The 63,004-nt window shown below is 39.0% G+C and overlaps 1 protein-coding gene across 5 annotated transcripts; it reads right to left on the bottom strand.

The window, feature by feature from the left end:
• Positions 1–3,488: 3,488 nt before the first annotated feature.
• SAMD3 (sterile alpha motif domain containing 3) lies at positions 3,489–45,853 on the bottom strand. 5 transcript variants are annotated; one of them, XM_025294550.3, is made up of 11 exons: positions 45,810–45,844; positions 45,390–45,489; positions 44,570–44,738; positions 41,668–41,775; positions 28,059–28,244; positions 27,499–27,583; positions 24,503–24,670; positions 8,276–8,476; positions 4,814–4,985; positions 4,151–4,233; positions 3,490–3,946 (listed from the first exon to the last, which is right to left on the bottom strand). In XM_025294550.3, the coding sequence occupies exons 1-11, from the start codon at positions 45,810–45,812 to the stop codon at positions 3,662–3,664; spliced, it is 1,560 nt and encodes a 519-aa protein (XP_025150335.3). In that variant the 5' UTR covers positions 45,813–45,844; the 3' UTR covers positions 3,490–3,661. The 5 variants fall into 5 exon arrangements, with proteins under 5 accessions (XP_025150339.3, XP_025150335.3, XP_025150333.3 ...); XM_025294548.3 differs by lacking the exon at positions 45,810–45,844 and adding an exon at positions 45,669–45,797; XM_006069496.4 differs by having other exon boundaries at positions 3,491–3,946; positions 45,731–45,853.
• Between the last annotated feature and the right edge of the window lie 17,151 nt (positions 45,854–63,004).

The following is a 63,004-nucleotide window of genomic DNA, read 5'->3' as shown; positions in this document are numbered from 1 at the left end:
ATATTTTAAAGTAATTAGCCTCCAATTAAATAATTTACAAAAAAAAAAGGTAATACAAATGAAACATATTTACAAAACAAAGACTCAGACTTAGAAAGCAAATTTATGGTTACCAAAGGAGAAAGGTGAAGGGAGAGATAAATTGGGAGTCTGGGACTGATGTGTACACAGTGCTATATTTAAAATAGTTAACCAACAAGGTCCTACTGTGTAGCGCAGGGAACTCTGCTCAATATTCTGTAATAACCTAAGTGGGAAAATAATTTGAAAACAAATAGATACATGTGTATTTATAACTGAATCACTTGGCTGTACACCTGAAACTAATACATTATTAATCAACTATACTCCAATCCAAAGTAAAAGAAGAAAAAATTAAAAAGGCCAGCCATAGAGATTGTGGGCCTCCAAGGGAAAGGACTCTTTTAGAACTTTGTAAATTCATTCTGGAGAAGAGGAATAAGAGTGAAACTTAAAAAATGGGAGTGGGACATTTCTCCAAAGAAGACATACAGATGGCTAACAAACACATGAAAAGATGCTCAACATCACTCAGAGAAATGCAAATCAAAACCACTATGAGGTACCATTTCACGCCAGTCAGAATGGCTGCGATCCAAAAGTCTACAAGCAATAAATGCGGGAGAGGGTGTGGAGAAAAGGGAACCCTCTTACACTGTTGGTGGGAATGCAAACTAGTACAGCCACTATGGAGAACAGTGTGGAGATTCCTTAAAAAACTGGAAATAGAACCGCCTTATGATCCAGCAATCCCACTGCTGGGCATACACACTGAGGAAACCAGAAGGGAAAGAGACATGTGTACCCCAGTGTTCATCGCAGCACTGTTTACAATAGCCAGGACATGGAAGCAACCTAGATGCCCATCAGCAGATGAATGGATAAGAAAGCAGTGGTACATATACACAATGGAGTATTACTCAGCCATTAAAAAGAATACATTTGAATCAGTTCTAATGAGGTGGATGAAACTGGAGCCTATTATACAGAGTGAAGTAAGCCAGAAAGAAAAACACCAATACAGTATACTAACGCATATATATGGAATTTAGAAAGATGGTAACAATAACCCTGTGTACGAGACAGCAAAAGAGACACTGATGTATAGATCAATCTTATGGACTCTGCGGGAGAGGGAGAGGGTGGGGAGATTTGGGAGAATGGCATTGAAACATGTATAATATCATGTAGGAAACGACTCACCAGTCCAGGTTCGATGCACGATACTGGATGCTTGGGGCTGGTGCACTGGGACGACCCGGGGGAGGGTGTGGGGAGGGAGGAGGGAGGGGGGTTCAGGATGGGGGGCACAGGTGTACCTGTGGCAGATTCATTTCAATGTTTGGCAGAGCTAATACAACATTGTAAAGTTTAAAAATAAAATTTAAAAAAAAATGGGAGTGGGGAGGGAATAACTGGGAGAAATAAACTTTATAAGGAACTAAAAGCACATTGTAGTGAAAGGCAAGAAATGGAAACTGTAAAATAGGGACTAGTTATGCAGAAATGTACCAAATTGTTCTTGCCTGTCCATTCTCATATAAGCAGTGAATAATCATTGCAGAGGTGGGCAGCTCATCTCAAATTTTCTTTTTTCCCACTGACTTAAGCATTTTAACAAACAGAGATAAAGATACTAGTATTTTGCAGTATTTCTAGAGATGTGTTATAAAAATTTCTTCAATAATACGAAAACTTCTTAAACTTAAAAAAATAATTGGATGCAATAACCCAGAAAATGTCCATTGCACTGTGATGCTGTATTACTACACTTAAATTCTTCAGTCTTTTAAACCAGTCAATTCTTTCAAAACTGAGTAACGTCAAGATTGTGATGATAACAGCAAGGGGCACCTTAAAATCATAATGTTCGATAAATTACAATGTAGGACTCGGGGCTGGATGAGGCACAGGACTACGGCTCCTGAGAGAGACTGGAGAGCTGATCTGTGCTGCTGCTAAGTCGCTTCAGTCGTGTCCAACTCTGTGTGACCCCAGAGATGGCAGCCCACCAGGCTCCCCCATCCCTGGGATTCTCCAGGCAAAAACACTGGAGTGGGTTGCCATTTCCTTCTCCAATGCATGAAAGTGAAAAGTGAAAGTGAAGTCGCTCAGTCGTGTCCGACTCCTAGCGACCCCATGGACTGCAGCCTATCAGGCTCCTCCGTCCATGGGATTTTCCAGGCAAGAGTACTGGAGTGGGTTGCCATTGATCTAGGAAGGGCCTAACTTGGAAACTGTAAGCTGGGGCCCTGGGAGTGAAAAACCAGGTTCTTATTACAGATCCAAACTAGCCCATGGGACAACCAAGGCATATGAAAACACTGGAGGTCAAAACAAGGGAAAACCAGAAACCTTGTGGTGAGACAAGAACCAGCCATATCGCTGTATCTCAAGGGAGGGAAGCAGAGGAAGAGGAATATGGGTCACCGATGATCAAAACCTGTGCCAGCGAGACCATCCAGCAGTGAGGAGGCCTCAGGAACAGCCACAGTTCTCCGCAGATAGGATGGAAGGAAACCTAAACATCCTGCAGGGCAGCTGAGCAGGCAAAAAGAAGAACTGGGGAGCTGTGTGCCGTGCTAAGTTGGTTCAGTAGTGTCTGACTGCGACCCTGTGGACCGTAGCCCACCAGGCTCCTCTGTCCACGGGGATTCTCCAGGCAAGAATACTGGAGTGGGTTGCCACTCCCGTCTCCAGGGGATCTTCCTGACCCAGGGATTGAACCTTTGTCTCAGCTATGTCTCTTGCATCGGCAGGGTGGGGCAGGCTTTACTACTAGCACCAGCTGTACATCTTAAAATGCTCAAGTTCAAAATGTTTCCAAACAGTGCTCAAACCAAACATACAGAACCACAGGCCACAAATATGCAGCTCCTGGTTATTCAGTTCAGTTCAGTCGCTCAGTTGTGTCTGACTCTTTGTGACCCCATGGACGGCAGCACGCCAGGCCTCCCTGTCCATCACCAACTCCCAGCGCTTACTCAAACTCATGTCCATCAAGTCGGTGATGCGATCCAACCATCTCATCCTCTGTCGTCCCCTTCTCCTCCTGCCCCCAATCCCTCCCAGTATCAGGGTCTTTTCCAAAGAGTTGGCTCTTCGCATCAGGTGGCTTAAGTATTGGAGCTTCAGCTTCAGCATCAGCATTTCCAATGAATATTCATTCAGGACTGATCTCCTTTAGGATTGACTGCTTGGATCTCCTTGCAGTCCAAGGGACTCTCAAGAGTTTTCTCCAGCTCCACAGTTCAAAAGCATCAATTCTTTGACACTCCTAGGCATTAAGTCTTTCAAAAGTGGACATATTGCCTTAAGTTCAAGTCATACCCTACTTTGAAGGATTTTAAGAAAATGTGAAGAACAGTGTCTTTTAAAAACTAATGCCCCTTTGAAAGTGTTAACTTGGATTGGAATTTCTTAAAACTCAAAATAAACAGCTCTTTAAGTCATATTTTATTATAGAATTTCAATAAAGAATTTGTGTCAAAGTGTAAAGGTAGAAGGCATTAATATTCATTTGAATCTCAGTGACAAGATGATTTTTCTAATATTAATACCTACCTCTACTAAATCAAAACAATGGTTAATAGTATCAGCCACCCTGGAGATCCATTCTGCTTAAATATTTGGCATGCTGTTAAGTGACTGGATGTTGAAATCCTACTTCCTTTTCCTTTTCTTTCATAGAAGGAGAATATGGACTGTGCACATCAAAAATCAGTGTCTCTAGGAAGTTGAGGGTTTGAGACAGTCTTCTTGGACACTCAATCCCAAACACATGGAAGGAAGCTATGAGGGCAGCCAAAGCTGTAATACAGTCATCCACCTTTGTGAGTCTCTCTTTTTCTAAATACAAAGAAAATTCACAGACATCCATGTTGAAAGGGTTCTTAACTTCTAACACAGGCGTGGTCACTTGTACCTGAATAAAAAAGATTACAGTCACTACCCTCTGGTATGTAATAGTACAATGTGCCTCAATTTAACCATGATATTACAATAAACGCACTTGTTACAATTTAGCATATTTGTAAATATGACAAAACATAACTTTAAAATAGGCCACCATCCTGCTTCAATATATCGTATTAAACATCAAACCAGTGATCACTGACATACTGCATACCTTGTCATTCACAATGACAAAAAGGCTGGAATCCTCCCCAAAAACATCTGGTAGGAGTAAACAAGTGGCTGTCATCTTCATATCTGTCAAAGCAAACAAACTTACAGTCCAAGTAAATGTTGTAAGTAAAGCCAGTATTAAAATGTGTGCTTCATTTTGATATTTGGCAAAACTAATACAATTTTGTAAAGTTTAAAAATAAAATAAAATTTTAAAAAAATGTGTGGTTTTTTGGTTGCTGTTACTTACCTTCTAGAGAACAAATTAGCTTTCTTAGATCTTAGTTCCCCTAATATTTTTTTTTAAAACAACATCCCCATGTAGTAAACATTCAAGATCTCCTGTTCTGCCCTCCATGTTACAGCCAAGAGGAGGTAAGATTTCTGTACTCTCTGTCCATCTGCCAGAATGATTTCATTGTACTTAACCTGTGGTCTGTAAATTACCTTCTATATGAAATTAACAGGTTACTAGTTTCCTAAATATAATATTATAATATCACGCATACTTTTAAAGTCTATTCTTAAGCTCCTTCTACTTGAGAAATTATTTTTTCTTCCTCACATATTTTTTCACTAAATTCTACAAAATATAGCTTTCCTAATTACCCTAAATTATACAGGTAACTGAAACCAGATCACCCTATCCCCCAGGTTTACTAACGTTTCAACATGTCTTCATCTGTATGCTGTTTCATCTTTTCTTGAAATGCAATATAGATTGGGTTGTCCACCAAAGAAAGAGAAGCCAGTATATTTTCCGAATAGGATTCCAAAATGTGCCTTGTTTTCTTACAAATATCTGTTCTTGTAAGAAGTTGGAATTCTCTGAAGAGCTGAAAAAAGAAAAAGATCACAAGAGAAGCTAACCTATGGACTACAAGGAATTAAATTACTCTGTAGAATTACATTAAGCTTTGAATGCTAATTTATATAGTAGATATTGGATTAGTTTTAGTGGAGAAGTAGACTTAAGACAGAGGAGGAGAAAAGAGTGGAAGCCTGAAGTGAACAGAAAAAGATAAATAGTGGACATGACAAACATCTAAGCATGCAGAACTAAATCTGGATACAGACTCAAGCAAATGAGGGAAACAAAGTAATTGGGGGAAAGAGCAAACAAAAAAGAAATCCCTCCTCAATGAATGCAATGAATATTTTAGCTGTCTGTGTTACCCAGCAGAGATTCTAGGATCTTACACTTCCTTACTACATTGTTATTTTGGCACTCCAGGAAGAAGCACAAGAAGAAATCTATCTGATTTTAGAAAGCAAACCTTGAAAAAAATCCCTAACCCTATTATCCTAAAGGGAAAAGAGCTTTAGAGACACTGTAACATCAGACAGAAATAAAGGATGAATAACAATCTACGAGATTCGATTACGAGATGAAAGCAAAACCAGTTAACCTGTATGGAAACCTCTTTACTCAGAATCACTTTTTCCTGTGACCACCTAAATTCTTCTCTTGGGAGAATTCCACCACCACTCCCTCCCATTTTTTTTTTTTTTTTTTTTTTGACAGAGTGACATTGTAAAACTCTTCATCACCCACACTAAAAGGAATTACATAGTCATCACTTTCCCTAAAACTCTATAAAAAACAGTTATATACTACCCACTGGGTCTCACTGCTTCTTGAATGTTTTGGTGGATCATAAATTGCCCAAAGATTAGGTCTGAAAGTTATCAGAAAACTGGAATGCACATCCTCATAAAGGCATAGCAACTCTGCTATCAGGCAACCCTCAGTGGGCACTAATCTGTATTAATACCCTAAAAAGAAACTCTCTCAGAGAGCAGGGAGATGTGAAGTGAAACACAAGGAGGGTAGAGAGTCCACTTTCTTGGGTGCAGAATCTAGGAATTTCTTTAACTTTTTTAAAAAAAGAGAATTTCAGGTTGACATTAAAGTTGCAGAAAGAGTAAATAGAGGTCACAAATAGCCTTCATGCAACTTTGCCCAAGGCTAACATTTCTGACTGATTTGAAAATAAGCTGTAGACAGGATGCCCTCTTAACCCTTAATTCTTCACTGCATATTATTATTCCTTGTACTTAAGAATTACAAGGACACTATCCTACAGAACCACAGCATAACCATCAAAATCAGGAAAATCTAATCCACAGACCCTGTTTAAACTTTCCAGTTGTTGCAATCATGCTCTTACCAAATCTTAGATTTAATCTAGGAACACATGAGATTTAGATATGTTTCTTTGGTCTCTTTCAGTCTGAAAGAGCATCTCAGTTTTCCTTAAATTCCTTAACATACTTGAAAAGTAGAAGCCAATTACTTGGGAGAACACCCCCTCATTCCAGGTTCATATGATGTTTCTTCATGATTTACATATTTTTTAGCAAGAATGCTGGTACTTCTCCATCAGGAGGATGGTTGTTGGTCCCATTATTGAAGATAGTAACTGATCGCGTGGTTAAAATGGAATCTTCCAGGTTAATTCATATATATGTAATAATTATTAATTCAAATACAGTTGAATGTATTTTATGGGGCGATCCCTTGAGCTGGTGTAAATATCTTGTTCCTACTGTAATTTTCATCTGAAAGATTTAGCATTCACCAATGATTCTTGCCTCAGTCAACCATCTACTGACTCATTTAGCATTTAAAAAGATCAGTATTTCACTTGTATTTCACACACAGTACTCTGCTAGGTACTTTGGGAACTACCACAATGTTTAGAACATGCTTAGCTCAGTTGGTAAAGAATCCGCCTGCAGTGTAGGAGATGCCGGTTCAATCCCTGGGTCTGGAAGATCCACCAGAGAAGGGATAGGCTACCCATTCTTGGGCTTCCCCTGTGGCTCAGCTGGTAAAGAATCCATCTGCAATGCAGGAGACCTGGGTTCCATGCCTGGGTTGGGAAGATTCCCTGGAGAAGGGAAAGGCTACCCACTCCAGTATCCTGGCCTGGAGAATTCCATGGTCTGTATAGTCCATGAGGTCACAAAGAATCAGACACGACTGAGTGGCTTTCACTTTCATTTTTTCACTTTCTAACATTTTAGACTATTGGTTTAAGAATTTTTGCTTTAAAAGTATATTTCATACATGTGTCAATCTGTCATACTCTTCTAACAGTTAGAGGCTACCAGATATTGCTGTTCCTAGCAACTGAAAGAGAATCAAGCGATAAAAAAGGTAGGGTTGCTGAAAATGAATTAACTAAAATAATCTATGTAAAGCACTAAGAACATGCCTGCTATGTAATAAACATTCAGATGTTCTCTATAGACATTATTATTAAAATAAAACTGCAGACAAATTCTTATTTCAGTTTTTTTTTGTTTTTTTTTTTTTGGAGGGGGGGTGAAGAGAAGAAAAACCTGTAAAACTTTTCATTTCATTTGGTTTCTTGCACCCATAGCATTCCTTCATGAAATGCATTCTCAGATAAAACTCTGATGAATCTTTCATTATATACTACAGCCAAAATTACAGTAAAATTATAATAGGACCTTTAATGGCCACCTTAAATAAACTAAATGGAAGGACGTTTGATTTACCCACAAAAACTTCATATATTTTAAGACCACTTAAAGAATCTATCTGCAATGTGGGAGAATTGGGTTCAATCCCTGGATTGGGAAGATCCCCTGGAGAAGGGAATTGGCTACCCACTCAAGTATTCTTGCCTGGAGAAGTCCATGGACAGAGGAGCCTGGCAGGCTACAGTCCATGGGATCGCAGAGTCAGACATGACTGAATGACTTTCATTTTCACTTTATGGAATAATTTGGGATGATAAAGGAAATAGATTGTGAGTAATGCTGCAGGCTAACAGCACCCTAATAAACTATCTTGATTGTCTAAATGCGTGCAAAGGGAAAATGTTTCCCACTGTCAAAGTCCCCCAAAGCAGGGGGGTGGTGCCTTGGGGCACCACTGGCAACTCTTCACATCTGATGACAGCCAGTGCATGTTATCAGAATGATTCCAGAAATTCTTACCAAATGCTCCTCATTGTAGCCCCTTGGACCCCACACATTCTACTGAGATTCACACCCATCATCTTGCTACACAGTCCTGTTACTGCTCCAAGAAGAAAGAGCGATAAGTCCATTTGAACACACTAATCAGAGTATTATAGGTAAATACAGATACCTGATAAGGGCACTGCAGGAAAGGAAACATTTTAAGAATGTCCTTCAGAGGTGTTCTGCCGCCAATCAACTTTCTTCTTATTTCCAAAGTCTGGCTCATCCTCTTATCAATTTCTCTCCAGTCCTTTTCTGTTTTCACATATTCTTGCTGGAACCAGTTAATATGTTCATCTACCTCAGAATCTAAACAAACAGCTTCCTCCTGCAAAATATTTTCAAAATATCATATGTTCCACATTTCAGGTGGCAGTTTAACACTCCATGAAGACTTGAATTATGAGCTGTTGTTACGTACTCAGTAATGCCCTCATATGTAGCATTATGTTTGACCTTGACTAACAAATGCTGTGAACAAATCTTTGATGCTGTGAACAAATCAAATAGTTAATTACCAACTATGGAGTTATAATCTGTTCTTTTGACTGATTTAAGAGCTATTCATTTCCTACACACCCTTTTATATGGATATCTAGATTATCCAGAAGTGTAACATGTAATGTCATTTATTCCTATGCATTTAAATTTTAGAACGCAAAATATTAAAAAGAGATAAAAAGGTTTTTAATGAAGGTTTTGTTATTGTTTGTATTCTTCCTTTTTAAATGCCTATTTGGAGTTATAGTACCATGCCATATAATCCAAATTCAAAACAAATACAGGGGGTATATTGTGATACTAAATCATGAAGTTGTCAATTATATTCCCTATACATTTGGGTACCTTGGATCAGGTGGGGTGGCTAAAAGGTACCCCACATATTCTCATTAAAAATCTAAAGCAAAAAAAAAAAAAAAAAATCTAAGGCAGGCAGAACAAGACGGCAGAGGAATAGGTGAACGTGTAGTGCATCTCTCTCCACGGATACATCAGGAATACAACTTCAGACACAGAAATGGATGCAGAACACCAGCTGAGAGCTGACAGGAGTACCTGACCAGTGGAAAAGAATATGCAGAACCACGTGAAACTTGGTAGGACAAAGGAACTAGGGGGAAAAACAGGAATGTTTCTAGGATGGACCTGCCCTTGGTGGGTGGAGGAACTGAAGCAGGGGTCCAATCCCCACATCCGGGCAATTGTCTGAGTCAGAGGAAAAACATTTAAGGCTGAGAGTGAAACAGCTGATCTGTGGCAGCCTAAATGGATTGAGAATCAGACAGTCCTTGCTGCAGCCATACATACCCCGGTCAGGGAGGCAGGTTCCCTAGAAGGTGCAGCAGCTGGGAGCTGGAGTTTTAGGATTGTGGAGCAAGCGATCACAGGGTGAGGACTCCCAGCGAGGGAAAGCACTCTGACTGCAGTGACTCAAGAAAACATTTATTATTCTTAGGTTTTGACCTGTTGTGTAGGCTCTTTTGGATTTTTTTTTTACTTTTTTCTTTTTTTCCCCTTTGCCCCCTGCTCTGTTGTAGTTGTTGATTTTATTGGCACTATGAAATCTAATTAAGCTCTTGAGTTCTTTGGTTTTTTTTCTTTTCTCAGTCACAGTTTTTATTGTTGTTATAATCCTCTGCCTCTACATTGGGCTTTTGCAGTTCTATGGAGTTTTCCTTTTTTTCTCTTTCTCTTTTTTTAATTTTAATTTTTTAAGCTTATTATTATTTTTTCTACATTTATTCCTTTGTTTGCTTTTCCTACTGTTCTTTTCCCCTTTGCAATTAATCTTTAATGTATATAAATCTTCTTCATCTAAGTTTATTTAACTTTGCATATCTATTCTTTCTTTCCTTTCCTCTCAACATATTTGTTAGTTTTGTTTTCATTGCTTTATTCCCCACTTGGCACCTTGCTTTAGTTTTATTTTCCAGTTTGTGCTTTAGTTAGTGTTGTTCTTAACTGGTAGATATAATTTTTGATTTCCTTTGTTTGCTGGATCAATCTACTGTACTTTATTGGACTGTTTTGATTTTGCTTATTTTACAGTCATCAAGACAGTATGGTACTGGCACAAAGACAGAAATATAGACCAATGGAACAAGATAGAAAGCCCAGAAATAAACCCTTGCACCTATGGGTACCTTATTTTTGACAAAGGAGGCAAGAATATACAATGGGGCAAAAACTGCCTCTTCAATAAATGCTGCTAGGAAAACTGGACAGCTACATGTAAAATAATGAAATTAGAACACTTCCTAACACCATACATAAAGATAAACTCAAAATGGATAAAACCCTAAATGTAAGACCAGAAACTAACTATAAAACTCTTATTAGAGGAAAACATAGGCAGAACACTGGATGACATAAATCAAAAAGATCCTCTATGAGCCACCTCCTGGACTAATGGAAACAGAAACAAAGTAAACAAGTGGGACCTGATTAAACCTAAAAGTTTTTGCACAGCAAAGGAAGCTATAAGCAAAGTAAAAAGACAACCCTCAGAATGGGAGAAAATAATACCAAATGAAACAACTGGCAAAGAATTAATCTCCAAAATATACAAGCAGCTCATAACACTCCATACCAGAAAAACAAACAACCCAATCAAAAAGTAGGAAAAGTACCTAAACAGACATTTCTCCAAAGAAGACATACAGATGGGTAACAAACACATGAAAAGATGCTCAACATTGCTCATTATTAGAAAAATGCAAACCAAAACTACAATGAGATATCACCTCATACCAGTCAGAATGGCCATCATAAAAAGTCTACAAACAATAAATGCTGGACAGGATGTGGAGAAAAGGGAACATTCTTGCACTGTTGGTGGGAATGTAAATTGATACAGTCACTATGGAAGATGGTATGGAGATTCCTTAAAAAGCTAGGACTAAAACCACCATATGATCCAGCAATCCCACTCCTAGGCATATACCCTGAGGAAACCAAAATTGAAAAAGACACATGTATCCCATTGTTCATTGCAGCACTATTTACAATAGCTAGAACATGGAAGTAATCTAGATGTCCATCGACAGATGAATGGATCAAGAAGCTGTGGTACATATACACAATGGACTATTATACAGGCATAAAAAGCAATGCATTTGAGTCAGTTCAAATGAGGTGGATGAAACTAGAACCTATTATACAGAGTGAAGTAAGTCAGAAAGATAAATGTTGTATTCTAATGCATATATACAGAATCAAGAAAAATGGTACTGAAGAATTTATTTATAGGGCAATAATGGAGAAACAGATATAGAGAATAGACTTATGGACATGGGGAGAGGTGAGGAGAGGGTGAGACGTATGGAAAGAGTAACATGCAAGCTTACATTACCATATGTAAAATAGATAGCCAATGGGAATTTGCTGAATGGCTCAGGAAACTCAAACAGGGGCTCTGTATCAACCTAGAGGGGTGGGATGGGGCGGGAGATGGGAGGGAGGTTCAAAAGGGAGTGGATATATGTATACCTATGACTGATTCATGTTGAGATTTGACAGAAAACAACAAAATTCTGTAAAGTAATTATCCTTCAATTAAAAAATAAATAACAACAACAACAAAAATCTAAGGCAATCAGGGAATTCCCTGGTAGTCCAGTGGTGAGGACTCTTTCACTGTTGAGGCCCTAAGTTTAATCTCTGATTGGGGAAATATGATCCTGCAAGCCTCACAGCTCAGCCAGAAAAACAAACAAACAAACAAAAAACCCTAAGGCAATCAACAGGTTTTGAGGAGACAACAAAAAAACTCTTTCTTGAAAAATTAGTTGAGAGGACACTTGGCTGAACTACACTTGAATCAACAAGTTGACATCCTGTCATCTGACTAGAATGTGAACAGATGTTACCTATAAAAGATGGGAAAAATTAGGACTTTTACAAGTATATTAGGAAAGTGTCAGGTAGATCCACTATCTGTGAACATAAGATGATTAGCAAGACATAGTACAAGTGAACAAATTTCTAGAAAAAAATGTAACATACCAGCAGATCGAAAAGAAATTCCTACAACCTTATATAAATTTAGTTAGAAAGTAAAAGTCTTTCCACAAAGAAAATACCAAGACCTGAAGGTTTCACAGTTAAATTTTGCTAAACTTTCCAAACAGAGCGTGTACCAAATTTACATAAATTCTTTCAAGGAGTCAAAGAAAAAAAAAAGAATTCTATGACGTATTCCAGTCCATTCTACGAAGGCCTCTATGAAGCCTCTGTGATTCCTAAACCTGAAAGAACTGTATGAGAGAAGATAATTACAGATCAACCTCATTTCTGAACAAAGTTGCACATATTAGGAACAAGGAAAAACTAACTTGGATTTACCCTAGAAATGCAACAAGGGTTTGACATTAGTAACTGGTCATGCTTCCTGCTAACTGTGGTATATACTGGAGAGTGTCATTTAACCCTCTAATTCCTCTAAGATAGTCGTCCACTCTAGAGTCACTGGCCACATTGGCTATAGACCGCTTGAATTGTGGCTAGACCAAATTAATACATGTGCTGGAAACACTGGATTTCAGAGACTTAGTATGCAAAACAAGAATGTAAAACGTCTCATTAACAAATTTTCATAATGATTACATGCTGAAATGATAATATTGGGTTAAGTAAAATATAGTTTTAATATTATAATTCCACCTGCTCTGTTTCACTTTTCTTGAATGTGACTACTAGAAAATGTTACATTATATCTTTGGTGCATATTACATTTCTATTGGAGAGTGCTATGTTAGATGGTAGGGTTTTCTTCATACCAAATTCCAATCATCCCTGTTTTTACTTCTTTTGTCATCAAGGTGACTTTGAAAACGATGCTTCCTTGTGTAACTTGAGCAGTTTTCCTTAACATACAGTCATGTGTCTTAGTCAGCAGGGAAAGGGCTTTGACTTTGCCCCATGTTTCCAAGTGCACAGCTGACTTGTAAACCTTCACAGTATTAGCAAACGTGCCACCTGCCGATGGCAGTAATTGCATTATATCCAGAATGCAATTAACTGTCAACGTTTTTCTTCAACTTTTGCTATCTTGTTCAGTTTTGCACCATGAGAGAAACTGTGGAAAAGGCTATAAAAATGATTAGAATATTATATAATAAATTATCATCTGTCAGGTACAGTAAGAAGCAAACAGTAAATGCCCTAAAAGAAATTCAAAGGAACCTAGTAGATGTCCTTAGCATTTGACTATCCAAGCAGTTTTTTCATGGCTTTCAAATCCATTTGATTTCTAAGCCAAGGAAAGCTAACACAGAGAACTACTAATGACTTTCAAAGTCATGGGGTACTTATATGCCCAAATAAATAGAAAAATAAAATGTTTTAAGAGAAATGAATTACAGTAGTCCCTTCCTTATCTGCAGGGCATATGTTCAAAGAACCCCACAGGAAGCCTGAAACTGCAGATGGTACAGACTGTTTTTCCCTTAACATAGACCTATGATAAAATTTAATTTATAAATTAGGCACAGTTAGTAACTAACAACAATAACTAAAAATAAAATTTTAAAAATTATGATATACTGTAATAAAATTTATGTGAATGTGGTCTTTCACTCAATTTAAAACTTATGAATTCTTTATTTCTAGAATTTTCCATTTAATATTTTCAGAACACAGTCCACCATGGGTAAGTGAAATCTCAGACAACTCAGACAATGAAACTGTATAAGTATCCATTCAGTTCAGTTCAGTTCAGTCACTCAGTCGTGTCCGACTCTTTGTGACTCCATGAATTGCAGCCCGCCAGGCCTCCCTGTCCATCACCAGCTCCCGGAGTTCACTCAGACTCACGTCCATCAAGTCAGTGATGCCATCCAGCCATCTCATCTTCTATCATCCCCTTCTCCTACTGCCCCCAATCCCTCCCAGCATCAGTCTTTTCCAATGAGTCAACTCTTCGCATGAGATGGCCAAAGTACTGGAGTTTCAGCTTTAGCATCATTCCTTCCAAAGAACACCCAGGACTGATCTCCTTCAGAATGGACTGGTTGGATCTCCTTGCAGTCCAAGGGACTCTCAAGAGTCTTCTCCAACACCACAGTTCAAAAGCATCAATTCTTCAGTGCTCAGCCTTCTTCACAGTCCAACTCTCACATCCATACATGACCACTGGAAAAACCATAGCCTTAACTAGACGGACCTTTGTTGGCAAAGTAATGTCTCTGCTTTTCAATATGCTATCTAGGTTGATCATAACTTTTCTTCCAAGGAGTAAGTGTTTAACACCTAGCAGTTAGTTAGTTAGCTAGCTAGCTTCTTTATCTATTTAACTAATGTTTGGAGGACTTTGTATGCAAGGGCACCCCACAATCATTTATTAAATCCTTGGGTTGCTGTCCTAGATACAGCATGTTTTTTTAAAAAGCACTAATTAACCTCTCTGTGGAAACTTCTATGACATTCCCAGTATATTTTGATATTGCAAGTCAGAATTGGGCTAAGTATTAGTTTTATATTTTTCATACTCTGAGAAAAGTCCTTAGAACTCCATCACTTGATGAAGCTTGCCAGGAGCAGAAGAATCACTGAGATGTGGATCCAAAGCCTGACATGCTGAGCTTGGAGCTGCTGGTATTATTCAGGATAGGCAAGATGCTGCTGCTCTACCTAATAACCCCCAGATGTTAGAGCAACAGAAGTTTATCTCTCATGGGACAGACCCATCTCTTCATCCTCCTTATCTGAAAAATCTGGCTTTACCATCTAGAAAGTCAGTCACCACTGCCAAAGAAAGGGAGAAGATGGAGCACCGCATATTGGATCTTCAACGCCCTTGACTCTCCTTCTCACGTTTCATTGGTCAGAGTCAGTCTCATGGGCACAACTCACTTCAAGGCAGTGGAGAAGTACAGTCCTGCTGGTGGTCTGGAGGAGCTGAGCTGAGTAACTTGGTGAGCAGAAATCATATCCACACTCATCTTCCTCTGGGTTTCTTATTATGTGACACCATAGCTCTCCTTATCATTTTAGCCAATTTCAGGCAGTGTTGACTGTTATCTATGGCCAAAACCATGATAACTGAATGCTGCTGCTGCTGCTAAGTCACTCAGTCATGTCCGACTCTGTGTTACCCCATGGACTGCAGCCCACCAGGCTCCCCCATCCATGGGATTTTCCAGGCAAGAACACTGGAGTGGGGGTGCCATTGCCTTCTCCGAACTGAATGCTAGAACACCCAAATCTCAAACCAGAAAAAAATCCCCTGTACAAATTCTATATCCAGCAAAACATCCTTCAGATATGAAGGAGAGATTTAAGACATTATCAGATAAATAAAAAGTGAGAGAATTGGTCACTAGCAGATCTGCCCTACCAGAAATTCTAAAGGTGGTCTTTCAAGCTAAAATGAAATAACATGGACTATAACTGAAATCAACATGAAAAAATAGAGCACTGGTAAAGGTCACGACATAGGTAAATGTAAAAGACAGTTTAAATCAATTCTCTGGTTGTAACTCTCCCATCTTGTTAGTTGTAACAACTGCATGAAACAATAGTTATAAATTCTGTGTTGAGGGACACACAATGTATAAAATTTAACTAACAGCACAAAAGGGAAGAAGAGTATTGTTATACAGGCGCAACATTTTTATATGCTATTACAATTAAAAGGGTATGAATCCAAACTGCTGCTGCTGCTGCTAAGTCACTTCAGTCGTATCCGACTCCGTGCGACCCCATAGACGGCAGCCCACCAGGCTCCCCCATCCCTGGGATTCTCCAGGCAAGAACACTGGAGTGGGTTGCCATTTCCTTCTCCAATGCATGAAAGTGAAAAGTGAAAGTGAAGTCGTTCAGTCATATCTGACTCCTAGGGACCCCATGGACTGCAGCCTACCAGGCTCCTCCGTCCATGGGATTTTCCAGGCAAGAGTACTGGAGTGGGTTGCCATTGCCTTCTCCATGAATCCAAACTAGATTATTATAAATCAAGGTATTAGTTGTAATTTCCAGGGCAACCACTAAAGAAAGAACTAAAAATGTTTATTTACTAAAAGAAACAAAAAGGGGAATTACATTAATATACTAGAAAATATCTACTTTAACACAATGGAAGGCAGTAATTGAGGGATAAGGGATAAAGTAAGAAGAGATGACATATATTAATAGAAAGCAAATAGTAGACATAATTCCTACCGTATCAGTAATCATATTAGGTAATTGACAGAATGGATCTAAAAAAATGTATCCAACTATATACTGTCTACTAGAGACATACTTTAGATTCAAAGTCATAAGTAGGTTGAATGTAAAAAGATGGGAAAAGATTTATTATGCTAGCAGTAACCAAAAGAGAGATAGAATAGCTATACCAATATGAGACAAAATAAACAACACAAAAATTGTTCCTAGAGACAAAGAAGGATATTTTATAATGGGAAGAGAGCCAATCCATTAAGAAGATACAACAATTATCAATTTACACACACTTAACAACGGCCCAAATGTCATGTGGCAAAAACTGACAGAAGGAAGCAAGAGACAATGATAGTAGTTAGAGATTTTAATGTCACTTTCAATAATGAATAGAACCACTAAACATGTGATAAACTAGCAGTTGGAAGACTAGAATGACTGTTATTCCTGGAGAAGACAACAGGGATTATAGAAATTTGGAGCTGGATAAGGGCTTCTTGGGTGGCAATAGTGGTAAAGAATCTGCCTGACGATGCAGGAGACATAAGAGATGCAGGTTCAGTCTCTGGGTCAGAAGATCCCCTGGAGGAGGGAATGGCAACCCACTCCAGTACTCTTGCCTGGAAAATCCAATGGACAGAGGATCCTGGCAGGCTACCGTCCATAGGGTCATACAGAGTTGAACATGACTGAAGTGACTTAGCATGAACAGAAATCATGCATAAAACGAAAACCTCCAAGAAAATATCATCAAAAGGACTTTTGAAGAAACAGGATTAAGTTACTTAAAATTCTAAAAAAATTAAAGTATAGATTAAATTAGCTGATAGATAAAATAATCTGTGCATTTAAAGATCACATTAATAGCCTCCAAACTGAGAGAAGGTCATTGCAACTAGGAAAAAAAATAGAGAGAAAAGCCAAAGCCTTTGTGGGAAATTCAAAGTCCTTCCTGTACTGCTTCAAGAAAAAAAATTAAATTTTCACCAGATAAATTCAGAGTTCATTTACTCCATAAAGACAGAAGAGAATCTTTTCAAAGTGGATGAAAATATCAGGTACAGATATGAAGAACGGGACACATGAAAGATTCAAGCCAAGTTTTTTCAGAAAAACTTGGAGGAAGCAATGACTATTATCAAAGTCAGCTTATATCCCATGAGTAACAAGTTTATGGTAATAAGTTGAAGGTTTTACTGGCTGTAAGAAATCTCAATAATTTAAGAAAAGAAAATGTATACTTTAGCCAAAAAAAAAAGCATTTTGAAAGTATATTTAGATCCTGATGTTTCAAATGAGGCATTTGGCAGAAACCCAAGAGGACCACCAGCAAATCCTCTGCATGAAGAGATTCCCAGGAAAGGATGTGCATCAGGCTGTGTCAGTGTGAAATGAAGGATTCCTCCATACACCACCTTCATCTTGTCACAGCAGGCTCTTCATGAGAGCAAGACAGAACTTACCCTAGTGCTCCTTGCTCTGGCAGATGCTCAAAACCTTCCTTTGGTCCTATATCCACTTACCCTCCCACCTCAGTACCCCTAGTCCAGGCTCTAGTTCTCTGTAAGAAGTCAAGTGCTACAAAGGAGTCCCAGGGGCAAATTCTTGAGAAAAGGACCCACTATCCTTCTCCATATTCCAGAAAATGGGGGTGACCTGCCCCAGAAATGTCTATACACTAAGTGCTAAGTGATACTGAGTAATAAACATTAAGCATGGTTTTTCCTGTGGTCATGTATGGATGTGAGAGTTGGACTTTGAAGAAGGCTAAGCGCTGAAGAATTGATGCTTTTGAACTGTGGTGTTGGAGAAGACTCTTGAGAGTCCCATGGACTGCCAGGAGATCCAACCAGTCCATTCTGAAGGAGATCAGCCCTGGGATTTCTTTGGAAGGAATGATGCTAAAGCTGAAACTCCAGGACTTTGGCCACCTCATGCGAAGAGTTGACTCATTGGAAAAGACTCTGATGCTGGGAGGGATTGGGGGCAGGAGGAGAAGGGGATGATAGAAGATGAGATGGCTGGATGGCATCACTGATTCGATGGACTTGAGTCTGAGTGAACTCCGGGAGTTGGTGATGGACAGGGAGGTCTGGCGTGCTGCGATTCATGGGGTCGCAAAGAGTCGGACATGACTGAGCGACTGAACTGAACTGAACTGAACTGAATCAAATGAATTATGGCAATGGCATTAAGAATAGACTGATAGACCAATGGAATAAGAGTGAGTGCCCAGAACACACTCAAGTCTTTTAGGGGGAAGTTAACATACAATTAAATTGCCACCATAAGCCAGTGAAAACAATAATTGGTTGTAAGAGCAATAATTCTATGGAGATCCTTACCTAATGGCATATACAAAAATAGACTCCAGATGACTTAAAGATTTAATCATAAAAGTGCAAACTATGAACTTAATAAAAGAAAGCATAGGAGAATATCTTTGTGACTTAGGGTATGGGAAGTACTGCTTCCTACAAATTAAGAAGAAAAAGATGCCAACCCATTAAAAACGGGTACATGGAACTAAAGAGGTAATTTTCTAAAAGAAGGAATTCAAAACACTAACAAACACATGGAGAGATGCTCAGACTCATTAGTTATCCAGGGAAATGCAAATCACAAGACTGAGATTACAGTTTATACCTATTAGTCTTGGCAAAACTCACAAGGCTGGCTAACGCCAAGCACTGGCAGGAAGATCAAGATATGCAGTACTATGGGACTGAGACTGACAAAATCATTCTAGAAAGCAATTAGTCAAATTAAGTACCCATGCTGGTCCCATCAGTTTCACTTCTGGGTGGACAAGCTAAAGAAATAACACACAGCTTCATCCAAAACCATCCAGGTATAATAGTGTTCTCTGTAGTACCATTCATTGTGGGAAGGAAGGGGCTTGAAGCAAGGACTTGTAAAAATTGCTACAAACACGGAGTAGAAATACACATGGTAACATAAATGAGACTTCAAAAGTGTCAGTGAAAAAGTGAAATACAAATGAGGTACAGAATAGCATTTGTGTGTGTGCTCAGTCATGTCTGATTCTCTGCGACCCCCATGGACTATAGCCCATCAGGCTCCACTGTCCATGGAATTTTTCAGGCAAGAATACTGGAGTGGATTGCCATTTCCTGCTCATGGGGATCTTCCCCATCCAGGGATTTAGTCCCCATCTCTTCTATCTCCTGCATTGGCAGGCAGGTTCTTTACCGCTGCACCACTTGGGAAGCCCAGAATATCATCTACATTGAGTCAAATATATATAAACCCAAAATTATGGTACACATTTTAGAACACCTCACAAATAAAAAGTACTCTTGCCTGGAGAATGCCAGGGATGAGGGAGCCTGGTGGGCTGCCGTTATTGGGGTCACACAGAGTCGGACGTGACTGAAGCAACTTAGCACAAACAAAAAGATACAGATGAAACACATTAGAAGGGCTGCCCAAGAGCAGAGGTGGGGAAAAGGGCATAGAAGAATGAGCACATGGGAATTCCTTGGTGGTCCAGTGGTTAGGACTCCGTGTGCTCACTGCTGAGGGCCCAGGTTCAACCACTGGTTGGGGAACTAAGATCCCACAGCCACGTAGCATGACAAAAAATAAAATAAAAATTAAAAATAAAAGGACTCTCATACTTATAAAAAATGAATGAGCACAAAAAGAAATGAGTAGAACAACAGAGAGGCCTGGCACAGAACAATGATGATAATGTGCCATGAGGTGAGAGTTTGAGTCACTCAACTTTAACACCTCAGGTTTTTCACAAGAAAATAATACAGTACAAAGTTAATTCCACTACACTGCATACATACAGTTCCTATAAGCTTTTAATACTAATGTGTCTTCATCATTTAAACAGGATAATATTGTCAGCAACTTAAGAAATTACTCAGTTAAAACACAGACAGAAATAGACTCACAAACATAGAAAACAAACTCAAGGTTATCAAAGGGGCAAAGGGGTGAAGGAGGGATAAATGAGCAGTTTAAGATTAACAAATACATACTACTATATATAAAATGCACAACAACTCAGGACCTACTATATACACAGGGAACTATATTCAATAGCTTGTAACAACCTATAATGGAAAAGAATCTGAAAAAGAATATATATATATATGCGTGTGTGTATGTATAACTGAATCACTGCTAAAACCTGAACCATTATAAATCAACTATGAAAGTGAAAGTGGCTTAGTTGTGTCCGACTCTTTGTAACTCCATGGATTGTAATTCTCCAGGCCAGAATACTAGAGTGAGTAACCTTTCCCTTTTCCAGGGAAGATCCCAACCCAGGGATTGAACCCAGGTCTCCCGCATTGCGGGCAGATTCTTTACCAGATGAGCCACAAGGGAAGCGCAAGAATACTGGAGTGGATAGCCTATCCCTTCTTCAGTGGATCTTCCTGACCCAGGAATTGAACCAAGGTCTCCTGCATTGCAGGTGGATTCTCTACCAACTGAGCTATCAAGGAAGCCCTAAATCAACTATACTTAAATAACAAAATATATTGCTCAGTTAATTCTACTGTTTTGAGAATCTACTTGTGTCCCTGTTTATAAGTACTCTAAAAAGTATAATAAAAGGCAATTAAGCAAGTGAAACAGATTTATCAATTCACAGGGCTACAAGTTGCTTGGACCTAAAGCTAAAACTCAGATGCCTAAGAAGCAGTGTTGCTTATGCTGCATTTGATTGAATGTACAACCAGCAGTGACATGGGGTCATGAGGTTGGCAAAGGATTTTTAAACATCACATTTAAATCCAGTATTTTTGGAGGATTGATCTAGAAACATAGCCTGGGATTCTGACAAGTATAGCTCTGCGTACCATGGTTATAATTCCTTTTAGTAGCAGAATGTCAGAAACCCAGGCATTTTTAAGACTCACAGGTAGATGCTTGATGCTGCTGAAGCTTTGGGTTTTATAGGGGCTTCCCCAGTGGCTCATCTGGTAAAGAATCTGCCTGCCAATGCAGGAGATGCAAGAGATGTGTTGGCTCTGTGGGTTGGGAGATCCCCTAGAGGAAGACCTGGAAGCCCACTCCAATATTCTTGTCTGTAGAATCCCGTGGACAGAGGAGCCTGGCAAGCTACAGTTTGTGGAGTTGGACATGACTGAGTATGTGTGCATGTGACACACACACACAGAGCATAGTTTAAGCAGTGCCATGCTGACCTCAGAGATTAAGGGAGGAGGAGGGTTGCGGACAAAAGATCTGTGACCTCAGACTCACACAAATTCTGCAGCTGCTTAGTCATCTTCAGAAGCCCACATGAGAGGAGTAAGAAATGCACTGTCCTTCACTGAGGCATCTACCATCAATATTTTGGTAAATTCCTTCTAACAACAGAAACAAAACAAGTGAAAAACTCTTCTCCTTCCTTATTTATTCCCAAAACTTTTCTCCAGTTTAGCAAAACCCACTTCCCTGCCTTTGAGGGGATGGCCTGCCTCCTGGCTTGTTGCCTACATCAGCATTTCCCATCTCTCTAGCACAAGGGGGTAACTTTTTTTCTAGATTATGGAAATGCTGTGCCCAGTCAAGAAATTTTAAAACATAGGAAAGTTGCCCAAGTATATCTTAATCCAACTATCTTTAATCTTCAGAAATCATAAAGACATTTAAAAAGAGCTATAAGAATTGAAAATGCAGACTGGAAATAATTTAGGCAACTCATCTGAAGTCTAAAATCCCATGAGATAAGTGGTATATTCACTGAACGTATCCCTCCACTCTTCTTAGTGTTTTTCCATTTGCTTAGTCACTATGGAGGGTACAAAATACAGAAGTACATTGTTTCTGTAATATTCTAGTGTAAAATTTTTTCCATCCTTTGAAGCATTTGGCTTTACAGAATATTAGGTCATAAACAGAGACATTACAATGTTTAAAGAACCAGCAATGTGTAGCTCCATTTGTAAGAGTGAGAAAAGTAAATTCTTACCAATTAGATTTGCTTAGCAAGAAAAATGTTGCCTCTTTTTGCCCCAGCTGGCAGGAAGGTCAAAACTAAATTCTGTTGCAACTTAACTCATCTTGGGCCCTGATACATTCAATCCCTCTTCTTGTAGCAAAGACCCCGGCATGGGCCTTGCTGCTGCTACTGCTAAGTCGCTTCAGTTGTTTCCGACTCTGTGAGACCCCATAGACAGCAGCCCACCAGGCTCCCCTGTCCCTGGGATTCTCCAGGCAAGAACACTGGAGTGGGTTGCCGTTTCCTTCTCCAATGCATGAAAGTGAAAAGTGAAAGTGAAGTCGCTCCGTCGTGTCCGACTCTTAGCGACCCCATGGACTGCAGCCCACCAGGCTCCTCCGCCCATGGGATGGGCCTTAGTAGGATTCAATTTAAGACGCAGGCATGTCTAGGAGACTCCAAGATAGGATCCACAAAGGGCACAGTTACAAGATGAACTGAGGTGGTTCTGAGAAAGAATAGAAAGATGACTGTACAGGCTGGGTCAATGATGGCTCAACACAAGAAAGGAGCTGCCATTCAGCCTGTGTCTGTCAGGGTGACCTCTGACCCTGTGGGCTTACCCTTGCTGGGGACAATGACTGCTTTTCCAATTTTACCGTTCATCCCACTCCAGTGAATTTTGGTGGAACACACATCAAAGGGAGAGAAATAAAACTGAATTTGTAAAACATTAATTCATTCATAAAGGAACTCCATTTGTAGTATGAGGAAAATCACATATTTTGAGAATACTTATGCATAATATAATTATGTTCCTTTACAAAGTGGCTCTTTATTTTAAGAATATAAAATATATTTTTAAACAAATCTAATTCTATCTTACGATTTTAGTTTAAAATTGGAATATTGCAGTTGAAGTTTCTATAAAATCACATCTCTTAATTTATGTACCTTTCATCTGTCTTGTCTTTTCATCAAAGAGCAGATATAAAATTGTATTACCTTAACTGGACTGTCATTTTGAAAACACTTTGAAAGTTACAAAATAAGATATTTAAAAATACATGTTGATCTAAAATTTTTCTTATGTATAATGCTAGAATGAATAGTTTACAAACTATGTTTAAAAAAATACTCCCGTCCCCTGGGACTTATAAGTAATGACAATAAAATTGAGATAATCTGATAGGCTGCTCTATTAATATTAAATAATTATACTAGCTGAAAAGGAAAACAGAATATTTACACCGAGTACATTCACTAGCATAAATGTGCTTATAGTGAAAAGTTAGATTTACATATTCATGTTGTGCTGTGTGAGTGCTAGGTTGCTTCAGTCATGTCTGACTCTTTGCAACCCTGTAGACTGTAGCCTGCCAGGCTTCTCTGTCCATGGGATTCTCCAGGCAAGACTACTGGAGTGGGTTGCCATGCTGTCCTCCAAGAGATCTGCCCGACCCAGGGATCAAACCTGCGGCTCTTGTAGCTCCTGCACTGTAGGTGGATTCTTTACCACTGAGCCACCAAGGAAGCCCACTCATTCCTATTGGATTGAGGGAAAAACAGTATTTCAGGGGAGATGAGATTTAGCTTCTTGAACTTGATAGTTAGGACATCCTTCCTAAGAAGCTCAGTCTATTTTATTAGCAGGGGACATTTTTGTTTCTGAGAGCATCTGGAGGCCATGAAGTAGATAATATCTATAGAACCTCAGGTAATTAGGACCCACATCAACATTATGGTACAGCAAACCCACTGTAGAGCAGGGAATCTCCAGACTTCAGCCCTTGGCCTGAAGTTCCTCATGGCCGCCTCTGTACAAAGCAAGAGCACTGTGGAGTTTTGTACCCATATCTGTGGATTATCTTCCTCTCCAAACCTTGAAACCAGAGGCTACTTGACCCCTACAATATGAGTATTAAAAACTTTCTGTAGTAATAAGAACAGTAAGAGCATAGGACACATTTTAGGATGAGACGTAAAGAAATTATTCAAAGATCCAGAACTTAAGAGTTTCTCCAGGTCTTTTGAAGATTGTGAAAGAATAAACTTGAGATGTTCAATAAACCCTCTGCTCAGGTTTTGGGAAACCCTCTTCTGGAAATATTCTCATTCACAAAAGCAAAACAGATTTTCTTGGTTTCTGACCCACATGTTAAATTTTCAAAAAGATATTTTGTTTTGCTTTAATTATTTTAGTATTTGTTATTCCTTAAGCAGTCAACCAATTAGTTGTCAGAACAATTAAAGATTCAATCTTACTTTTATCTGGACAGTTTTAATTTCATCAAATCTTATATCAGCAAGAGATTTCCTTGTCTGGCCTCTTCGGTGTCCAAATTTACACTTGTTTCTCATCACTTGTTCATCATCTTCTATGGGTCTTCGAACATATTTAAAGCGATCTTTGAGAGCTCGTTTCCATAAAAACTGTGTAAAATTATAAAACAGGGCAGTTAATATTCAAAGAGGTTTGAATAAGCCTATATAAACAATAAAATTGTTGTCTATCATCTTTGGGCTTGAAAATATCTTCCCATCACAAATACTGGCCAGACTGAGAAACCTTGATCCAGTTAAAAGGTGTGTGGGTGTTCACTGTAACAGTCTTTCAACTTTTGCTGTAGATTTGAAATTTTTTGAAATAAAAAGTTGTGACTATCAAAATCTTGTAACAATCTATAATAGAAAATAATCTGAAAAAATTATATATTTATATATATACATATATGTAATTGAATCATTTTGCTGATTCAAAACTAATACTGTATTATAAATCAATTATATTTAAATTTTTAAAAGTTAAGAATAAAACTAGTCCTAAAAACAACCAAATGCTTCCTCGCTTGGGTGCTCTCTCTCTCACATTAAAATTCTAAGAAATTTTCTACATCTTCCACTGTTACATTAGAAACACAACCTCACATAACGCTTGTGGGGAGAATTTGAGTAAACATCTGCCATGCCCCAACGTTTCCCCTTCCACTGTATGTGTACAAACCTGGGGCATAATGTGCTAAGCAGTTTTGCAGGTCTCTTAACAGTCAACCATCTTTAGTTAACATCGCTGGGAAAAGATGTGGGTAAAAAGCACACAAGTTCAAAGTAAGCATTATTCATAACTTTCTGTTTTTCTCATTTGATAACCACAAAACTAAAGGTCAAAATGTAATTAGATAGATATGTATTTGCTTATATATATGCAAAGATTCTCTGGGAGGAATCTTTAGTAATAGTGGTTACTTCTGGGAAGGAAACTTGGATGATTGGAGGATAGAGGTGGGAGGGAGATGTGTCCATTATCCTTTTATAGCTTTTGAACCCCATGAAAGTATAACTTATTGAAACAGCAAATTTAGATTCTTTCTTTAAAACACAACTAACTCTATAAACAGTACCACTAATTTTTAGCAAATATTATATCTTAAGTATAGAAGGAATTCATGTCATGTCTGGTAATTACCAATACTAGGACCCGAGGTTTGTTTGTATTTTTTTTTTTTTTTGAGAAAATTTAGTTTACTTTATAGCGTGCTTTTGTACACAACAGAATATTTTAGAAAGGATATCATACTAGAAGCAAGGGAAGCTGAAGACCAGTCTGACTTCAAAGTTACTGGCTCTAGATATGTCTTTTCTGAGTCTGGGTGGTGAAAAATAATCTTTAAGGCCCTCTCACACTCAGAAAATTCTATGATTCTATCCATATATAATGAACTTTTTCCAAGAAAGAAAGAGAGAAAGAAAGAAAAAAGCAAAGCAAGGGCGGGAAGAAAGAAAACAGAGGCCTTAAATGTTATGTTCACAGATAGTGACATTTATTTTTTGTTATTCAGATTGGAACTAATTGCTTAAATTCCACATCTTCAAGAAAGTACAGCAAAAAATTTTTCTCACAGATATCTGTGAAAATAAAGTACAAAGGACATGCATCTTATTTAGATACAACTACCAACGTATGCATGTCACCTAGAGATATAAGAACTAACAGACATTACAGCTTTAGTTATAAAAGCTATAATTCTCCACAATTGTCCCTTAAGTCATACAGTTCCAGTGTCACAATGCACTCAAATTTTTTTAACCACCTTGACTTTTTTAAGTGTACAGTTCAGTAAAGTATGTTTACATTGTTGGGCAATGGAGATCCCTGGCTTTTAAAGCCAAGGGACTTGCAGATCCAGAGAGCAAAGCTTATACCGAAACCTCTAGAACAGTGTTTCTCAACACTGGTTGCACATTAGAATCATCTGGGGTACTTTTAAAGATGCAAAGCTTTCTTCTTCAGATCAACTAAACCAGCATCTCCGGGGATCCTGATGTGCAGCCAGAGTTGAGAACTGCTGCCCCAGAACACCACCAGGATCTTTTTTTGTCAGAACAGCAGAGCCATGAGAGAATCAGGTGAGGCTGTGGGTCAAGACCTCAAGACTATACAACTTCTGCATGGGTCTAAACAAAGGCAAGAGCCACTCTAGTGATGTGAAAGCAGAGACGTAGGTAGAGTCACAGCCTCTCTTTCTAGTATGGCATCTCTTGAAGATCCTTCCTAGAGACTCACGGTTAAACACGAGCTTCCAGATAGCTTTGAGAGAGAGATTCTGATCATCTTTCTAGAGGATAACATAGAGAGAGAAAGAAGACCAAGGAGGAAGATGGGGAGGGATGAACAGGTGGAGCACAGAGGATTTTTAACACAGTGAAAATACTATATATGATACAATAATCATGGCTACATCTGTCTAAACACACATAGACTGTACAATGCCAAGAGTGAACCTTAATGCGACCTATAGACTTTGGGTGATTATGATGCGTCAGTGTAGGTTCATCAGTTGTAATGAATTACCTCTCTGTGGGGGATGTTGATAACGAGGGATGTTAGGGATGTGTAGGGGCAAGGGCTATTTGGGAAATCTCTGTATCTTCCTCTCAGTTTTGCTGTGAACTTAAAACTGCTCTAAAGAAAATAAATATATTTTTTAAAGAAGACACAGGAACACATAGGAATCATCAAAAAGAACAGAACACAGAGAAAAAGACCAAAACTAAGAACAAAATGGGGACTGAGAGCAAGAGACAGAAGAGATGTTCAAGGGAATGGAATTAGAGAGAGACCAGACAGAAAATGACAGAGAAAGAGAAACAGATAGACCTAGATAAACAGGGAGAGAGAGAGACTGAGGAAAAGGGAATGAGGCCTGAAATTAGTGGGCAGCACAAGGCTCTTATTTTAAGGAGTGTTGAGAGTAACTTACAAAGCCACAGCCGTCCTCATCCAGGAAAGGGTGGGCCTGCAGTAGGGCATTGACCACGTCGTTATACTGCTGGGTGGTGGGGTACCTGTTCAGCATGACAGGGAGGACATTTTTCAGTTCAAGAAGCCCGTGTTCCTCCCTATGAGTCCAAATTACATTCACTTTTCTTCAAATCTTTCTATGTGATAATGTAAACACTCAAATAAGGGCTTTCCTGATGGCTCAGTGGTAAAGAATCCGTCTGTAATGCAGGAGATACAGGAGACCTGGGTTCGGTCCCTGGGTTGGGAAGATCCCCTGGAGGAGGAAATGGCAACCCACTCCAGTATTCTCGCCTGGAGAATCCCACAGACAGAGGAGCCTGGTGGGCTACAGTCCATGGGGTAACAGAAGAGTCAGACACGACTGAACAGAGCACACACATTCAAATATTGGGCAATGCTGGACTTATTATCAATCTGTCATGCAAAATCTGAAGAGAATGGGTTCCAAATGATTTCAAGTCTATTCTGAAAACATGCCCTCTCGCAAGGCAGCAAGTCTGCCCTGTTATTACTCACAGTGAGCCTTCCAGATACTTGGTCAGGTCTGCCTGGAGGAACTCAATGATCCTTATCCTCATGCTGTGATCAGGACACTTCTGTTCTGCTAGCATGCACTTGACATCATAAGGAAACTCTGGTAAGACGTAGGACTTATTCCATTGTAAGGCTTTATTCCTTGCTAGAATGTGTCTCACATTCCTTCTGTGAAATAAAAAACACAAAGAGTGAAATTCTATTTCAAATATATGTAACTTATTAATTCTCTATACCCTGAGAGAATGACTGGATGGCATCACTGACTCAATGGACCTGAGTTTGAGTAAAATCCAGGAGTTGGTGATGGACAGGGAGGCCTGGTGTGCTGCAGTCCATGGGGTTGCATAGTCAGACACCATTGAATGACTGAACTGAACTGAAGTGATACGCTGAGAACTGATGATAGAAACCACATTCTTGAGATCTATATATATGAACGTCGTCAACCCATCTTCCATCCAGTCATCTATGTGCAAATGTTTAAAGGTTCATCAAGTATCTCTTGTTTTCTTTCCCTTTGCACACACACAAATACTTGTCATTCTGGAAAAAATATCATAACAACATAGGCTATAGAAGACAGTCTGAAGTTGGGAAGAATGTTGATCCATGTATCTTGAGGAGGCAATAGGTAATGCATAGCTTAAAACTGAATAAGGTATCTAACTAAAAGAGAGTAAACTGCAATTCAGCAAAGCAAATAAGGCATGTGATAAAGTCTTACTTAGCATCTGATTCAGAAAATTCTTCTAATTAATTGGCTGCAAATAAAATGAATTTATTAATTCTAATTAATGTGTTCTTATTTATTTCACTACAATAAATAATATGGTAGTGAAGTGCAAGAGTCACTTAATGAGTCACTTCAGTTGTTCTTGGCTATTCTAATAAGGTAAATGTGGTCTCTAAAATAAGTATTAGATATTCTGATCCTCTCAAATGAAGTTTCTACAAAAGGCTACGGAAAATGATAGCTACGGAAAATGAAAGCAGATCAGTAGTTGCCTGGGGCTTGGGGTGGGAGAGGAGACTGACTGAAAAAAGGACACGAGGGAATTTTTTCGGGTGATGAAAGCGTTCCAAAATGGGCTGTGAAAATGGCTGCACACAGGCATCAATTTGCTAAAATTAACTGAGCTGTATACTTTAAATAGGTGAATTTCAGATTATGAAAGTTAAATCTCAGTAAGTTTGTTTATAAAATTAAATATCAGAACCACTTTAAAACCTTAAAATCATGATTGATCCAGTGTGTAAAAACTAAAATTTTCAAGCAAGTTACCAGAGGGAAGTGGTAGCATTCAGCCCATTTCACTAATAGGATTGATTGGGAAGGAAGTGAAGTAATAGAAGCAAAAGTCAAGCCGAAGACAAAGAAAGATTTCCTAAATTAACCTAAGTAGGTTAATCTTCTGGCACAAGCATGGACTACCTAGTAGCCCAAACAAAATTCAGATGAGCTTTGAAAGATCAGGTTTCCTTTAGAATTTTAGGTCATATTTTGTAAGAATCCGAGAGATATAACACAACATGAGGAATAAAGGAAATTGGAGAAAGAATTCTGCTCTCTTTTCGTGCTAAGATCTTTCTCCTTTTTTCCCCTTTGGCAATAACTATATTGGTGGTGAAAACAGGTCCCAGCTAAAACAAGCACACTGATAATTCAACACTTGATTCAATACAGCAACAGGCAATTCCCAGAAGAAATTAGTGCCTCAGCCCAAACTATTTTCCAATATGTTCCCCTCTTATTTCATTCATTCATTCAAGCAAATATTTATTGGGAAGGTACTAGGGGGCAATTACTCATCTACAATCCCTATTTCCTTTCTTATTCTCTTATTTCTTTCTCCCATGATCTCTCCTTTATCTACTTAGACCAAGATTCTAAAGTAATGGCAAGTTTCATTGGCTGTATTTTGTGCCTTCCCAAGATTTTGAAAGGTGCTGTAACTGTGCAGGCATTAAATTTGGTTTCAGTACAACATTTTAACATCTATCTCCTTTCCCTATGGATTTCAAGTCTATTTAACTGCATGACCCCTTTAGACTTTTGAGGTTGCTAGTCTTATATAGTATCTCATCAATGGATAACTTCTACATTCCAATGCTATAAAATAGGTCTTGAGGCAATTTTTATCTTCTTGCTCTATATATGTCTTTTCTCTTCAACATCAGAGTAAGAACTATATATATATATCATGTTCTTATTTCTGTCAAATGCCTAGAATGTGACTAGACACATATAGGCTCAATCAACGCCAGACAGTCCATCTTGCTCCTAATTAGACAAAATCAGAGACAACAAATTTTCCTTTTCTTTACATTAAAACAACTTAACAAGATATTTGGAAGTGAACAGAATACAAAGTATGCTAACTAACACAAGTCAAAACTAATATTATACAGAATACTAGAATCAGAAAAACACACTCTAATTGAGTGCAGATAACTGCAGGCACAATCATTACTCATTCACAAAAATATTAAAACTCAACATTTGCATTGTATTTTAAAAATCTTTACTCTGAGGTTATGATTATTCATATCATTATTGAGGTAGAGTTGAGCAGAACACTGTAGAAGTCAGCTCAAAGTAAGAACATGGAGCAGAAAACAATCCCAAAATAAGAGAATGCTGATATTTCTGTTTCCACTTCAGAGTCAGTGCCCTTTAACAAGATAATATCAGAAAACAAAGATCTTTAATTCAATGGGTCACAACCCTGGGTTCATAGTACAATCACCTGGAAAGCTTTTAAATCATGTTAATGGCTAGGACTGATTCCCAGTCTAATTGAATCAGAGTCTACTGCACTAAACACTCAGTGTCTATGTAAACTTTATATTTGTCATAAAATGATACTAACAATAAACTCAAGCTGACACATTTGATAACTATCAATATTATTATTGCAATATGTGCCACTTTAAAAAATCATGAGGGACTTTCCTGTTGGTCCAGTGGCTAAGACTCTGTGCTCCCAGTGTATGGGGGCCAGGTTTGATCCCTGGACAAGAAACTAGATTCCACATGTCTCAATCAAGAGTTCACGTGCTGCAACCAAAAGATCCACATGATGTAAGGGAGATCAAAGATCCTGCATACCTCAACTAAGACCTGAGGCAGCCAAATAAATAAATAAATGTTTTTAAAAAATTATGAGATAGAGGTTCTCAGGAAGAAGCTCACTGACTGTAAAACTTTAACTTTAATAAGAATGAAAAATCATCTAATTATTTTTACTCCTAAGAAACAGACAATATGGACCTCACCTAGGATAAGCGAGACGGCCCTATGCAGAAAAGGGCCAATGGAGTTCCATCCTGTTAAGGAAAAATCTCAACATACAGAAAACAGAAGTTGAGCCTTGGTAGGGAGCAGGAGAGACATACATGTGGGCAAGGACTACTTGTTTTATCGCCAGCGTATATAACTTATTCAATAATTAGGACAGCTCATAATATAGTCCAATTTTGCGTGCCATTTTATTATCAGCTAGTATCCAACGTTTTTTCTCAGATCCAGCCAAGATTCAAGCCTTCTAAATCTCCAGGACACACTTTGCATGTGTCAACCGTTGTTTCTCTCACCCCAAATGCCCTGAGTTTACTTCATTCTTCTAGGTTCATCTTAGGTCTTCTCCCCAGGTAGATTCTCTTCCCCTCTCTCCTGACTCTCTGGTGGTCTTCCTTGTCTAAATCCCCCACATGGCCTGGTCCAGTACTGGCCCCATGGGTACTCACCTATATCTTGCTTTCTTACCTGTTTTGATTTCCCTAATGCCATTGTCAAATGAAACAGTTGTTGTACAGTTCTATAACCATTCTTTAACAGTTCTAGAACTATAACTGCTATATAGTTATTTAGGAACAGTTCTATAACAAAAATGTTATATAAAGTTTCAGGAACATTTGAGAGAGATGTAAAAATATTAAATATAACATTCTATGACAGATAAAGACAGTCATAAATTGCCTAAACTTGTATTTTCACACATGAAATTGACAACTTTTGAAAAGGGGAGTTCTATTATATTAAAAACAACCCACCCATGATAAAGGAACCATTGAACAGGAAGGCATCAAGCTGACGTGCTAGCGGAGAGAAGTGTGATATCACTAAGTCCTCAAGTTTGAGATATGAAAATGTGTGGGACCCAAATGCAAGAGAGGCAGATCTGGCGATTGGAGTAGAGTCCTCTGTTTACACAAAAGATACCTAAGAATTAGACTATGCAAACTTCATAATAATCAACCACCATTGAGAAAACCCTCCCAAAGAAGTTTTCTCACCAGGCTTTAGCTACATCCCATGTGGGTTCTTTATAGAACCAAGGGCAGACTTCATGTCACACTCAACTGAATTCTGGTTGACTTTTGGCGTCATAGTCATGAATCAGGTCTGCTGCTTCTGTTAATGCTAAGTGGCTTCAGTCATGTCTGACTCTGTGTGACCCCACAGATGGCAGCCCACCAGGCTCCCCAATCCCTGGGATTCTCCAGGCAAGAACACTGGAGTGGGTTGCCATTTCCTTCTCCAATGCATGAAAGTGAAAAGTGAAAGGGAAGTCGCTCAGTCGTGTCCCACTCTTTGCAACCCCACAGACTGCAGCCTACCAGGCTCCTCCGTCCATAGGATTTTCCAGGCAAGAGTACTGAAGTAGGGTGCCATCGTGTCTACTTTCCTAAAATTTGGGCCACAAATGACACTTTTCTCTAGGGGTCCCCAGCTTGGAGATAATCTGTTACCCTGAGGGACTGTGATGCTTTTCTAGTCCTGCAAAATGGTATTGCTTTCCGGTCCTTAAGGAAGAAGAGCATGAGACAAGTGGAAGCCTTTGCTGCGAAGAACAGCCATTCTCACTACCACGCTTGGTCTTCATATGTAAAGAACCACCTCTATCAGTAGTAGCATTCCCAGCATCGAAGGAAAAAGCAGTGATAAATACTGTGCTCTCCAGGGACTTAATGGAAAGACTGTGTTCCACAAGCCTACATTCATTTTATTCTTTTCCACACAGAAACTTGCAAACTCTACACTGAAAATGGTATATATCAGGGTGCCCAGTTTTCTATTATCAACTCTGGCATATCAAACTAAATACCATGTAACCACATCTAAAAGCTTCAATGTTTTGGGAACATAGAAGAAGAGAATGGAGTCAAGTAAGAGAAGGAATAGACATCTGTTTCAAGATGCTGTCATCTGTCATCTAACTGTAGGACATGAAAGGACCTTATAATACATATCTTCAAAACAGGGATCGAAGTTCACCAAACTACAAAGTTCAACAGAAATGTTGCTTCTGTGTTAGTAGGCCATACTCTGTGAATCACCTGCCTTACTTTACCTAGGCAAGACTTTCCACTGCTAAGAAAACAAAGTAAACAAGTTTTTGAAAAGCCCAATAGACAGATGCATGTCAATGAGCTAGGTGAGATGCCATCTCTGAAAATATAGAACGATGTCACAGCAAGACATGCACGGACTATGAAGGAAATGCTGTTTTCCTTCAGCTGCAGCCACGAGTAATTCAGAAAATGTTTGCTCCACATTCTCATCATTTGATGTGTGCTTTTAATTTGTGTTTTATAGCTCTGGGCTATCACAGCTGCCATTTAATCTATGAAATTTCCAGAGGAATTTAGTTTCTGAAAGGCATGTGTGAACATGTAATCAAGCAGAAAGCAGAGGTAGAGATGTGGCTGGCATCAGGCACGGTGCTGTAACACAGACAGACAGACACCTCTTAAATCCTCCCTGTCCTTGGTTGCCAGTGAGAGATTCAAGGAGCCAGGAACTTTTGGGGTTTGACTAATCAAGAAAAGAAGCATAAAATAAATACATCTTTTATTTCTCCCTGTTCTCCAATTCTTCTTGGTATTGACAGATGGTCAAAGACCCAGAAATGTGACCTTACCCTCAATATTTACACTTATTAGCATGACAGTCACAGAAACATATCTCATAGAGCTATCATGTCTGAGTCCCTCTTTTTCTTTTTTATTTCTCATTCATAAAAAAGAAAAAGTAATGAGACATTACCTATGCAGTTGTTGCAAAATGTTCAGTACTACAATTTTGTAGTTCATAATTATCAAAATCGGGTGGTTCAGGGCAGTTTCTTATTAATCCACCTGTATATGACTAGGCTTTTGAACCCTGACCTCATGTAAACAGTTTATATTCTCAGAGCATCTGCTAAATAGGGATGAGCCTGGAAAAATTCACTTTTCAAATCTGGCCCACAGTGCTGGTTTTATGTGACTTTTGGGGCCAAAAAAAGAGACTGACTTAGTCTTGTCCCAACTGTGTGCCATCTAGGCTGTGACTTGCCAGTTCCTCAACCATATAGCTTCATACAAATAAAAGTTTCCTATTTCTAAGGATTCAAGCAACTTGATTTATACCAAAGTAGCATTAAACTGGGTGGCTTAAGGGGCTTCCCAGGTGGCACAGTGGTAAAGAATCTGCCTGCCAATGCAGGAGATGTGGGAGATGCAGTTTCGATCCCTGGTTTGAGAAGATGCCCTGGAGTAGCAAATTGCAACCCACTCCAGTAATCTTGCCTGGAAAATTTCATGGACAGAGGAGCCTGTCCATGGAAAATTTCAGGAAAATGTCCAGGAAACTTTCATGGACAGGTTACAGTTCAAGGGGTCACAAAGAGTCAGATACGTGTCAGATATGTAGTTGATCTGACTGAGCAACTACACATACACACACGGGTGGCTTCAAGAACAAACATTAATTTCTCATGGTTACAGAGGTTGGATGTTCCAGATCAGGGAGCCAGCAAAGCTGGGTTCTTGGCAAATGTGCTCTTCCTGGTTTACTGAATATAGTAGGAAGACTGTCTTCCTACTGCGTCCTTACATGCCAAAAAGAGAGCAAGTTAGCTCTCTGATCTCTTTCCTTTTTATAAAAAAATACTATTTTTTTGGCCGTGACCCACAGCAAGTAGGATCTTAGTTCCCTGACCAGGGATTGAACCTACACCCCCTTGCAATGGAACCATGCAGTCCTAACGACGGCACCACCAGGGAAGTCCTGTTGGCCCCTTAGCCTCTAATAAGAACACTAATTCCATCCATATGGAGTCCATCCTCAGGGCCTAATTACTTCCCCAAAGCCCCTCCCTCCAAATACCATCATATTGGGATTAGGGTTTCAACATATGAATTTTGGAGAGGCACAAGCCTCTATTAATCTATTGTACACCCAGAAATGCCTTGCTGCTGCTGCAAAGGCTGGTCATAAGACAACACCAGCATCACTTAGGGCACCTGTTGGTGCTGGATCTCAGGTCCCACTCCCGACTTACTAAATTAGAATTTGCATTTTAATAAGATTCCTGGATGATTTTTAATTATATTGGAGCTTGAGAAGCACTGGTGTAGGGCCCTGATCTATTTCATTTAAGTCCTCCAGGAAATTCTCATGTACAGTCACAGTTACAGAGCACTGTCCTGTCCACTGGCACAGCACAGGGGCTTCTCGCCTCCTTAACACCACCCCTCTTCATTTCCAGCAAGTCCATTTTCTCTGCCTCTATCTCTCACATTCCAAAAGCACATATTCCAAATAGAATGTCCTATTCCATTTCAGGTGCCTGTACCTTTGCACATGGTATTTGCTTTTCTAGAAATGTTCTTTTCTTCTCTTGCTCCATTTTTCTTCAGATGAAATTCAAATTATGTTTCAAATCCACCCCCCCAACCCCGCTGCCTTCAGTTTTTGAGAAGACTTCCCCCAGGGGCCTTCTCCATACTTACTTCTCTAAAAGTCTCATTTATCTTTCTTTCTGTGCTATTTCTATACCCTGTGCATTTCTATTTCTGTGTCTCTTTCTCAATATTGCAGTTATTAACTTCTGTATCTTTCTTGTCAGAATCTGAGTTCCCCTAGGCAAGGACAAAATTGCCCCCACTTTACCCACTGTCTATATAATATCTAGTTCATGGTTTATATTCAGTAACTTTTGGACTGAACAAAAGGGAAGAAGAGACTAGAAATCAAGTTTACTTTAATCTCTCTGAAGACATCCTATTAGTTAATAAGAATGAGCAGGAGTCAGAGTTATTTATCAGTCACAACAGCCTAGTTTTCCCTGCAATTCCTGTTTGGCTGTGTCCAGATAGCCTCCACTGAAGGAAATTTCTGTTCTAACTTGATGAGCCAATGTTCCTCATTTCATTTCATTTGGGTCTCTGCTCAAGCAACATCCAGTCAAAAGTTGAAAGACTGCCCTGAAAACCCTCCTGAAGCTAACACACACATGCACTTACATACACTATTTCCTCTATTTGCCCCTTTTTTCTTCACCTTATTGGCCTTCATAGCACTTAAACATATTTACAATGTAATATCATAGGTATTTATTATTTCCTCACTATTAGAATGAGAACTCTGTGACAGGGGAGGCTTGGTCTGCTCTGCTCTCCACTGTATCCTCTGTGCCTCCCAGGGCCTGGCATCCAGTAAGCACTGGGTAAATGTTTACTATGGAATGAATGGACGGACCCTGACTCAGGTAAGAAATCATTAAGTCAGCAGTTCCTAAGGTGGGCCCTGTGATGTTAATAGATGTTACACAGAGAAAGAATTCTGAGCCAGACAGAGGGAAATGGGTTTTCTTACTGTGGGATGCTTTATAGCATTTACTAGGTCACTGTGCAGACTCTTGAGAGCCCCTTGGACTGCAAGGAGATCCAACCAGTCCATCCAAAAGGAGATTAGTCCTGGGTGTTCATTGGAAGGACTGATGCTGAAGCTGAAACTCCAATACTGTGGCCACCTCATGCGAAGAGTTGACTCATTGGAAAAGACCCTGATGCTGGGAGGGATTGGGGGCAGGAGGAGAAGGGGACGACAGAGGATGAGATGGCTGGATGGCATCACCGACTCGACGGACATGAGTTTGGATAAACTCCGGGAGTTGGTGATGGACAGGGAGGCCTGGCGTGCTGCCATTCATGGGATCGCAAAGAGTCGGACACGACTGAGCGACTGAACTGAACTGAACTGTACACTGGGAATGTCCAGTCAGGGACTAGACTTGGAAGGTAATACGTCCAAAACACACAAATCTTAGGCATGGGTGTTCTATACACCTGTAGGGTAGGAGATGAGGGATGTAGGACTGCACTCTAGTTTCACTGACCTGGGATTCAGCAGCTAAGTGTGACAACGTATCACTTGGGTCCATCACCCATCACCTGGGTGGACTTGGTGTACTTTGAACCTCCCCTTGTTATGTGATGGATAAGATACACACACAAAGGTGCTGCTCCTTATTTTAGCTGTGTATGTGGCATTGCCTACAAACAGTATGTCAAGTGTGGACCTACTAACATTTGCCCTCTTGAGCATAGGTGGGTAAGATCATTCTACAGTATTTTATAGTAGTAGCCAGACCCAGAAAAAAGTCATCATTAAAATAATTTTAAAACATGTGTGAAATTGTGACTAATTTATAATTACACCCAAAGGCTGAAGCAAAACATCTGCACACACATATATTTAAAGTTCAGGCCAAGTGTTTTTAAAGTGGCATTTAGGATACCTCTACCTGTTTATCTGATTTCATGCCTTATTAGGTACCAAAAGGGAAACAAACAGTTTCGAACAGTGTAGAGGAAAAATAAAGAACGGTGTTGTAAAAGAAAAAATATCTTTCCAAACGATCGCCAACACATGCTGAGGACAGGACCTTATAAGCTTTCCATCAAGAAAGGGCATTTAAGCAATTCAGTAAAGAGCATGGGATCACCTATCACCAAAGAAAGCTGCTTCATGTCACAGCAGCATGTGTTTCCTTGGAACTTGGAATTCATCCACTGGGACACACACATCGTGTCAAGAGTCAAGGTCATGTGAATGTCCTGCCTCTAGAGCCTTCTTTTACTTCTTGTCTGCAAATGATCTGGATGGAAAACACATGTTCCTTTTAGGGACCATAGGGGAAATTATCACAAGCATAATGACAGCCACCTTGTATGGGATTATAACAGCTGCCAGGTACCTTCACTGTTATCACACCTGCAGGTGGGGGTTCCCATCACACAATGTGCGGAGACCCACTGGACAACAAGTAACAGTCCGGATTCCCACCCCAGGTGTGTGAGATCCCACCCCAGGTGGCACTTGATCCACCATCCTTTCCCACCTCATTAAAGCACATGGCTTCGTGAAAGCCTTGTAGCCAAACATCAGCTTACTAGCCTGTTATGTATGAGTGGCCCATAAACTCCTGGGGTTTAATTCTGTTCAAAAAATGAGCACATTTAGCAGGAATTGTATGAAAAATGTCTAAAGAGAAATTGATGCTATTCAAATATTTATGCTGTCTTGTAAAGGTGTGTTCAGTCTTTCATTGGACCATACATCCTCATTTCAAATAAAAACTCTGTTTGCCAGGTACTATGCCAAATGCCCTGCTCACAAGGGAAAAAGGGTATGGCTTTTGCCCAGGTAGCACTTCTATGGCAGGAATACAGACTTTAAAGTGATCAGTTCCATTATCTAGTCTTATAAGTAAAGAAAGGGGTGTGTAGAGGATGCTACACAGTAGAAAAAGGGCTCCTTGCCTGAGCTGGAATATCAGTGGCAGGGCAGTGGGTGGTTTCCTTCAGAAAGAGGGATTTTTGAGCAGAATCTTCAATGATGAGCAGGTAGAGAATGGAAGAGAAGAACAGAGCCTAACACAGAACTGTGCAATAGGCTCTTAAGTCAACACCTGTTGAATGAATAGCACCCTGGGCAGAAGGGCAGGAGATAGGTGATTTTTAGAAAATATTTGTTTATCTGGCTGTGCCAGGTCTTAGTTCTTAATTGTGGCATGCAGGATCCTTGATACTTGTTGCCACATGAGGATTTCTTTTTGTGGTTGTGGCATATGAGCTCTGTTGCAGCATGTCAAATCCAGTTCTCCAACCAGGGATCGGATTTTAACTCACTTGGCTGGATGATGGAGCCCCTCTCTGAGATAGGATGTGGGAGGGGAGAAAATCTTCTATCCCTCCCCATTCCATAGCCCTGAATAAATGGCAGAAGCAGAGCAAAACTATCTAAAACAGGTACCTCTGCTTTGTCCTCATCTGCCCACACATAGCTGACTGCCCAGGAGGGGACATCTGCCCTGCGCTGGAACCCCCTAGTTCCTCTTCGCCAGATACTGAAAGGCTGAGTCTGTTACCTGGGATGATCTGAGCTCTTTTCATGGAGAATGTCCTGGAGGCAGTGCTGTGGTGAGCCTGCCATAGGCCAGCCAGTCTGAATGGGACAGAGTGTACGTGAATAGTAGGATAAATCCATCCTCAAAGGAAGAAGCAAGGGCATGAGGCAGATGAGGGAAGCAAAAGAGAGATGGAGATGGCCATCACGTGGCTCCATGAGAGTGAGGGACAGCTTGACCCCTGGCTTTCCAGCACCAGTGTCTCAAACCCAGTCACTGGGTTCTAGCGAATTTGTATTTCTTACACTTATATATACACTAAAGCAAGAAACATGAGTTCAGTTTTTGGACATGTTTAACTGTGGTGCTTGTGATGAGCAGCCGGTTGGCACATAGATTAGAAGACATTTTATGATTAGAAGAAAGATATGAGACTCTGGTTTCCAAACTCTCCTATTTTTCTCCATTTCTAACACAATTCTTTTTTTTTCCTCCTCCATGCCAGACACTGTAAAGAATGAGAAATACCCTGAAGTACCAGTTGTGCTTTTGATCAGCCATGTGAAAAAACAGGCATAACAATCTGACTCAGCCAGCATTGCAGGACCATATAAAAGTGGAATATCATCAGAGGGCTTAGGAAAAAGAAGGGACCCAGAGAACCTGTAGAAAGGGGCATCCTCGTCTCCCACTGGCAGCAAGAAGGGAGAGGAAAGAGGTCCTCAGCAAAGTGAGCTTACTCCCTGGAGCCATGCTGAGTAGACTGTGGTACTCTGAGTGCTTTCCAGGGCTTCCTGTGCTTAGCACTGAGCAGGTGTTATCTATCTTTAGATAATGGTCCTCACATTATGCCCTGTGACAGAAGTATTTGTGGTTATTATTCCCATTTTTCGGTTTGAATACTGATTCACAGTGGTGTCAGGGTTGGACTGCTGGGGCTAATTGTTGCTCTTCTTGTCTCTACTGAACAGTCAGAGAAGGGACTGGCAACTTTTGGCAGCTTCATGAAGGGGTAGTTGAAGACTCCCGACTGACTCCACACGCCTGGAACCACATCAAAGGATGGCACCGGGAATCTACAAGCACCCATGAACAGAAAGGAGGTGAATGAAGCCACCATTAAAACATATTTACATCTTCTGAACCACAGTTCAGACCAGGAAGACCCTGGGGACCAAGTCCTACCTAGGATATTGTCTCTACCTCCTCGTTCATCACCCCCAAGTGGGAGCCAATGGTGTGAAGGAAAATGGATTTTACCACTTACAGAGCTGGAGCCTTTGAGCCCAGGGATGAGAGTGCAAGGTTGCAGGTTGTGGAGAGAGAAAGAGAGCAGAGAGGACACCCAGAGAGAAAGCCCATTTGCAAGAGCTCCTGATCAAAGGTGTCAGGTTTCCCTGCACTCACTCACAGGGCTGCTGGGGCTGGGCGGCCAGGGGCTAAGGCTGCTGCCTTTGGTCCCCTGAACTCCCATGCTGATGGCAGTATATCCAGTGCTGAGGCAAGAAGAGCCCATTTGGGAAACTAGATAGAAGCCCCTTGACTTCTCTAAATCTCAGTTTAACTCAATTCACAAGAAAGAGAGAATAATACTGACCTGACCGGACTGCTGCGTGGGCTAAATGAGATGATAATGGAAACTGAAACTATAAAGGATGACACTCTGGCTTGACTATCGCCGGATTATATGGTGCCAGCTGACATCTCTCCTTTCCATGACAGTACACTCAAAGAAAAGCATTTGCTCAGCAGCTGCTGAAAAGAATAGGTATCAGGGTGATGCCTGAACTGCACAGGGCAGGTGGCTGGGAAATGCTAGGTTGACTACCATGACTCTTGGACCGTATCTTACCTACAGTCCCCCTCAGGACTTTAGTGCCACATTCCTGGGTCTGTTTCTCTAGATATATAGTTTTCCTCTGTTCCAGTGTAGCCCATATGTTGAAATACTACAGCTCATAAAACCCAGTGTAGGGATATAAGGAAATGTTTAACAAAGCAGTGCCTCCATCAGGAATGGTCAAGACTGTTAATTCAAATTAAAAAAAAAAAAAAAAAAAGACTCTGCAAAAAGCTAATTCTATAAGACACTATTTGCAGAACAAATTCCATCTTTGTGGCTACTGCCAATCACTCTGGACAGTTTATGACAGAAAAATCATCTTTTTCCTTAACAACGTGTCCTTGAAAGATGCATAATATCATCACAAAACTTAACTTGTTCAATGCAAAGATAAAAAAAATGACCTTCATCTCTTACCAAATACCTTCATCACTTGATTTACAAAAATCCCTTCCAGAAAAACAAATAGTTTCCACTTAGAAATACATTTAAACATGAAACCTCATAAAAATAAAGACAAATATTATCAATTGGCTTTAAGATGTTTAGAAGTTGTCCATCCCACCTCTGTTTCAGTACTCTGTGGTCAATTAATCCGTTACCAAGGTTGTCAGCTGGATAGAAAGATGGCATCTGCTCCCCACCACTGGCTGGACTGGAGGGCTGTTCATCCCTGTCACCAAGAAAGAAAAGGTGGGTCTAGGGTATTCAACTGTTGCTGTCATAGTGACTCTGAAGGTATAAATCAGCCCAGAGTAAACACTATGATCTGTGTCCATTCCAAGCTCCACATTAGAGTCATGACTAAGAGGATTGAAAGAAAAACCCTCTGGGGCTATCTCACTCACTAACAGTTGATACATGCTGGGAGGTGGATGATGCCAGTTCACTGTGCTGTTTTCACTCATCTATCACATTTAAAGATGGCATTATTGATAATCCTTTCCTTTATGAAACAATGGTAATAACAGAATATACCTTTGTTGATTAACATTATTATTTGGCAAAAAAAAAAGAAACTCTATATCAGATCCTTTCTCTCTTCCCTGCCGTCTAGGGGGACCTTTTATTATTTGTGGAATTTCATGATCTTTGAACCACTCTTCACTAACTCCCTCATCTTCTAAGTGATACAAGTGAAAGGAAGGCAACTTGCTTACCTCCACAAGCTACTCAGTAACAGCACCCATTACCTCAGGTTTCCAACTTTCCAACTTCCTGTCCAGTGATTTTTCTACCGGCTTCAACAAGAGCAACACAAAAGCAACTGGATATACTCCTTCCTGTTATATATTCCTGTCATCTGCCTAAGTCTGAGTTGGAGGCCAAGTATCCTGTCCATATGTGGCCTGTAAATTCTTTTTCAAAGTAACATACCAGGCAACTGTTAGCCACTAAATGAAATTTACACTCAAGTTGGAACCCATCTGTAAACTCTGACTAGGCTGCCACTTTATAAACTCTTCAGAGGGAGTCCTAAGCATCATTTATTCTACCCACTTCATTTTACAGTTGAAACTAAGAAAAGTCAAGCAAATCTCCAAGGTTAGATGAGTAGCTAATATCAGAACAGAGATTCGTAATCCAGTTTTAATACCTAGCTTCTGGGTTCTTTTTACTACACCAAATTTCCTATCTTTATTAAGAACTTATTAAAATTATTTAACTAAATAAATAGCACATTCTTATACATTTTTTTCTATTACTATGACTCCCACATATATTTGTAAAGTGCCTACATATTTGACAATAAGCAAATATAGCCAATAAACATTTTTACTAACTATAACCTATAAACCTACTTGAAATTGTGATTTTGCACCAGAATAATTGAATCTGAATGTAAAACAGCACAAACCTTAGAGTCAACTATTTACTGGGTAGAATGAAGAGTCCCCACTCAGCCCCTGGAAAACCAATGTTCTAAGTCATGGTTACATTTCAAAATGGCTTTATAAACCACATTAATAGTGCATAATATTTAACAAAAGACTATATTTTAGTGTGGGAGAAGGAGGAGATATTTTCTCAAAGATTATGATACTCTGAACATCAGTGTGATTAACTTTGGAAGTAAGTATGTATTATTTTTCACAACCTAGAGATGAAGCAAAAGGAGTGTCAACATTTAACGCAATCAATCCAAGTCAGTGGTAGGACCAGGAATGATGCCCAGACTTCCTGGCAGTCCAGTTAGTTCTCATTTACTAGAGAACATTTTAAACTGCTTTGCAGTGGAAAAAAAGGCTGTCAGTTTTCTTCCAAGCTGTGTCTAAGGCAACATCAAGATTCCAGTCAACTGAGGGGAACTTCCAGCTCAAGAGTCCAACTGACCCAAGAATGCTGGGAAATTACTTTGAGCTCTAGATGAGGTTTACTCCCTCCCTGTGCTGCAAAGGAGTAAGGGCATACAATGGGAACTGCATCAAAAGTCACAGATCTTTTACACAGATGTGTCAAAACAGCATTTAGAAGAAATCCCTCGAATAAATCAAATGGTAGACTCTCCAGACCAAATGTGGGCCATTCCTTCAAGCTGACTTATCCCCCTCCTTGTCCCAAATATCCAAATTCTCTAGAAATCAAATTACCTAAGTTAGAGCTCTCTAACATTGCATTGCTTATAAAAAAGCAAGACAGAAACATAAGAGTTTTACAGATATTCTGGAAAAAAAAAATAAAGTAAAAACATGGAATGGATTTCATCAACCATCATAACCTTATTTTAAAAATTAATGAATAATCAGAATGTAGTAATTATTTAAACTTAGAAATCTGGCAAAAAGTTTCAAATATCAAAAATCCAAATCAGAAAGCCTGAATGATCCTGGGACATAGATTATAAAGTGAAATTTTTAATTTTATAATTTTTGTTATCATTCCTTTTCATGGCAGAAGTCAATGATTTAAAAAAAAAAATAACCTCAAAACCATCACAAATTTTTCTACAAGACTTCTCTGGGATGCTACCACAGCATTCAGTGCTCCAAGAACACTCTTGAAATCCAGTGCAGCAAAAATCTTTAGCAACTCATATTATGAAGGCCTCTGGAAGAGAATATAAATTAGTTACTGTAAGGAATCCTGGGCAAATAAGTAAATACACACATAAATAGCTTTGTGGAAAGCAAAGAAGCAGAAAAAGATGCCTTCCTCAAGTCTTAGCTTTAAGACCTAAGCTCAGGAATTCATTTCTGCTTGTGTTCTATTTTAACTGCTTGTTACAGAGATTTCTATACAGGAACTTCAGGCTTATAGGTCTTCCCTAATAAATGGAGTTGGAGTTTAAAAACCTGGTGCATTAAAAGAAAAGGTATCTTGATTTATAAAACTTTGCAAAAACTGTTACTGTACACACAAGCTGAAAATGGTCACAATTTTCAACAAAGTTTAAACTCCATATGCCATGCTACAGCCATCTTAGGGAAAGCACAGAATCAAAAATAAGGCCATTCATGAACACTTACTCTGCTTGTGTGACCGGGGCTGTTTCTCCAGGGGACTTCAGCTCTTGACTCTTCTGCTTATATTTTTTAATTAAATCCATTAGAACAGCCTGGTGCCCAATTTTCTTTACCAATTGCTGAACCATCCGATCATTAAGTGCTAGGAGAGCAGCCCCACTTACTTCTTCCTCTGGGAAAAAGAGAAAAAATCTCTACCTGTCTGCTGGGTAAAATACTGTAAAACACGGCACCCTGAGCAGGCAGAATTATTTCTCATGTTAAAAGGAGCATCTAAACTTGTGCTCTGCAGTTATAAAATTATCTGTGTTTTTGCAAAAATAGAACACTAATATTGCATAATTCCAAATGCATGTCTGTTCCTAAGAAAGTACTGCAACATGGAGTCACAGTAAAATTTTTTACATTCACATTAATGCCTCCCCTCTTCTGATTCTACCATTGTTTTCATAAGGAAAAAAAATCTTTTTGGAAAAGTATTCTTAATGTACCTCCCAGGCAATAATCAATACTTGTAAATCCAACACTGTACAGAGCCGCCTAAAAATGCACTTCCTGGACAAAAGCAATATTAAATGTATATATCAAATGTGTATTTTAAGTAACTCAAGATTTATTTTGAATTCTTTTTGAAATAATTAGATTTTCTCATGGATACTAGGTCAAATGCAAACTCTGCTACAGTCGGTAAAGAAATGAAAGTTGCCTCCTGTAGCAACTCCACATCAATGTTCACATGCATTAGGAAAAAAGAAATCAGTGACAGAGGACACTCAATATCTCGACTGCTCAATTAACATTTTTGAAAGTATAAACAACTCACCTTGAAACCTATGTACTAGCTCTCCTAAGTTTTTCTCCACCAGCCAACTGCAGACCTGATCAACTGACCAAGTTTCCATGGCTGTATCCTGTAAATACACCTGTAGAATAAAAAGAGGAGTCTTCAGTTTTTCTTTCTGACTGTTGTTCTTCTGTTTAATTATAGCAATCAGCAGTCTAAGCCTTTCCTTGGCAGACTCTTTGAGGCTCTCAATACTAAGCTTCTTTAAAATTATTGTTTTCCGAATACACATCTAAAAGTTGCTAATAAAACAAATACCCATTTTGAAAATGAGACCAGTTTGAACCTATTTCTTAGTCTCATTTCTCAAATTTCTTCACCTTCTCCTTTTTTTCCACAGGCATCCCTCAGGTTTACTAACAGACAGCTAGAGACATACAATGGTACTCAATCCTGTACCATTAACACCCAGGTTTCTTCACAAAGAAAAGAAAGGTGTGAAATTCACCACTCTAGTCTTATCAGGAAGTGGTTGACATTTACAAAAGGGGTGGGCAGGGGAGGAAGGGAGGAAGGATGGAAGGATCAGATAAAAGCCTGACAGAGATACCTAGTAAACCCAGACTGATTAACCCCTTGCAGCTCCCAATCCAGGAGAGAGAGTTGTAACTGCTTCTGATTGCTTCCTTTTAGCAAGAGGACCAAGTAGGAGCGAAATTCTCAAGAGTCTGAATGTTTCCTTTCTTTCAATAATATTCTTACATATTCCACTCAGTTCTAGAACTTTATTGAAGACCATTATGATTCATAAAATAACTAGTACGATCTAGCACATTGATTGAAAACCTAACAAAAATTAGTTGGTAGATTCAAAATGGGAAAATGATTCAATATGTCAATAATTCTAAGTGAAAGAGGTATATTGTTTGTAAGATATATTCTTTAACTATTCAGTTATACTGTCACTATTCTTTTCTAACCATTTGAAAACTTAAAACAAATATGCCTATTGCAATAATTTTTCTAATCTCCCTTAGGCAGCCCATCCTGTTTTTTGTTTTTGTTTTTTAATAGTTCAATCCAAATGACTTAATGGACTGGAGAGAAACTGAAAAAACTTAAAACATTTAAATCTTTTTAACATTACTTTCGATTTCATTTTTCAAACCAAACGATATAGATTTCTTTGTACACTGACTCTCCTATGAAAACAGAGGGAAAAGCTAATCTTACAGAAATGAAATCCCAAGGAAAGATAAAAAGAGTCATTAAATCATGTATTTAAATTTTATTGCTAGAAGTTCTCCAAATAAATATTATTGTATTCTTCATTTTTGTGTATTTGAATAAGTTACAATTTCCAGCAGTTAGAATGGTGGCAAGGGAGAACCTGATTCCCTTTCATTCTTGACAATCTGAAAAGATAACAGACTTCAAAAATAATTTTCTAAAAAACAAGGACACTTCAAAGGAATAAACCACATTCCCATAAGTAGTCAAGAATACCGAGTTAGAAAATTGAAAACAAGGGTTAAATGTAGAAGAACGTCTTTCCAAATTACAGCAGTGGATTTAATTTGCTACGACAACAGTAGCCACAGAACTCCTCCCCTAGGCTAAGCAGCAATAGCAGGGTGTGAAAAGTCATTATTTGCGAGACTCTGGTGTAAATTAAAAATCACACCTTCCTGTCACACTTCTGGCTTCCTTGTGAAGAGTAGGACTTAGAAAAAAAAATAGAAAAGAAAGAAAAAAGACAATTCTCTAAACTTCAAGATTAAAAGATATGCAGAACAGAAGATACTGCCCTGCAGCCGTCGATGGATAAAAGGAAATTTGAAAATAGAATGAATCCTTGAAAACCCCCTTATATTTTTAAATTCCTAGATTCTGAAAAATCTATTTCTGGGAAAAACAGAACACTTATCAGATTATAACCTCATACAAAATAATAAGATTAAAATTAGTATAGTATAACATTTGTTTTTCTGAACGTTTCATAAAATACACTATCACTGCCTAGACAATGTAACATCTTTAAGTACAAACCTTACAACTTCCTCTCACATAAATAATGGATATATTATTTATGATCTTATGCATCATAAAGGAATAAAAGATATGTCAAAGGAGAAAAGACATCCAGCAGCTTTATTGCATGTCCAGTATTTTCAGAAACATCTGAATATTTTGAAACGCGAGGGCAAGTATGATCATTACTTATTATAAGACACAATAGTAAAAAAAATTAATAATAGTATTCTTTTGGGATACTCCTGCCAAATAATTGTCATTATTTGATTACATTATATTTCAATTAAATAAATTGGTATTAAATATTAAAGAATCTCATCTAACTAAAGCCAGGAAGAAGTAAGACTTTAGTTAAGCAACCTAAATGTGGGCAAGTGTTATTTAATAAACTTGTTAAAACTCCAGAGGAAAATAATACTGCAAACCATGGATGTGGTTTATAATCTTCAAGAGCAATATAACATATAACAATATCAGCCACAAATAAACACTTTTTAATAAAATGCAAAAACATTTGTCTCTTTCCCTTCTGTTTGCATTTTTACTTTTATTTTCCCAGAGTTAAAAAACTGAGAAAACAAAAAGATTATTAAAAGCTTTGATGGCAGCATCTGCCCTCTCTTGAATCAAGGCGTCATCCTGCTCTGGGAAAGGACATCTCCTGCCATGGTTAGACTTGAAAGAACCAACCATTTAGCAAAAATTGGGTCCTGACAGTGAAAAAGAAGGAAAACCAAGAGACAAAAATAAGGGTGTGGCTGTCATATGGAGCAATGTCCAGGCAGTTCTGTTGGGCAGCAACCTTGCTTTGACACAAGCAATGATATCATTGAACTCCACTGGAGCATAATATCTCATCTGCTTTGGACTGCCATCTTTTCCAACCATCACCAGACCAGGAGGAATGAAAACTGGAATAGTCAATTAGAAAACCTTGCATACCTTAGTAATCAAAATATTTACTGCCTAGATAGCTCAGAGCTAAGTAACTAAAGATAGACCAAAGAAATTAGGTGCCCTACCAAGAAGATAAGACATGTACATAACCAGAACATAGAGTCAGTTATGATGGATGCGATAAATAGAGGGCTTCCCAGGTGGCTCAGTGGTAAAGAATCCACCTGCTAATGCAGGAGATGCAGGTTTAATCCCTGGGTCAGGAAGATTGCCTGGAGAAGGAAATGGCAACCCACTCCAATAGTTTTGCCTGGAAAATTCCATGTACTGAGGACCCTAGTGGGCAACAGTCCATGGGGTCACATAGAGTTGGACATGACTGAGCATGTTCGCACGGTATAAATAGCACTAGGGGCTGAATTTTCCCATTCCCCTGGAAAGGAATGCATCTTGATTTAGAATCTGAATGAAAGATACCCTTTAGATAGTGAAGAAGCCTGAAGAAATGAGATCAAATGAACTAAAAATAACATGGCAGAAATAAGCAAGTTATGTTTTGGGACCTGAAAGTGACCACTCTTCCTAGAATGGTGAATATATTGTAGGGAGTAACAACGGAGAGAGTTGGAAAGATCACTGGAGAATTAGAACACTGAATTCCGAGTTTATAGATATAAGCTTTGGGAAAAAAGTCATTGTGTTTTAGAAAAATTGTTTATATAGCTGAGCCAGATGAATTACAGGAAAAGGTGTTCTTTAAGTAAATTGCATATGAGAATGAATGCTTTAACTTTTACTAAACATTCATAAAGGCTTCCTTGGTGGCTCAGATAAAGAATCTGCCTGCAATGTGGGAGACCTTGGTTTGATCCCTGGGTTGGGAAGATCTCCTGGAGGAGGGCATGGCAACTCACTCCAGTATTCTTGCCTGGAGAATCCCCATGAACTAATTTTTCTTCATTTTAGAAAGATAGATATTTATGTTTATATTTATTTTTCCAAAAATTATGGGAATAAAACTTTTAATTTTTTTCATATGTCTTGAGCAAAAGAGGAGTGAGATGTTCAAAGCTAGCCAATACCAAGCAAGTGAAACACACCAAAAGGAACTTTCAGTATATATTAAGTTATTGCCTATAGAATCTGGAACTGCATCACCTTAGGTCAAACAATGAACAAGGAGGGAGCACAGCTGCACCCACAGAAGACAATTGGATTAATGATTTACTGAGCATGGCCCTGTCCACTAGAGCAAGACCCAGTTTTTCCCACATCCAGTCCCTCCCATCAATTGATGGTTTTGAACTGTGGTGTTGGAGAAGACTCTTGAGAGTCCCTTGGACTACAAGGAGATTCAACCAGTCCATCCTAAAGGACATCAGTCCTGGGTGTTCATTGGTAGGACTGATGTTGAAGCTGAAACTCCAATACTTCGGCCACCTGATGTGAAGAGTTGACTCATTTGAAAAGACCCTGATGCTAGGAAAGATTGAGGGCAGGAGGAGAAGGGGATGACAGAGGATGAGATGGCTGGATGGCATCACCGACTCAATGCACATGGGTTTGGGTGGACTCTGGGAGTTGGTGATGGACAGGGAGGCCTGGCATGCTGCAGTTCATGGGGTAGCAAAGAGTCGGACATGACTGAGTAACTGAACTGAACTGAAGTCCCTCCCATCAGGAAGCTTGCACAAGACTCTTATTCTCATCCATCACAGGGCAAACAGAAGAAGCAAGAACTACAATCCCACAGCTTCCAGAATGAAAACCACAATCACAGTAAGCTAACCAAAATGATGACATGGATTACAGCCTTGTCATGGCAAAGGGGCTTGCATAACTCAACGAAGTTATGAGCAATGCCATGCAGGGCCACTCAAGGTGGAGGGGGTCATGGTGGAGAGTTCTGACAAAACATGATCCACTGGAGAAGAGAATAGCAAACCACTCCAGTATTCTTGCCTTGAGAACCCCAAATGTTAAGCAAAGCCAGATGAAATTGCCATTTCAAAAATATATATTTATTTATTTGGCTGTACCAGGTCTAGTTGAAGCATGTGGGATCTTTAGTTGCAGCATGTGGAATCTAATTCCCTGGCCAGGGATCAAACCCAGGACCACAGCACTGGGAGCATGGAATCTTAGCCACTGGACAACCAAGGAAGTCCCCAAAATGTCATTTTTGTACATATAAGAATCTAAGATCAATAATTCCTTATAGTGGAGCTTATAGGTTGAATCTTGATTTTGTGAAAACTATTAGTAAGTGTTGGTTGATTCCTTTTGTTCAGCAAGACTTATCAGAGGTCTCTGTGATTCATACCACCTCTGAACTTTGAGAGAGAGAAGTGGTGAGCACAATAATAGTCACTTTAAGGAAAAAAGTTTCTTTTTACACTTATAGAGAAACTAAACAGCAATCTATCTGGGAGAGTTAATTAAATTAATGAACAAAAATAGCAATGAGCCAGAGTTAGAGGTCTTTGGGGGTGTCTGGGTGACAAACACCCAGTCTTTTGGCTTTTGAGTCAGACTTCTGGGGCATCCTTGCCTCTGGTTAGCTGACTGTCAAAGCTGATGATCAACAACATGAACTACATTCTCTGGATTCTTGCCAGAGATGGTAGCTGTGAGCTGCATTGTCAACTTCTGTCAAAATCTGAATTTGTAACTGAGAAGATTTGATAGATGTCAACCCTTCCAGAATTAATCTATAAATTCCAATTAATATTTAAATGTTTGTGTTTTAACTTACCATGGTTCTGGTACTGGATAAATACACAAAAGAGCTAGAAATGCTTGGCAAAGGGATATATACTACCAAATATTCAAAAGTAGTTTTAAATTATAATAAGTATAAAAGCATGGTATTACTGAAACAGAATAGAAACCTGGAAACAGAAATATATGGAAGTATTAAAAAGATGTTTTTTTCAAATTGGTGGTGAAAGAAGTGACCATTCCACAAATTTTGTTAGGACACTACCTCATATCACCTACAAAATAAATTCCTCAGATGAGATAAATAATTATTTCAAGCATATTTTCTGATCACAATGTAGTAAGATTAGATGTCAACCATCTAATAGTTTTATAGTTTTTTTAAAAAAAAAACTATTAAAAATACAAACTAAACAACATGCTTCTGAATAACCAACAGATCACAGAAGAAATCAAAAAGGAAATCAAGATATGCATAGAAACAAATGAAAATGAAAGCATGACAACCCAAAACCTATAGGATTCAGTAAAAGCAGTGCTAAGAGGGAGGTTCATAGCAATACAAGCCTGCCTCAAGAACCTAGAGAGACATCAAATAAAGAACCTAACTTTACATCTAAAGCTAGTAGAAAAAGAAGAAAAGAACCACCCCAAAGTTAGTAGAAGGAAAGACATCATAAAAATCAGAGCAGAAATAAATGAAGAATAAATGAAGGGGACTATAGCAAAAATCAACAAAAGTAAAAGCTGGTTCTTTGAGAAGATAGATAAAATAAACAAACTGTTAGCCAGACTCATCAATAAAAAAAAAAGAAGAATCAAATCAATAAAATTAGAAATGAAAATGGAGAAATCACAACAGACAACACAGAAATACAAAAGATCATAAGAGACTACTATGAGCAATTATATGCCAATAAAATGGACAATTTGGAAGAAATGGACAAATTCTTAGAAAAGCATAACCTTCCAAAACTGAACCAGGAAGAAATAAAAAATCTTAACAGACCCATCATAAGCACAGAAATCGAAGCTGTAATCAAAAAACTTCCAACAAACAAAACCCAGGACCAGATGGCTTCACAGGTGAATTCTACCAAAAATTTAGAGATGAGCTAACACTTATCCTACTCAAACTCTTCCAGAAAATTTCAGAGGAAGGTAAACTCCCAAACTCATTCTATGAGGCCACCATCACCCTAATACCAAAACCAAAGATGCCACAAAAAAAGAAAACTACAAGCCAATGTCACTGATGAACATAGAAGCAAAAATCCTCAACAAAATTCTAGTGAACAGAATCCAACAACATATTAAAAAGATCATACATCATGACCAAGTCAGCTTTATCCCAGGGATGCAAGGATTCTTCAATATTTACAAATCAATCTATGTGATACACCATATTAACAAATTGAAAGATAAAAACCAATAGATGCAGAGAAAGCCTTTGACAAAATTCAACACCTATCTGTGATAAAAATTCTCCAGAAAGCAGGCATAGAAGGAACATATCTCAACATAATAAAAGCCATATACGACAAACCCACAGCAAACATTTTCCTCAATAGTGAAAAATTGAAAGCACATCCTCTAAAATCAGGAACAAGACAAGGGTGCCCACTCTCACCACTACTAGTCAACATAGTTTTGGAAGTCCTAGCCACAGCAGTCAGAGAACAACAAGAAATAAAAGGGATCCAGTTTGGAAAAGGAGAAGTAAAACTCTCACTGTTAACAGATGACATGATCCTCTACATAGAAAACCATAAAGACACCACCAGAAAATTACTAGAGCTAATCAATGAATATAGTAAAATTGCAGGATATACAATCAATACACAGAAATGCCTTTCATTACTATACAGTAACAATGAAAAAACAGAAAGATAAATTAAGAAAAAATCCCCTTCATTATTGCAATGAAAAGAATAAAATATTTAGGAATAAATTTACCTAAAGAAATTAAAACCTATATATAGAAAACTATAAAATTCTGATGAAAGAAATGAAAGATGACACAAATAGATGGAGAAATATACCATGTTCGTTGACTGGAAGAATCAATACAGTGAAAATGAGTATACTACCCAAAGCAATCTATAGATTCAAAGCAATCCGTATCAAGCAACCAATGGTGTTTTTCACAGAACTAGAAAAAATAATTTCACAATTTGTATGGAAACACAAAAACCTCTAATAGCCAAAGCAATCTTGAGAAAGAAGAATGGAACTGAAGGAATCAACCTGCTTGACTTCATACCATACTACAAATCTACAGTCCTCAATACAGTGTGGTACTGGCACAAAGACTGACATATAGATCAATGGAACAAAATAGAAAGCCCAGAGATAAATCTACATACTTTATCTTTGACAAAGGAGGCAAAAACATAAAATGGAGAAAAGACAATCTCTTTAAAAAGTGGTGCTGGGAAAACTGGTCAACCACTTGTAAAAGAATGAAACTAAAACACTTTCTAACACCATACACAAAAATAAACTCAAAATGGATTAAAGACCTAAATGTAATACCAGAAACTATAAAACTTTTAGAGGAAAACATAAGCAGAACACTCTGACATAAATCACAGCAAGATCCTCTATGACCCACCTTCCAGAGTAATGGAAATAAAAACAAAAATAAACAAATGGGGCCTAATTAAACTTAAAAGCAAACTATAAGCAAGGTGAAAAGGTAGCTTTCAGAATGGGAGAAAATAATAGCAAATGAAATAATTGACAAAGAATTATCTCCAAAATATACAAGCACTCCTGCAGCTCAACACCAGGAAAATAAACGACCTGATCAAAAAGTGGGCCAAAGAACTAAACAGACATTTCTCCAAAGAAGTTGTACAGATGGCTAACAAACACATGAAAAGATGCTCAAAGTCACTCATTATCAGAGAAATGCAAATCAAAACCACAATGAGGTAGCATTTCACTCTGTTCAGAATAGCTGCCATCAAAGAGTCTATAAGCAACAAATGCTGGAGAGGGTGTGGAGAAAAGGGAACCCTCTTACACTGTTGGTGGGAAGGCAAACTAGTACAGCCATTATGGAAAACAGTGTGAAGAGTCCTTAAAAACCTGGAAATAGAACCGCCACACGACCCAGCAATCCCACTGCTGGGCATACACACCAAGGAAACGACAATTGAAAGAGACACATGTACCCCAACGTTCATTGCAGCATTGTTCACAATAGCTAGGACATGGCAGCAGCCTAGATGTCCACCGGCAGATAAATAGATAAGAAAGTTGTGGTACACATACACAATGGAATATTACTCAGCTACAAAAAGAATACATTTGAGTCAGTTCTAATGAGGTAGATGAAACTGGAACCTATTATACAGAGTGAAGTAAATCAGAAAGAGAAACAACAATACAGTATATTAATGCATATATATGGAATCTAGAAAGATGGTAACAATGACCAGATATGCAAGACAGCAAAAGAAACTCAGATGTAAAGGACAGACTTTTGGACTCTGTGGAAGAAGGAGAGGGTGGGATGATTAGAGAAAATAGCATTGAAACATGTATATTACCATATGTAAAATAGATGACCAGTTCAAGTTCGATGCATGAAGCAGGGCACTCAAAGCTGTGCTCTGGGACAACCCAGAGGGATGGGGTGGGGAGAGAGTTGGGAGGTGAGTTCAGGATGAGAGGACACATGTACACCCGTGGCTGATTCATGTCGATGTATGGCAAAACCCACCGCAGTATTGCAAAGTAATCAGCCTCCAATTAAAATAAATCAATACATTCTCCAAAAATAAGAAAAAAGAAAAAAATTAATTTTAAGTTAATAGAAAACTAAAGTAAAGAATTAAATGAATTTAAAGTAAGATTGTGCAATAAAAATAAAGAATGATCTCAGTTCAGTTCAGTTCACTCAGTCGCGTCCGACTCTTTGCAACCCCATGAACCATAGCACACCAGGCCTCCCTGTCCATCACCAACTCCCGGAGTCCACCCAAACCCATGTCCATTGAGTCGGTGATGCCATCCAACCATCTCATCCTCTGTCATCCCCTTCTCCTCCTGCCCTCAATCTTTTCCAGCATCAGAGTCTTTTCAAATGAGTCAGCTCTTCGCATCAGGTAGCCAAAGTATTGGAGTTTCAGCTTCAACATCAGTTCTTCCAATGAACACCCAGGACTAATTTCCTTTAGAATGATCTATTTGACCACAAAAACTAAAAGATGTAGACATACATATATGTTATATGAAGTTTTAAGTAATATAATAATATTTAAAACAATACAAAGATAAATACAGCTTAAATACAGATAAATGTTACTAATACACATCAAAAGTCTTCAAAATATTCTTGTACTTTGGCCCCAAAATAACATTTCTCAGAATTTGCCCTAAGGATATTCACAGAATGTGCACAAAGATGTTTACAAAGCAATAGCTAGAATTGTAAGGAAATCAGGCAAACTAAATTTCAGCAATAGGAATTGACCAGTGAATTGCGGTCTTCAAAGTTTAAAACAAAATACTATGTAGTGATGAACCACTGTGTTTTAGAGAAATAGTTATAAAATACATTTAAGTGAAAACAGGTTTAAAATAGTATGATTCAATTTGTGTAAAGAAAATAAAATCTGAACAACACACAAAGGTAACATAAAGACAGGGGGAACATACCTGAAGGTAAAAGTGATTCTCTCAGTTTGGTGGAATCAGTGCTTTTTTTTTTTTTTTTTTTTTTTGATTTGCTACTCTCAAAATTGTTTACATTAAAGAATGTTATTGTTATTTTCTGGAAAGTTAGGGTTTTAAAAATAAAAGGAAAAAAGTGGTTATGTATAGATCATTGCTGAAGTGGCCTTAGTCCATCTGTTTTTACACCAGAAAATTAAAAGAGAGAGCACTGGACCAGATCCAGCCTACTGAAGTAGTTTTAGTTCCTTTACATTATTTTAAAAATGAATGATTTCACCTATAAATCTGGAATCTTGGTTTCTCTTGAAAAATTGGGAGTTCTCGCAACACTGAATTCATATTTCTGAACAGTAGCTATTCAGGTCGATGCTGCTCCCATGAAAGAAAAGTAAAACAGTCTGATGTGTTGTAGAGTATAGGAAGCATAGAGCAAGTTTGAAACAAGCTGGATCTTGGATAGCTAATGTCTGTTAACTCTTGAAAGAAGAAGATTTTGAGAAGAGTGATAAGTATCTGTGTATACATGTATACGTATACGGGCTCCCCCATGGCTCAGTGGTTAAGAGATGCAGGAGACAGGGATTCCACCTCTGAGTGGAAAAGATCCCTAGAGGAGGACATAGCAACCCATTCCAGTATTCTTGCTTGAAAGATCCCATGGACAGAAGAGCCTGGTGGGCTATAGTCCATGGGGTCACAAAGAGTTGGACACACAGAAGCAATTGAGCACGGCATACATGTATATACATATATATGTGTGCATACAATAATTATCTTTGAATACACTTGGTTCTTAACTAACTTTTTGTTATGTCCTAAAAGAAATAATATCTATCATAAAAACATTTGCCACGCTTAAGGCAGATATAATAATACATATATTAGAATTTAGGTCTTAAATCAAAAAGTCAAGGACTCAAAGCTTTGTGAGTCAGTAAGCCCTAGTGTGTTGGGGCTTTCATTTTCCTGATGGCTCAGCAGTAAAGAATCTGCCTGCAATGCAGGAGCCACACGAGATGCGGGTCCAGTCCTTGGGTTGGGAAGAGCCTGTGGAGGAAGAAATGGCAACCCACTCCAGTATTCTTGCCTGGAGAATCCCATGGACAGAGGATTCTGGCAGGCTACAGTCCATGAGGTCACAAAGAATTGATCATGACTGAAGTGACTTAGCACACACATCCTCATGAAGTAAAAAGCACATTTATTGATCATAGACACTGGCTTAGTTCAATTCTTATTATGTTTCTCATCTCAATGTGTGTGCAATAGTACAGGTGAGAATTGTTTATTTTATAGCTCTGACTGGTGGCAAGAGCTGATGCTATTAAAACATTACAGTTATTAAACTGTTTCTTCAGAACCACTCATCTGTTAGAGCACATGACAATTGATTTCTGAAGCCTCCTAGAAGGCTTAGCTGATAGAGCCAAGCTGGGCTCTTTTGATCTGTTATACTAAGTGTTGGTCTGATGTTATGGGTGCCTTTTTAGAGGATCTTCTTAATGCCATGTTGCTGAAACCATAGGAGGGAGATGTGGGGACAAAATAGGCACAGGACTCTAGTTCTCCCATGAGATTTCTATAGTTGAGTGACCAGTGGTCATGCTTCTGCCAGGTCTGGGTTTTTCCAAAGACAGACTCTAATGTTCAAACTTTTTGTTGATATCAAGCTACTCTTCCTAAAATATTGGCCAAAAAAGTAAACATGGTACCAAGAGGTAATCTATGGTTGACTGGCTAGTCTGAGTGTTTATACTTGAGATTGTGTGTGTGTGTGTGTGAGAGAGAGAGAGAGAATGAAAGCAAGACTAAGCAAGGGAGCAAGCCAGCCTACAGTAAGGAGGAGAAGAAAAGATTGTCAGTTTATTATTTGTTGTTCAGCTCCTAAGTCATGTCCGACTCTTTGCAACCGGATGGACTGCAGCACCCCAGGCTTCCCTGTCCTTCATTATCTCCCTGAGTTTGCTCAAACTCATGTCCATTGAGTCTGTGATGCCATCCAACCATCTCATCCTCTATCATCCCCTTCTCCTGCCTTCAATTCTTCCCAGCATCAGGAAGGATTTTTTTTTTCTAGTGATTTGGCTCTTCACATCAGACGGCCAAAGTATTGGAGCTTCAGCTTCAGCATCAGTCCTTTCAATGAATATTCATATTATCATGAATGATAATGAATAAATGTTACCAAGTCAAACTTGGGTCCACTTGCTCACTCACAGTAAAGCCAGTCTTCTGGCACTGGGCACCACACAAGGAGTTCAGGGTAGATACTTAGTCTCAAAAAGCCTGCACTCCCCATAGGTTTCAAGATAGCATTTTTTTAAAGGCCAGGTGAAAGAGGGATGTCCCAGGATGTACACTCAGCTCATGATCATTCTCTGATTGGCTGATGGTGCTGTAACAGGGCTGTGTAGCAGGGGTTAACATTATCAATCCCTAGGCTCCAGGAAGCCTGGAGGCTACATGCTCATGGTCATCAAGTAGTTAACATCTTTCATTTGGGTTTTCACATCTCTAAAACAACTTGGGGAATGCGCATCAGATACTAATATGGAAGTACTTCAGAGATAGCTAGGGCAGAGACTATGGGGGAGGAGTTTGTACCAGGAAGGTCCCAGAGGGTCCTCCTCAGTAACAATAAGATAATCGTTCCAATACTGGAAATAAAGACTGTAGGAACATAATAAAGCATTCATGTTAGGCAGAGGTAAACAAATTTTTAAACTCACCTACAGCCAGACATCCTGGAATGTGAAGTCAAGTGCGCCTTAGAAACCATCACTATGAACAAAGCTAGTGGAGGTGATGGAATTCCAGTTGAGCTATTTCAAATCCTGAAAGATGATGCTGTGAAAGTTTTGCACTCAATATGCCAGCAAATTTGGAAAACTCAGCAGTGGCCACAGGACTGGAAAAGATCAGTTTTCATTCCAATCCCAAAGAAAAGTGAAAGTGAAGTTGCTCAGTTGTGTCCGACTCTGCGACCTCATGAACTGTAGCCTATCAGGATCCACTGTTCATGGGATTTTCCAGGCAAGAGTGGGGAGTGGATTGCCATTTCTTCTCCAGGGGATCTTCCCAACCCAGGAATCAAACCTTGGTCTCCCGCACTGCAGGCAGACTCTTTACCATCTGAGCCACCAGGGAAGTCACCAAAGAAATCCCAAAGAAAGGCAATACCAAAGAACACTCAAACTACTGCACAATTGCACTCATCTCACACGCTAGTAAAGTAATGCTCAAAATTGTCCAAGCCAGGCTTCAGCAATATGTGAACCATGAACTTCCTGATGTTCAAGCTGGTTTTAGAAAAGGCAGAGGAACCAGAGATCAAATTGCCAACATCCACTGGGTCATCGAAAAAGCAAGAGAGTTCCAGAAATACATCTATTTCTGCTTTATTGACTATGCCTAAGCCTTTGACTGTGTGGATCACAATAAACTGTGGAAAATTCTGAAAGAGATGGGAATACCAGACCACCTGACCTGCCTCTTGAGAAACCTATATGCAGGTCAGGAAGCAGCAGTTAGAACTGGACATGGAACAACAGACTGGTTCCAAATAGGAAAAGGAGTACGTCAAGGCTGTATATTGTCACCCTGCTTATTTAACTTCTATGCAGAGTACATCATGAGAAACGCTGGACTGGAAGAAACACAAACTGGAATCAAGATTGCTGGGAGAAATATCAATAACCTCAGATATGCAGATGACACCACCCTTATGGCAGAAAGTGAAGAAGAACTAAAAAGCCTCTTGATGAAAGTGAAAGTGGAGAGTGAAAAAGTTGGCTTAAAGCTCAACATTCAGAAAACGAAGATCATGGCATTTGGTCCCATCACTTCATGGGAAATAGATGGGGAAACAGTGGAAACAGTGTCAGACTTTATTTTTCTGGGCTCCAAATCACTGAAGATGGTGGTTGCAGCCATGAAATTAAAAGACGCTTACTCCTTGGAAGGAAAGTTATGACCAACCTAGATACCATATTCAAAAGCAGAGACATTACTTTGCCAACAAAGGTCCGTCTAGTCAAGGCTATGGTTTTTCCTGTGGTCATGTATGGATGTGAGAGTTGGACTGTGAAGAAGGCTGAGTGCCGAAGAATTGATGCTTTTGAACTGTGGTGTTGGAGAAGACTCTTGAGAGTCCCTTGGACTGCCAGGAGATACAACCAGTCCATTCTGAAGGAGATCAGTCCTGGGTGTTCTTTGGAAGAAATGATGCTAAAGCTGAAACTCCAGTACTTTGGCCATCTCATGTGAAGAGTTGACTCATTGGAAAGGACTCTGATGCTGGGAGGGATTGGGGGCAGGAGGAGAAGGGGATGACAGAGGATGAGATGGCTAGATGGCATCACTGACTTGATGTACATGAGTTTGGGTAAACTCCGGGAGTTGGTGATGGACAGGGAGGCCTGGCGTGCTGCGATTCATGGGGTCAGAAAGAGTAGGACATGACTGAGAGACTGAACTGACCTGAACTGAAACAAATTTTAAAAGTTTGTTTCATGGTAAATTTGTAAAACTCTCTACATTTCAATCTGGACTCTTATCCTAGTCAGGTCTACCATTCTTTGATTGCATTTGAGAACAAATGTGGCACACCAGGGTAAAGATGAGAGTAGTTTGGAAGAAGAGGAAGAAAAATAAATTGGATTCAGAAATTAGGTCTTCTCCAAGAGATTAAAATAAAAAAAAAAAACAGTTGATATTCCTGAAGCCAGGTCTAAAACTAACTTGTCATTTCAAATTCCTTGGCACTTAGAATACAGCTTAAGAAATGCTTGCCTAGGCACTTGTTCTTCATGAAACTGTAAGGAGAGATGCCAAAGTGAATTAAGCTATCAGTCTGCTATTGGCTTAATCCTAGCTTCATTGACTACTAATCACATTACCCTTTTAATCCAATTGCCCAAATCCCCTGTTGAGTTATCCACTTCAGTTTGTTCTCTTGCTGGTACAGTTTTCTACCCGTTGCTGCAAACATATTTGCAGTAATTCAGCACAGCATCAATTTTCCGGGGAAAGGGTATTAGTGAAGCTGTCACCTGGTGGGGCCTAACAGGTAGACCAGGGGTGTAGAGGGGTAAGAGGTGTGGCTGAGGGGTGTCTGACTGCTGCTGATTCCCTACCTCTCTCTCAATTGAATTCAGAATTCAGAAATTAACTCAAGAAGTATATTTAACAACTTATCCAATATTAAGAGTCAACCGGGGGTACTACATGAAGATATTGATTCCCAAACTTTTCCCAAAAGATTCTGGTTCAAGTGGCTTGGGGTGAGTCCTTGAAATAAATATTTTGAATTATTTCCAGTGGTTCTTCTGATTAGCCAAGTTCGAGAAACAACTGAAATATTCATCAAGATTAATTTCCAATTTATAGGGCCCCATTAAGTCAAAGTTTATAAACTTTGTTTATAAATGTAATAAACTTTTATGACATGTCATTGAGTTTCCCTGGTGGCTCAACGGTAAAGAATCTGCCTGCAATTCAGGAGACACAGGTTTGATCCCTGGATCAAACAAAAAAAGACTTTGCCATGGAAACACTTCTCTTGCTTTTTTTTTTTCTTTTTGGCCATGTTACATGGCATATGGGATCTTAGTTCCCTGACCAGGGATTGAACCTGCCCTCTTCACACACTCCCATCCCCTCACAATCCCCCACATCCCCCAGCCCACACTGGTAGCACAAAGTCTCAACCATTGAACCACCAGGTAAGTCCTATGGAAACACTTTTGTTGAGCCTCCTCTTGAATTGTAGCCATCAATTCAAGGGTGTATATTGTCAACCTGCTTATTTAACTTATATGCAGGGTACATCATGCAAAATGCTGGGCTGGATGAAGCACAAGCTGGAATCAAAATTGCCAGGAGAAACATTAATAACCTCAGATATGCAAATGACACCACCCTTATGGCAGAAATCGAAGAACTAAAGAGCCTCTTGATGAGAGTGAAAGAAGAGAGTGAAAAAGTTGGCTTAAAACTCAACATTCAGAAAACTAAGATCATGGCATCTGGTCCCATCACTTCATGGGAAATTGATGGGGAAACAGTGGAAAAAATGAGAGACTTTATTTTCTTGGGCTCCAAAATCACTGCAGATTGTGACTGCAGCCATGAAATTAAAAGACACTTGCTCCTTGGAAGAAAAGCTATGACCAACCAAGGTAGCATATTAAAAAGCAGAGACGTTACTTTGCCAACAAAGGTCTGTCTAGTCAAAGCTATTGTTTTTCCAGTAGTCATGTATGGATGTGAGAGATGGACTATAAAGAAAGCTGAGCGCCGAAGAATTGATGATTTTGAACTGCGGTGTTGGAGAAGACTCTTGAGAGTCCCTTGGATTGCAAGAAGATTCAACCAGTTCATCCTAAAGGAAGTCAGTCCTGAATATTCATTGGAAGGTCTGATGCTGAAGCCAAAACTCCAATACTTTGACTACCTGATACAAAGAACTGACTCATTGGAAAAGACCCAAGGTGGGAGGAGAAGGAGATGACAGAGGATGAGATGGTTGGATGGCATCACCAACTGGATGGACATGAGTTTGAGTAAGCTCAGAGAGTTGGTGACGGACAGGGAGGCCTGGTGTGCTGCAGTCCACAGGGTCACAAAGAGTCGCACATGACTGAGTGACTGAACTGAACTGATACTATCTTATTATGCTTTTATGCTTCTATTATGACACTCATTGCATAGAAATAATATTGTTTAATAATGGTCCATGAGGTCACAAAGAATTGGACATATCTTAGCCACTGAACAACAATGGACCTAGGCTTTCCCCATTGTATGTTTTTTGATGATAAGGACTATGTCTTGTCCAGCTTTGTAGTTCTAGCACTTAGTACTATGCCTGGCACAGAGCAAGCCATCATATAATGATGAGTAATAGACTGCATTGCTCCTTTTGAGCAAATTCATAGCTAGCAAACTGAGTAGCTAGTAAAAGACAGAGCTAGTAAAATGAAGAGATCCCTGTGAGTCAGTGACCTGCATAGCTAGTACAGGAGATACTCAAAGAAAAAGAGTCAGAAAACACCCCTATAGTGTCAATTTTAATGATTATTAAACAGATTTAACTGCAGACTCTCATATAGGCACATTTCATGGCTGGAGAAATTTTTTACTCTAGTCATAATTCATAAGACAAGTATCTGCTCATACACATATTATCAAATGTTTGATAATAAGCTGTGATCTGTTTAGCAACTAAAGTTTAAAATAAAGAATTACTCCATTATATTATATCTTGTTCATGTAGTCAAAGCTGTGATGCAGAATAGTGTTGATTAAATTACTGA

The sequence above is a fragment of the Bubalus bubalis genome, chromosome 10 (genome assembly GCF_019923935.1).
Source record: "Bubalus bubalis isolate 160015118507 breed Murrah chromosome 10, NDDB_SH_1, whole genome shotgun sequence".
Lineage (NCBI taxonomy): Eukaryota > Metazoa > Chordata > Mammalia > Artiodactyla > Bovidae > Bubalus > Bubalus bubalis.
The sequence above is the reverse complement of the archived record's forward strand: the minus strand, read 5'-3'. Positions and strand labels throughout refer to the sequence as shown.

Excerpts from the sequence above, each read along its gene's own strand:
- SAMD3 (XM_025294548.3), bottom strand. The coding sequence starts at position 45,713 with ATGAGACTAAGAAATAGGTTCAAACTGGTCTCATTTTCAAAATGG. Across the intron at positions 27,584-28,058 it reads AAGTATCTGGAAGGCTCACT|GTACCCCACCACCCAGCAGT; the intron begins GTGAGTAATAAC and ends CATGCTGAACAG. Across the intron at positions 4,986-8,275 it reads TCCTGCAGTGCCCTTATCAG|CTCTTCAGAGAATTCCAACT; the intron begins GTATCTGTATTT and ends TTCTTTTTTCAG.